Source organism: Cornus florida, unplaced genomic scaffold (assembly GCF_030987335.1).
Source record: "Cornus florida cultivar Cherokee Brave unplaced genomic scaffold, ASM3098733v1 CherokeeBrave_3.0.0_Hap2_Chr03, whole genome shotgun sequence".
In the NCBI taxonomy this organism is placed as follows: domain Eukaryota; kingdom Viridiplantae; phylum Streptophyta; class Magnoliopsida; order Cornales; family Cornaceae; genus Cornus; species Cornus florida.
Window position 1 is genome coordinate 48,785,148 of NW_026775573.1, and position 72,089 is coordinate 48,857,236.

General features: G+C 34.6%; 4 protein-coding genes and 1 pseudogene across 7 annotated transcripts; 1 reads left to right on the forward strand and 4 right to left on the reverse strand.

Annotated features, from left to right (window-relative positions):
• Positions 1-6,489: 6,489 nt before the first annotated feature.
• Positions 6,490-17,348, reverse strand: LOC132300458 (uncharacterized). 2 transcript variants are annotated; one of them, XM_059797527.1, is made up of 6 exons: positions 17,017-17,348; positions 15,091-15,263; positions 9,163-9,231; positions 8,556-8,607; positions 7,415-7,518; positions 6,490-6,866 (listed from the first exon to the last, which is right to left on the reverse strand). In XM_059797527.1, exons 1-6 carry the CDS (start codon positions 17,174-17,176, stop codon positions 6,804-6,806), a joined length of 621 nt encoding a protein of 206 aa, XP_059653510.1. In that variant the 5' UTR covers positions 17,177-17,348; the 3' UTR covers positions 6,490-6,803. The 2 variants fall into 2 exon arrangements, with proteins under 2 accessions (XP_059653510.1, XP_059653511.1); XM_059797528.1 differs by lacking the exon at positions 6,490-6,866 and having other exon boundaries at positions 7,479-7,614.
• Positions 17,349-25,863: 8,515 nt separating this feature from the next.
• LOC132301582 (E3 ubiquitin ligase BIG BROTHER-related-like) lies at positions 25,864-26,478 on the forward strand. Its single transcript, XM_059798821.1, has one exon. It carries the CDS (start codon positions 25,864-25,866, stop codon positions 26,476-26,478), a length of 615 nt encoding a protein of 204 aa, XP_059654804.1.
• Positions 26,479-26,700: 222 nt separating this feature from the next.
• Positions 26,701-33,968, reverse strand: LOC132301583 (thiamine biosynthetic bifunctional enzyme TH1, chloroplastic-like; annotated as a pseudogene).
• Positions 33,969-36,903: 2,935 nt separating this feature from the next.
• Positions 36,904-45,242, reverse strand: LOC132300460 (uncharacterized). 2 transcript variants are annotated; one of them, XM_059797532.1, is made up of 5 exons: positions 44,886-45,242; positions 41,484-41,680; positions 38,630-38,728; positions 38,030-38,081; positions 36,904-37,352 (listed from the first exon to the last, which is right to left on the reverse strand). In XM_059797532.1, the coding sequence occupies exons 1-5, from the start codon at positions 45,010-45,012 to the stop codon at positions 37,225-37,227; spliced, it is 603 nt and encodes a 200-aa protein (XP_059653515.1). In that variant the 5' UTR covers positions 45,013-45,242; the 3' UTR covers positions 36,904-37,224. The 2 variants fall into 2 exon arrangements, with proteins under 2 accessions (XP_059653515.1, XP_059653514.1); XM_059797531.1 differs by lacking the exon at positions 44,886-45,242 and adding an exon at positions 43,377-44,526.
• Positions 45,243-52,238: 6,996 nt separating this feature from the next.
• LOC132300459 (uncharacterized) lies at positions 52,239-60,469 on the reverse strand. 2 transcript variants are annotated; one of them, XM_059797530.1, is made up of 5 exons: positions 60,066-60,469; positions 57,780-57,976; positions 55,878-55,976; positions 53,252-53,303; positions 52,239-52,916 (listed from the first exon to the last, which is right to left on the reverse strand). In XM_059797530.1, the coding sequence occupies exons 1-5, from the start codon at positions 60,343-60,345 to the stop codon at positions 52,783-52,785; spliced, it is 762 nt and encodes a 253-aa protein (XP_059653513.1). In that variant the 5' UTR covers positions 60,346-60,469; the 3' UTR covers positions 52,239-52,782. The 2 variants fall into 2 exon arrangements, with proteins under 2 accessions (XP_059653513.1, XP_059653512.1); XM_059797529.1 differs by having other exon boundaries at positions 53,252-53,336.
• Positions 60,470-72,089: the final 11,620 nt, after the last annotated feature.

Consider the following 72,089-nt stretch of genomic DNA (forward strand, 5'->3'; position numbering starts at 1 on the left):
AGTAACTGGGTTTTTGGTATTTTTCTCTCTAATTCTCTTTGTTTTTTGCCAAGATTGGTGATATCTTGATGAGATGTATTGTAGCCTCTAATTGTGATTAGAGAAAACTTTTTGTACCCATTATTTGGTTGATAGAGGAGATTTCAACTGGACTAGGTCTCGTGGTTTTTCTTTCTGACACTGGGGAAGTTTTCCACGTAAAAAATTGCTTGTGTTCTTGTGGCTTGGTGTGATTGATTATTTTTCTATTATTTTCAGCACATGTAAAAGTAGAGATACACTATATTTGCTTGCATATAGGGAGAAGAGTTATTTCACTGTATTTGTTTATTGTTATCTCTCCCAACAAAGTGGTATCAAAGCTCCAGGTTGACAATTGTCAGGTTGGCAGTTTGAGTTATTGAAGCAAATACGAGTAGAATGATTAATCTCAATGGTTCAAATTATCACATATGGAAAGGAAAAATGGAGGATCTTCTTTATGTGAAAGATTATTACCTACCGGTGTTTAGTGCTGAAAAATTAGAAAATAAGTTTGATGTGGAATGGACTTTGTTACATCAATAGGTGTGTGGGTATATCAGGCAGTGGGTAGATGATAATGTTTTGAACCATATTAGTGTAGAGACAAATGCACGTTCTCTATGGAGTAAGCTTGAACAGCTATATGCTAGAAAGACTGGAAATAATAACTTGTTTCTGATTAAGCAGATGATGGCTTTGAGATACCAGGACGGGACTCCTTTATCTGATCACCTGAATACATTCTAAGGAATTATTAATCAGCTGGCTGGAATGTGTATTAAGTTTGATGATAAGATACAAGGGTTATGGTTGTTTGGTTCATTACCAGACTCGTAGGAGACGCTCAGAACTTCATTGTCTAACTCCACTCCAGAAGGTGTAATCACAATAGATATGGCCAAGAGTTGTTTGCTAAATGAAGAGATGAGAAGAAAAACACAGGGATCTTCTTCACAGTTAGAGATCTTGGTTATAGAAAAGAGGGGGAGAAGTAAGAGCAGAGGTCCGAAGAACAGAGATAACAACAGAAGCAAGTCCAACAAGTTTGCAAATGTTAAGTGTTATCATTGCGGGAAAAAGGAACACATCAAGAAATATTGTAGGCAATTGAAGAAAGAAAACAAGAATGAGAAAGGGAAGGGAACGAAGAATGGAGATGACAAAGATGGTGATGACAGAGTTGCTACCACTACTCCTGCAGACATCCTCATTGTTTATGATGATGAGACGATAAATGTTGCATACTGTGAGACCAGTTGGGTGATTGACAGTGGTGCCTCCATTCATGCTACATCACGGAAGGATTTATTTACATCTTATAAATTTGGTGATTTTGGAACAATAAAGATGGGCAACGATGGCTTGGTTAAAGCCATTGGAATTGGGGATGTGTATCTGAAGACGAATAATGGCACGAAGTTAGTTCTCAGAGATGAGAAGCATGTTCCTGACATTAATTTGAATTTGATTTCTGCAGGTAAACTTAAGGATGAAGGGTATTGCAACACTTTCAGTGATGGCCGGTGTAAGCTCACTAGGGGTGCTATGGTTGTGGCTCGAAGCATGAAGCATTCTGCACTGTACGTTCTGCAAGTAAAGATCTCCAACAACATTGTTAATGCGATGGAGGATAATGATACAACAGAGTTGTGGCACAAGAGACTGGCTCACATGAGTGAGAAAGAATTAGCTCTACTTGGGAAGAAAAGTCTACTATGTGGACTAAAAAGTACACTTCTTAAAAGGTGTACTCATTGTTTGTCAGGGAAGCAGAGCAGAGTCTCCTTCAAGAATTCCCCTCATTCGAGAAAGTCAGAGATGCTGGATTTAATACATTCAGATGTGTGTGGCCCTATGAAGACAAGAACATTTGGTGGCTCCAGATACTTTGTGACCTTCATAGATGACCATTCAAGAAAGTTGTGGGTATATACCTTGAATTCAAAAGACCAAGTGTTGGCAGTATTCAAGCAATTCCAAGCCCTAGTTGAGAGACAGACTGGGAAGAAACTAAGATGCATTCGTACTGATAATGGCGGAGAGTATTCTAGTCCTTTTGATGAGTATTGTAGACAGCAGGGTATCCGGCATCAAAAGACAACTCCGAAAACTCCTCAGTTGAATGGTGTAGCAGAAATGATAAATAGGATACTGGTTGAAAGAGTGAGATGTTTGCTTTCACAAGCCCAGTTGCCAAAATCCTTTTGGGGGGAGACATTGAGCACAGTTGTTCATGTGTTGAACGCTGTGTTCCTCTACAGTTTGATGTGCCAGACCAAGTTTGGACAAGTAAGGATGTTTCCTATAATCATCTACGTGTTTTTGGGTGCAAAACATTTGTGCATATTCCAAAAGATGAAAGGTCCAAACTTAATGTGAAAACGCGACAGTGTATATTCCTTGGCTATGGCCAAGATGAGTTTGGGTACAAGCTTTATGATTCAGTTGAGAAGAAAATTGTGAGAAGCAGAGATGTCGTGTTTATAGAAGATCAGACGATTCAGGATATTGAGAAAGCAGGGAAATCTACGTCTCAGCAAGGTGATATCTTGACTAACGTAGATCCAGCTTTTCTGAAGAATCTGCCAATTCAGGTTGAGAATGATGTTCAGGATGACCACCAGTGTACAGGTGATGTGGATGTTCTTTTACAGGTTTAGGGAGATGTTGAGACTGATGAGCAGTTGATAGCGCTAGAGATTCCACCAGAGATTCCATACAGGAAGTCTCCCAGAGACCGACGTCCTTCCACTTGGTATTCAGCAGAGCAGTATATGTTATTGATTGATGGGGGAGAGCCCCAGTGTTTTGCAGAAGCCATAGAAGATGGACACAAGACAGAGTGGGTTGAGGCCATGCAAGATGAGATGCAGTCATTGCATGATAACCACACTTTTAAGTTAGTAAAGTTACCTAAAGGAAAAAGAACTTTGGAAAACAAGTGGATTTACAGGAAGAAGCCAAATGGGTTCTCTTTACGGCCACGGTACAAAGCTAGATTGGTTATCAAAGGGTTCGGTCAGAGAAAAGGTATTGACTTTGATGAGATCTTCTCTCCAATCGTAAAGATGTCATCGATCCGTATATCACTCGGCCTAACAGCTAGTCTTGACTTGGAAGTTAAGCAGATGGATGTGAAAACTATCTTCCTTCATGGTGATTTGGAGGAAGAGATTTATATGAAGCAGCCAGAGGGTTTCAAAGTGAAAGGGAAAGAGGATTATGTGTGCAAGCTGAAGAAAAACCTATATGGTTTGAAACAAGTACCAAGACAGTGGTATAAGAAGTTTGAGTCTGTTATGGAGGAGCAAGGCTACAAGAAGACAACTTTTGATCACTGTGTATTTGTTAAAAAAAAATTCTCTGATGATGATTTTATTATTCTACTGCTTTATGTGGATAACATATTGATTGTTGGCAAGAATGCTTCAAGGATTGACTAGTTGAAGAAGCAATTGAGTAAGTCATTTACTATGAAGGATTTGGGGCCAGCAAAGAAAATTCTTAGCATAAGAATCAGTCGTGACAGGAGTGCCAAGAAGTTATATTTGTCACAGGAGGAGTACATTGAAAAAGTGCTTCAGAGGTTTAATATGGACAACACTAAAGTGGTTAGCTCTATTCTTGCTACCCACTTCAGACTGAGTACAAAGCAATGTCCTTCTACAGATAAGGAAAGGGAAGACATGGAAAGAGTTCCTTACGCCTCAGCAATAGAAAGTTTGATGTATGCAATGATTTGCACAAGACCAGATATAGCCCACGCAGTTGGTGTAGTTGGCCGATTCTTGTCAAATCAGGGAAAAGAGCATTGGAATGCAGTGAAGTAGATCATGAGGTATCTTTGAGGCACTTCCCGTTTGAGACTTGGTTTGGGAAACGGACAACCATTGTTAGTTGGTTATATAGATGCAGATATGGCAGGGGATGTGGATACTCGTAAGTCTACTTCGAGTTATTTGATCACTTTTGCAGGTGGGGCTGTAGGTTGGCAATCGAGACTTCAAAAGTGTATTGCTCTTTCTACAACAGAGGCAAAGTTTATTGCAGCAACGGAAACGACTAAAGAGTTGCTATGGGCAAAGAAGTTCTTGAGAGAACTTGGTTTCAAGCAACAGAGGTATGTGTTATTTTGTGATAGCCAGAGTGCTATTCATCTTGCTAAGAATTCCAGTTTCCATGCAAGATCTAAGCACATTGATGTACGATACTATTGGATCAGAGATGCGTTGAACAATAAGTTACTTGAACTTGAGAAGGTTCATACTGATGATAATGGTTCTGATATGTTGACAAAGACCCTACCAAGAAAGAAGCTTGAAGTTTGTTGTTCGATCGCCGGGATGGCGATTGCCTCCACATAGTGGAAAGGGGGAGATTTGTTGGGTTTATTTCCTTCTATATGGGGGGGGGGGGGGGGGGGGGGGGGAAAGCCCAAGTGGATTTTATTAAAGCCCAAAGCCCAGCTCTTTAGGGTGAATAAAAAGATAGGGAGATCAGCCGTAGTTTTTTACAAAAGAAAGAGGAAAAACACAGTTTTTCCATATACTGCCCAAGTTTCATCAAACCTCCGATCCCCGCTTCGTCCGTGGTCCAATCGAACTGAAATTTGGAGGAGAGGTTCACGACTTAATGAGTTAAAATCTGAACAGTGGAGATTGGATTTTGAGCTCGGGAATAATGATTCATGCCCATGAACAGTAATCGGGTTTTTGGTATTTTTCTCTCCAATTCTCTTTGTTTTTTGCCAAGATTGGTGATATCTTGATAAGATGTATTGTAGCATCTAATTGTGATTAGAGAAAACTTTGTGTACCCATTATTTGGTTGATAGTAGAGATTTCAATTGGACTAGGTCCCGTGATTTTTCTTCCTCACACTGGGGAAGTTTTCCACGTAAAAAATTGCTTGTGTTTTTGTGGCTTGGTGTGATTGATTATTTTTCTATTATTTTCAGCACATATAAAAGTAGAGATACATTATACTTGCTTGCATATAGGGAGAAGAGTTATTCCGCTGTATTTGTTTATTGTTATCTTTCTAAACAAAGATAACTTTTCACCTCCCAAATTTTCTTATAATGAGAATTAGTGTTTAAAAGTGCCTAAATATTTATAGGACAGATTTATAAAAAGTAAGATTAGGTGGGATTTTACATCTTTTTTTTTTTTTTTTTTTTTTATTTTTTTTATTTTTTTTCCTTCCCTTCTTATGTGGCCCCCGAGTTACAATTTGTTGATAGAAAATGCTAACATTCATTTTAAGAGTTAGAATTTGTTGATAGAAAACGCTACATTTCATTTTAAGAAGCACAATCCGTATGATTATATGAATCTTAATAATGACTTTCAAAATGATCTGAATTTGCGCTATTTCATGGTTCAAAATCAATTGGTAACACTTTATTCAGAGTTTGTTTTAGTAAGCCATTTTTTAAAATTTGAATTCCAAAAAATAAAAAAATTAAAATTAAAATTAATCATACATAAAATATTGAAGGAAATTTAATAATGACTATCATGGAGTCTCCACATCCGTTTGATCTGAGAGCCAAAGCTGCTGAAGCACGAAAGCACAGAATATAAAAAATTTCTAATCTCTTTCTTTTCTTGCTATTTTCATTTGCCTAAGAGTAACTTTCCAATTTACAACTGCGTTTGAATGTTTGATGGAACCAACTTGAGTTAAATATATATATATATATAGATATATATATAGACCACCCACACATACAGTATATAAATTGGTTAAATATACCAATATTGTCCTTACTGTACCAAGCTCCTACTTCTCAAAGAGAGGCCAGGAGTTCGAGCCTTAGTGGAGGCACTAGGGGAAAAAAAAAAATTGGTTAAATACATATTATATATTTATACATATATAAAGTTTTTCACATTAATATTTTTCTCCCTTATAATATAGTAGGCATGACATTTCTTTAATTATTGGGGTTCAGGTTCTTTAGAACCGTAAATATCATATATATATATATATAGCACTAATATTTAAAGTAAAATCCTCCAATTGAGTCCAACATAAAGGACATTTTTGGTTCAATTTTTTTTATAAACAGTTCTAAAAAATGTCAAAAATACTAATTTATTGTCTTTTAAAAAGCAATGTCTTTTTTTTTTTGGAAAACAATTTTCAAAAATAGTTAACTAAACATATTTTTGTACGTTTTACCTGATTTTCACAAAATAAAATAAACAAAAAGACAATTACAAAACAGACCCTCAGATCTGGCCTAAGCTATCTCGTGGGCTTATTGGAGAAGGGCCTAATCCATGAGCTAAAGGTCCAAGCCTAAAAGCGTTCGGGATTACCGGATAAGTATTATTTATTTGTTTATGAGAAGGTTGCAAATAATTTGGCTACTTTGAAGTTTGTTAACCAAACCAATCCCTATTCATTTTCTTTTTCTCTCTTCTTGTTTCACATCATTTTTTGGGATTTCCATAAAATTTAAAAATATCATTTGGAATATCTATATATATATATATATATATATATACTTCACCCGCTGGTTATTTTTGGACTCTCAATAGCTTGCAAACTCTGGATCAAGGCAATCACCCACAAAAAGCGTGCATCATTTAAACTCGGCCCTCTCAGGTGAGACTCTAACCGGAGACCCGGCCCATTCTGGCTTAAATTTAAATCCAACAAGTTTGTCTAGCTTTCTTGCAGATTAAATCGAAGTAAATAGTTTTCTTTACCCAGTCAAAGAACACGATTGCCATACAAACTCAAATCGGTTCAAATTGTATGGCAAGCTTCTAGTATATCAGGTGTGAATCACGCATTCTCATCCGTGGTGCAGTGAGGTGGATAACGAAACCCTAGAAACAATGAATCACTTATTAGCAACTAAATATTCCTTTCGGAAGAAGACCATTTTCATCCCATAGCAAGAGAATGTGCAACAAATAATAGCTAATTTGAGAAAATGAGGATTGAATACATAAACCTAAGAGGCAAAGCAAAACGAAACAACATGAAAAGTTCCGGGCCAAGGAATTACTCTACACTCTACAGAAGTTACATGGCATTTTCTTGGTCTTCTGTTTCAGCATAACATATAGACATTTGTGGTCATAATGGTATCACCATTTCAGGAATTGCAACTAAGAAATTTTTACTACTACTCTAGTACCTAAAATATTTCCTTTTTATCACACCCCACCTTTTCGGGTCTTTTTCCCTTGAGAAACAAAACAAAAAGGATAGAACAGCTCCAATATTTTGTTCATATGCACATTCAGTTATACACATCAGCAGGCACACTCAACACCACCAAGAAAACATCAGCATCAAGAATCTGAGTTTCAAGGTTTAGACTGAGGACAGCAGTAGCAGTAATTCAATAATGGATGGCAGCCAACCTTACCCCATCTTGGAGACGACGAATGCGACAAAGACCAATCAAATATAGGATGACTACCAAAGCGGTAGCACAGTAGTCGAAGAAGTCTACAGCGGCACTCAAATCCCCTGTAGAACAGCAGCCATCAGTTTAGAAATGAAGATATCACACATTGAGCAGAATGTCTAGGACCGAGGGATTTGAGTCTTGCTCTCTCCCATCGTCTAAAAACACAAACAAATTACCACTGAGATAGATCTTTAACCAGATAGACTAATAGATAGATGCTCATGAGGTGGAATGCGACCCATTCATTTTGCATCTTAATCTTTTATTTATGGGTTAATTTCATTGACACCACCTGACCCTGAGGTTTGGACAAATCTCACAAGGAGACATGTTTCGAAAATTTCTATCACTCGCATTACAATGACTTGACCCTTTTTAGCTCATGCCCGAACGTCACTTTTTAGTAGTGTCAGAGTACTTTTTGTATGTAAAATGACATTATTACCCATTTGATTTTGTGTTGACTTACTAATAGGTTATTTTATGTATAAAATGACATTTCTACCCCCCTCCTCTCTTTCTTCTCTCACTAAATATATATATATAAATATATATTATATCTTATTGAGAAATGCTACAAATTAAAGCCCAAAATTATATATTTACATAAATAATAATGTTAACATTAAATAAAAAATTAATTAAATATTAAATATATTCAAAAATTAAATAAATTATATATACATTTTTATTTAAATATATATGTTAAGAAACTTTATATTAAATATGCTAATAAATATGTATATATATATATATATATACATACATATATATACCTGATGAGGGCAAATTTGTCCTTCAAGTTTACAGATATTTGAATTAAAATTGACTAAAAATATGCGGGTAAAATTATCATTTCGCGCATTTTTAATGGTAAAAGTGACGAAAAAGTCATTTGGGGTCACAAAGAGAGTAATTTTCGAAAGGTGTCTCCATGTGAGATTTGTACAAACCTCAGGGGTGTCAATGAAATTAACCCTTTATTTATTTATTTTTGATAAGTCTATCTTGATCTTTTATTTTAAACTCATGTGCATAGGAAACTGTACTTCTAATAGTTTGAGTGCTACCAAAAATTAAAATTGAAGCAAAATACCTATTTTAGGGAAGTCAAAGGAGCAGAAACTGTAGAGGGCAGCCAGCGATATCTGCAAAGAAGTAAAATGGTAATCAAAATTTGCTTGAAGTAAAAAACAGACAAGAAGCGAATGTTCAGAAGAAATCTTAGTAAAGTTATTGAGTTTTACTTGCTAGGCATCAAGTTATCGATGCTTACTCTATGAAGTTTTCATAATTGCAAGCAGTAATTGCTGGCACACACTGCATTCACCTTAATTTCAAACCTAATTGCTAATTGGCACCACCAGAAAGCTTCTAGAAAAACTAAATAAAATCTTAGCTCCATTATGACAACTCCCATTCTATGATTTAAACTCTAAGCTGATATTTACAGAGTAACTGCATGAACAGCTTGTACAGCAAAACATGCTACTTAAGTATTCTTTTTGACAAAAGATGTATTCTTTTATCATAAACAGGTACTACAACAAGATATAACTTACTTCATTTATGAAAAAGGAAAATTACTAGTCTATTTCGCATGTCTAGGAAACATTTCGATGCAAAAATACATAACTACAGAAGTAATGAAAAAAAATATTTACACATAACATTCAATTTGTATAACTGTTGGATAAACTTACTGCAACAAAGCATAATTTGTGAAGGTGATGAAATATTCTCTTGATGATCAGTGGTAACACAAGTCCCTTCTGCAGAAAAGAAAGGAATAAAAATCTAAATGCTTAGTAAGAACACCTTCATACTTGCTTAACACATGATTGCCTCTCAAAAATAATGAAATACTCAAGACAGGTTTAGCCATGTATATGAAATAAACAAAATGGTCATGCACCTAACACTGTAGATCTAAAAGCATGTGTTCGCCAACTAAATAACACTCAATCCATACACTGGAAACATATCTTTTTGTGAAAAGATTATATTAAATATGATACAGAACATTGAAAATTAATATTCTAATCAGACTTCACATGAATTCATGAATATTTAAACAATTCAGATAATGATAAGTAGGTAGTTTCATCAATGTTTATATCAAGTAAATTTACTAGTTACTACGCTATGATGATATAGTACTAATATCTCAAATGAAATGACAATTATCGTCCTTTGTCCTTGGAATAATCATCACCAATGGAATATTGACTGAACAGACAACACATTCAACTTCTTAAGATTATCCATGAGCCCTTTGAACCAACCATTCTCAACTACTAAGAAGCTCACCACATTTTTTTTTTTGCTTTCTGGTAAGTAACTAAGAACCTCACCACTTTACTAGAAGCATGCAACTTTGACAATGAATCTATTCATTCCAGAAGATACTAAGAATTTTGGCAATGAATCTAAGCAAGCTCAGAGGAACACTAACTGAAAAATATGAGAAAATTCTGGTTAGGAATAACAGGAGACATGTAGGAAGTAGAATGTTGATAATGGCAGTTTTACATTGCAAGGCAAAGCAGGTGTCTGGGCAAGGCTAACAACTTAAATGGAGAAATGACGAAAGCCAAACAAGTTCAGAATGTGAATCAAGATGGCATCATATTTGGGTACAAATCAGGTAATATGAAATATATGCTGGATGATGAATTCAAGACCAGAAAATAAATACCACCTCGATTATTAACCATATGTTTTCGATACTGACTTCTGGAGACCTCAGTTCAGATCTAGGTTTAGATCTCCGGTGAATTGGTCCAGGCTACACGTGTTTTAGTGAGAAACACTCTATCAGTAATTCAGAATTTCAGTTTAGTAGAAGACCCTTCATTTAATGTTGATCTGTTACTCAAACATGTACCTGTCTGGTTGTCTTAATAAAATCTCATATTCTCATTAAAAAGAAGGGAAATGAAATTAATAATAAAAAAAGGCTCAAAGACCTCAAATTTCACCACCAAAAGATTTGGCTTGAGTGGTACGCCTCTCCAAAAGGGAGGTTGAGGGTAAACAACAATATATATACATCTGCTCAACTTTACCCCAAAAATTTTTTTAAAAAAAAAAAAAAATAGAATTTAATAATATGATTATATTAAATAGAAAAATGAAATGCACAAGATACACCAAGCAGATGCTTTTGGTCTAACAATCAAGCATATAGTTCCTCCTTAAAAGAACAAAGGCCCAAACATGAAATGAAAAGGGATATCCACAAAATCCTTTGGAACAGAGGATCAAAATTTTATATGGAAGTAAAAGAAAAGAAGAGATATAGAAAAGGTTTGGGGATGCAATAATCTGAGCAGGCGGTAGTAATCTGAACTTCAAAGATAAAGGACTTGCTCAACTTACCATCGCAGCAAAAATATTACTAAAACAAATATGCTAATTTCCAATAATCAAACCATTCTTATAATTAAATTACTAACAAGAAATGAGGATGCCTTTTTCACATAATATAGCAAACATGTATTATTTAACAAAACAAAGATTTCCTATTTTCATGTAGTATAATCAAAATGCCCCAGTTGATTCTATATGTAAGAAGTCTAAAGGAATCATTTAGATGCCACACAACCAGTTTGGCAACAAAGTAATCTTGATTGGGGTTCAGCAACATGTACAATGGTAAAAAATGGTGAGTAGACTTCACCAGCCCTGGAAATTTCTCAAAAACACTGCGGCTTAATTTTCCTCATACTAGCTAGCTGAGAGCCTGAGATTGTGTGCAAACTCAACAAGTTAATTTCCATTTTTTTCCCAAACTGCGTTAAAGTTTACATGCACTAAGTTGATCCTTCAATTTTATCATGCATCTACAAAAGGTTCATTTGGTCGATGAAGGGGTGAAACTGGGAGTTTTTCAACAGGATCTGGGGCCATTAAATACACATGTCTTGTCTTTAAAGTCATTATTTCAGCAAGAAATAAAATTTTATCCATACCAAAAATTAATTTTAGTTAAAAAGAAGGTATTATGGGCGGGTGTATAAAGGGAAAGTGTGTATCTCCACTAACACAAATCAAAGCCAAATGTATGACTACAGTTTTTACTTTTCTGATTGGATTAGCCATGTCCTTGAAGTTAGGCCTCACAATTGTGATTGTTCTACTGTTTGTTGATCGTTTGGCTGAGAGCCTTAAGAGCACAGAAGCTATCCTAGATAGATATTATTCTAGTTGCCTCAATTACGTCCTTATTGACTGCCAAGCTAAAAATGCATATATCATCACCGCATATACACGTCAGAAAAAGAGTTTTAAAATACCATGGCAAGTGTTGGTGATGAACTTGCAGTTACCTTAAATGTCAATAATATTTCATCAAATTCTAGATGAGTGCAATTTATGTGTTCAAAGACTTCAAACATCAATATCTGCTCGACTTTACATCTTTGCCCCAAAAGTGAGAGGTGACAATGACTGCAAATTCCCTTTTTCCTTTTTGTAATGAAGGAATTTAGCAAATAAAAATGAAATGTACACTATGCACACAAACAGATCACTACAGCCTAATAATGAAGTCCCACTGGACAGAAAAAGCCCAAATGTGATTAAAAAAATGAAAAGGAATATTCACAAAATCCACAGGAATAGAGGTTCAAGAGGCTTTGTGGTAGAGAAAAACAAAAAGAGGAAAAGAAAGGGACTCGTGGATGCCATAACCTCAGTGAGATGCTGATCTTGAAGAACAAAAACCTTCTCCACTTAATGGGCCAAATGTAGAACTAATTTTTTGTTATACAATTAACTGTTGGATACAAAGATTTAAACCCTACGTAGAAGAATGGGGATACTGCTTAGCTGCTATTTTTCTTTCCTTCTTCTAATTTTGGTGGATGGGGTTTGTGAAGTTCATGGTGAATAAAAAATAAAAATAAAAAAACCACAAAAATATTAGATAGTATTTCCAAGACTCTTTAGCAATAATATTAATTAAAATAAAAAATAAAAAATTACTTGAAAAGATACCACTTTTCAAGCAAACATGTCTTGAAGAGAGTGCAATAGTATTGCTAAGATAAGTGTTTTTCAATTGCAATTGTACTACTAAAATGAGAATTTTTTTCATATGTACTTGCAGAAAAAAAAAAAAAAAAAAAAAAAGTAAGTTTTTTTAATGTAGTACAATTGAACTTTCCAGTTGATATGTATGTAACAAGAAGTCTAAGGGGATCATTGGGAAGCCATACAACTAGTTTAGCAACATGGATATCTGAAAATGTTCAAGCATGCAAGAATTTTTTTTTTAAAAAAAAAAAAATCAAAAAACAAGAACAAAAACAAAAAAGTGTGGAAACTTCAAGTGTGCTAGAAGTATTCCAGAAAAACTGTGACTTGGGTTTCCTCACAATAGCTAGTTGAGATTGTATGTGAACTCAACAAGGCAATTTTTCATTGCCCCAGACAGCACTCAGGTTGGCAGCTATTTAAAATTGGTTCCTTACAACTCGTGTACTTGGAAAAGGTTCTGCTCAATGAACAAAGTGAACTTAAGAAATTTAATGGATTTGGGATCATTAAATACATTTCTTGTATTTGAGCCTTTGAGGTACACTTCAACTAGAATTGAAATTTAACGTACATATGTATGTGTTGGATTGTTGGTGGATCAAGGGGAGAAGTGTTATTGCATGATGATCCACAAACACTAATCAAAACCAAATGTGTGTGTCTACAAGGGGTTTGTTGAGCAGAGAAACGGGGCACCTCCACCACTCTTGTGCCGGCACCAAATGTAAACCACTGCTACCACCATTGCAACTACCACCACAATCATCCTTGTCCACTGCCCACCAACTCTATATCTGGTTGACATGACCAATGAAAATGTTAATCTAGTACCACCTACAACAAGTTGTGCCCCCACCACCATACACCACCATGGTGTCCAAAGATTCCATCTTCATGACCACCAATTTTCCAATGTTACATATCATCATCAACAATAACAACAAAGCACAAAGCCTTTTCCCCACTACTTGGGGTCGGCTACAAGAATCCTATATGACAATAACAACAAAACACAAAGCCTTTTTCCCAACCACTTGTGGTCGCCTATAAGAATCCTATATTCTCATTCTACTCTAAGGTAATAGGCTCAATCAAAAAATAAAAAAAGGCAATCTAGTGCATGAGGCCATTGCGAAGTCTGCGGAGTGTTAGGCGTATGCGAACCTTACCTCTGCATGCGGAGGTGTTGTTTTCCATTTTTAATCTGCACCTCTAGGTCGCAATAGAGGAACCTTACCGTTGTGCCAAGGCCTGCCCTCCCTCAATCAAACGACATGTAATCATATATTTTGACCTTCCCCTTTCTTGGCATTATCCTCAATGTAGACCATGTCACTCTCCTTAACTAGTGCACCTAGTTGTCTTCTTTGCAAATGTCCAAAACATTTTAAGTGATTTTCTCTCTTTTTTTCCTGGTGAATGCTATTTCAACCATCCCACAACCACTATGAACAATGTTAGATATCAATTATCCATATCATAGATGAGATTTAGCAAATCTAAGAACTTTTGAATCTCTTTAGTTTTACGTACTCTTCTAATAGGATAATCCGCAAGTACTCAACCATGCTGTTCAAATTCAGGTCTCCAAATTCATGTTTCCACAAACACGATGTTTCTCCTTCTTGTTGATCATCTCTCTGGCTCAAAGTTTTAAGAGCATATACGCTATCCTAGATAGAGATTGTGCTAGCTGCGTAGACAACACTTATTGTTGCCAAGCTAAAAATGGATAAGTTGTTTCCAAATATACATGTCAGCCACAGTTTCCCAAAATAGCAAGGCAAGAGCCACTAACGTCCTGCTGTTGCCATGGCAGTCAATAATATACTTAACAATCCTAGAGAAGTGCAGTTTATATGTCAACTCATCATACTAATTGCCTGGGATTGCCCAAATCATGAACCAAGTGTTGATGACTCGTAAGTAGTTATATCTTAACTATCAAGGTACGTTCTAGCTTTTGCAAATATCACAACAGCACTAAGGTTTGCTGTTCAATTTTGCTTCTACTTTCCTCGTAAAATATATCAAGATGAACCGTATTTTGTTTCTATGGCCAGTTCTTTTTTTTTCTATCTACAGAGAATGCTAAAATGGCAGTTCCAAATATGTGAACAGCCACATTTTCAAAGAACATATGCAAAAGTTGCAAGAAAGGAATGCTCTCCAAATTAAAAACCTCACCAAACTACATAGATCTATATATATAATTATATTACAAACATGGAAAGGTTCAAGAAGTGAGAAAACTACACCACTATACAGTATGCAGGCACTTTGACTCATCAAGTTCTAAAATCAAGCAAATACATTTGCAGTAATTAAAAACATCAAATGCCAGAAAGTTCCAATTAACTATACAGCACCTATAAATCAGCTTATTACCGTAAAAAGAACATCTGGAATGGAATCACCAGGCCTAGAAGCCATGAATGTCAGAGAGAGAGAGGAATAAAAATGGATGAATAAATAATAAGTCAAGAAGTTGAGGTGTGTGTGTATATATATATAATTCACAAAAGAAGAGGCATGTCAACCCACGTGGATGAGACCATATGTGCCTCCAACCAGCTATATTGCATTACCTTTGGGCCGAAAAGGCGGTTATATTTCCTAATATTTTCCAAAGCCTTAGTAACCCCCTCTTCCTGCTGGTGGTGCATCGATGTCACTGTTGTCAACTTACTAATGGGTCGAGAGCATAAGGGGCACTTGCAAGGCTTTGAACCATCATTCCACCACCGCAAAATGCAACCAGCTGTACAAGGAAAAACACCAACTTCACGACAAATAACTTTAAAGCAAAAATTCCAATTTGATGGCAAAGAAGAAGAGTAGTAATTTAAACACGATATATTTTCCTAAAAGTAAACTAGTTTTTTACTTCGAACTATCTGTTGAAAGAACATGTTTTAGTAGAAAAGTGTCTTCTCCCAGATGCTAGAGTTGTGGGATCCAGAGCACTGGCGCAGAACAGGAAACCAACAACATCCCTACTGTGAAGATGAAATTTCAGACATTCCCCAAGTCAGACTGACTGTAACATTGAAATTTATTTACTTAGTTCTTAATAAATAAATAAATAAATCATTTTTGCTTCCTTGGTACTGCTACAGGTCATTCCAGATAACTCACCCAAAAAAAGTTTAATCTCGTTAAACATGAAAATAAGAGATCAAAAGGGACACAGGCCTCAGAGAAATAGAGAACTTTGAACCATCTTATTGCCAACATTTTAATCGACGACACCTAAATTAAGTTAGTGTAAGTGGGCATGTCAAGCTGACTATGGAATAAGATTTTCTTCATAATTTATGAAGTATAAAATAATATCTGTTTTTGTATTTTAGTCGATGTTACTACAGGTCAATCTAGGTGCAATTCACATGTCCAGAAAAAGTCTTGTCAAACACAAGTTTCATAGAGATGTAGAGAATTTTGGCCCATCTCTTGATTCTTTCGATTCATGATACTAGAATTAGCGAAAGCATTTACTTGTGCTTGTGGTGAATCGTTCAATCATTACATAGAATTGAGTCGTTTCTAGTTCCCGAAGGAACTAAACCCCTCCCCCACCACACATACACACCCAAAAACTACGCAGGAAGGAGCAACACAAATGTTATTTCAAGTGACAAATGTCAACTACATTATATAGAATTGAGTTGTTTCCTCAATAATTGGGATAGTGGGATACCGATTCATGATAACAGTCTGCTGGACGACATTAAAATTTAATATCAATACAAACATTTTTCTATCCAATCAAAATACTCATCCTTACTCTTCCACTTGCAAGCTTGAACCCTCCTGCTTCACATGTATTACTACTAGCTCCAAACCTACAAAGGAACCCCAAGTTCTCCAGAATCCAATATTTTCTAGGGGAGCCGAAATATTGGTTATTCTCCAATTGAGTACTCATTCGCAAGGCATACCTTTTGTCTAGAAGACCATTCAAATATTCTAGATTAACTCTTTAAAAAGTGAGGATAAAAGGTAAATTTTATACAAGGGATACTGTGTAAAAGATTGATAAATGGGGATTTAGAAAGGAAAAAAGTCGAACATACTTTTTCCTACCAAAATATAATAGATTAACTCGGTAAACAGGGAATTATTGTTCAACAATCTTTCAAATAAGAAGGGTTATTTGCAAGAATCTTAATAAAGCTCAACAGTCAGAAACCAGAAATTCCGGAAAAGATAATCGAGCGTGCCAGTTGCCACACATCATTAACCAAAATTATAAAAACAAGCAAGTAATTCACCATCTCAGGTCCAAAATGAAATATCTCACATTCAAATTTCTCCCCTTTTTCCTATAGTTTCTCATTAACCAAACGAAACCTCATGCAAGAAACAAGCAACAAAAATATGTAAATCCTTTTTAAAACTTCAGGAAACAAATGAAATGCAAGACAAATTAGACAATCCTCATGCTTGTTTGGTTGCCGAGAAAATGGAAGAAAGGAAACAGAGGATCGGGAATTTTGGTACTGAGAACTCACCGCAGTACCAGTGGCCACACTGAGTTCGGGAAGGAATGCTGAAGGCGCCCAAAGGCCCCAAACAGATTGGACAAGAGCCATCGGAAGGAGGAGCGTTGGAGTCTCTCGTGCTAGGGTTTGGATCGGAACCTACCATTCTCTCACTAGGTCCCTCCTCCATCTCACTCAATTTATATCCTCCACGTCGCTCTTCTCCTCTCTAATAAAAGTGTCGGAAGCTTTTTCCTTCTACTTCAGGTTTTGATTCGACTTCTTAAGCTTACGCATTCAATAATTTCGTCATATATATCTATATACGTACATATATATATATATATGCATAAATCCAACTGAATTGGATGTGTTATGCTGTCCTGATGGCGGTAAAGTCTAAAATGATGAGCTCCTGTCAATTTTAGCTTCGTGCCAATTCTCGCTATTTGTCTTTTGCGCTTTCAACAAAGAGTCACTTAAAAGGCCCTCAAATGGATCTAAATTACCAATAGGCCACAACAAAGGCTAAATGACTTCAAGATTTGTCCAATTATCAAGAGGGCAACAAAGGCAAAAGCGCGCACATTATAAATGCTAGACATAGCAATTGATTTTTTATTTTTATTTCTTTTATTTTATTTTATTTTGCAAGAAAAACAATCCATACACTAAATCCCTCTCTTCATGAGAATGGGAATGTTATATTTTTAGGATAGTACAAAGCATTTATGGAAGCATGGTTTGTGTCAAAAATAAGAAAACATTAATGAAAAATGAGTACAATAGCATTCAAGTTTTTTTTATCCAAATATACTGCTGAATTAAGGCTATGTTTGCAACTATTTTTATTTCATATTTTTGTTGCCAAATCAAAAAAAAAAAAACAAAAGATTAACATAATAATGAAAAATGAACACAACATCATTCCAATTCTTATTAATCTAAACATGTTGGTTAATTAAGGATCTATTTGACAATCAATTTTATTCAAGTTTTTTATTGTCAAAGTCAATAAAATATAAAACAATGTTTGTTACTTAGTAGCATGATTGTAATTTAGAAATAAGATGGATATCATTGGAAAGAAGATTTCAATGCGGTCAGTTTAGGCACAAATTTGACCCAGCCGGTTTTAAATTAAAAAAGTTAAGGCATTTAAGGTTAAAAATCAAAGCGCGAATCTGCTCAGAACCGATTCGCTTTGGATTTTGGATGGAAGCCCATCAATAAAACCCAAATTATACAATGCAACTGGTTCCGAGGAGCGAAACCAGTTCCCTATGGTCAGAATGCATACAAATTGGCCCCAACCAGCTTGTTTTGAGTTGCACACTGTTGCATTTGTTTTAGGAACCAAAAATAAAAAGGAAAAAATAGGTTTTTACTTACTTTTGCTATTGTAGTTACAGTAAGAAGAAAAAATAAACTAGGTAAAGTACAGCAATATTCTTTTTGAGGTTTGTCACATATGAAATTTAGCTACTTTTAAAACAAAGATACCTTTGATACAATTATCAAAGATACTCAAGGATAATAAATTGATATTTTTTTCCTTTTAAATGGACCAATTTAAATATTAAAATAACCTTTCTAACCTTCCTAATCTATTTCTTTCCTTCTCTCCTCTCTCTGGGTTCTCTTCCTCTTGCAACACCAACACACATCTATATATATATATATATATACACACGTATATACAGATACATACATACATATATATATATACACGTATATACAGATACATACATATATATATATATATATATATATATCCACACACACAAGGCGACGACGAGCTGTCGTCAAGGAGAATAGCACCGGTGAATTAGATGATGATGTTGGTTGCAACAGATCGCGTGAACTTCACGCGCCCACAATCGTCTTCTTCCTTCAATACCCACTGCAGCCGCCGCCGCCACAACACCCACCACCACAACCACCGCCACACAATCGTCTTCTTCCTTGTAAACTGGGCTTCATCGTAGTTGGTAGTTGATGCACTCTTTGATGGGTCACGGAATACAGGATCTACTGTCCTGTCCTATAGCAGCAAGTCTCCCAAGCAAGGCCGATTCCATATTCAATTGAACATAAAAAAAAAATGTCTTTGGCTGTGAAGGGACCAAGATTGCTGGGTCTACCATTTGCTTGCCCAATCGCACACGGTAGGGATTGAATTGTAGGCAATCAGTTAGATCAATCATTCTTTTAGTAGCAGAAATTGCGGAAAATGGGGGTCAGAATGGAACTTCTGACCACCGGCTTCACTTCATTCTTGAAAAAAACACCCCACTGATTATTGGCGGCAAGGTTGGCCTTCTAAGCAGCTGAATTAACGGCATCGGGTAAGACGAGCTCTAAAGATGAAAGGGTTTTTAGGTTCCTTCTCTCTTATGCTTAGTTTCTTATCAAATTCTACTCTACCGCACCCACACCCACACCCCTATATACCACCATCATCACCGGACCACCACCACCGACCACCACTCTTTTCAACACCATCCCTCCTGAAAATTAACACCCAAAAGCCATACCCAATTTTCTTTTTCTGTGTTCATATACATATATATATACCACTCGTTTCATTAATATATACTGAAGAAATTTGTTGTGTTGTCCTTTCTTGGTCGGTTTTCTTTCTTTGTTCGTTGTGTGGCTGTGAGAGAGATAGACGCGACGGTACTTTAGAGAGAGCGGGCAAGGGTCACAAGCACGATGGTGCTCAAGCCTGAGCTCCCATTAGACCACTTCTCGGAGAGAGGGGGCATAACTATTATACCCTGAAGATGTCTAGAAGCATATCCCAGCAATCTCCAGCCATTGGAACGATGAACGAGAAGATGGTCCAGCGTTTCCTCCTCCATCTTGCACATGAAGCACCGGTTCATAAGGGTCGGCCCCTTCTCTTCAAGCCAAATTATTTTCCTGGTCCAACTTTTCATTTCTTTATGATGATGCGTATGTAAAAAATGGTCCATGATCGAACTTTAGTCTCATGGTCCAATCATTAGCCTAATGATGTTCTTTGCTAACTTCACTGCAAAACCAAGTTTCAAATATAAATGCTATATGTCAAGATGTTCTTTGCTAACTTCACTGCCAAACCAAGTTTCAAATATAAATGCTATATGTCAATATTGGGTGCCGTTGTTCTTTTATCTGCAATAGTTTTCGAAAGAAAGAAATAAATAAATAAAAACATTTTGATACTGAATCCATGCCCATCCAAAACCTTGTCCTTATTCCAAAAAGAATTATTTATTAGGGAACACTTTAAATTCTTCAAAAAAAATCCAAGAATCCTTAATTGAAATGGGATTCCAACTCAATGCCTTTTGAGTGAAATTTTGAAAACAGTTACGAAGAGTTTTAAGCTATATTCAAGAAAAATTATTATTTATCGTTACCCTTTACTGAGGTAGAATCACTCGGGGACCTAATTTACTCTCTGATTGCGGATGTCGACACTTCAAGTCTGCTTGTCTCTAACTCAACTTCACCTATACAAAGTTATATAATAGCACCCAATTAATTCAATTAGCATAAATTAAGATTAGAAAAAAAAAAAAAAAAAAAATTAGTGTCAACTATATTGATTTATTCATATTAATCCTAATGTGTGAAGTAAAATTTGCTTCCACTTATCGCCTTGCAAAAGTCCCTACCATGGTTGTTCCTCTCACCCCAACTGTCAACTTTGACATCATGTACAATTTAAGTACTTTTTGATTTTTTTTAACCTAAAGATATCAAAAAACTAAACTACCCCTAAATGTTTTGAAATTTTATAATTATATATATTCATATATATATATATATATACACACACACACATATATAACCTAAAGATATCAAAAGACTAAATTATCCCTAAATGTTTTGAAAATTTACAATTATATATATTCATATATATATATGTACGGTATATATTTGAGGCAATTTTTTTTTTTTTCTCCTATATATTTGAGGCAATTACAGATACCCTTATTAATAAGGAAAAGTGAAAAAATACACTCCTGAATTATTGACTTTTTGCAACTAACCCCCCTAAACTATTGATTTGTTACCATTAAGGACAAATCCATCACAAAAGACTATTTTACCGTTTCTTATTAAATTTGCCATTTTTTATTAAATTATTTTTTTATTATATTTTCTCATATTTAAATATTAATTATACTTAAAATTAGTATCAATTGATTATAAAAATAGAAAAAAAATAAATAGATTTGTAGCTATCATTTTCTAAAATGATTAACTTATTATAATAGAACTTATTATACTCACTTTAAAAAAATTTAATATAAAAATATATCTTCTTTTCCAAACAATATTCCTGAAAAAATAATAAATTACGTAAATAAAAAATATCTTCTTTTTAATGCAATATATTCATGAAAATTAAGAAATTACTTAAATTGTTTCAAAATTTTCTATTTAAGATTTTTATTTAAATAATTAATTAAAAAAATTAAATCCAAACTTATGCAAATTTAATGAAAAATATTTCATCAAATTAGCGTGAATCTTTTTCATAATTTATCTCAACAAGAAAAATATAAGTGTAATTTAATAAGAAATGGTATTATGGTCATTTAATGAAAATAGGTAAGATAATGGGACATTTTGCAACTAAATATGATAATTTAAGAGATTTTATGTACAAAATATAATTTAGGTGGTTATTTACAAATTTAAACATAGTTGAGGATGGATTACTTTATCCTTATTAATATTACCCACCCTTATGTCTAGGAGGGGCTGACTAGAAAGATATACCCACTAGTGATGAAATAGAAAGAAAACTATTCCTCCACTACTTGATAAAGCAGCAGTTCTCAACCGATTAACAGAAGTGTTTCTAACAGAAGTGCTTGTTGAGATGCTTAACACATGAGAGTCTAACAATGTTCATAAGCTCAAAAGCCATACAATGCCCCTTCTTTCTTTACCGTACCGAACCATCACTAAAGCTGTGGACATGAATGTAATTTCAAAATCCTACTCACCTCATTCTCCCCTATCTCGAACACAACCATTTTTACTCCCGTCAAAAGCAGCGACCACCTTCTACACAACCACCACCGCAACCGGTAACTGCCGCAACCGGGGACGGAATCAGAATTTCAAGTGAGGGGGGCACGTTGTCAAAAAAAAAAAAAAAAATGGAGTGTGTGTGTGTAACTATTATAAAATTTGAAAGACAAAGGAAAAGAAAATTATTCAAATATGCAGGTTAAAAAGAAGAATTTTAAAAGTAGAAGTAGAAAAAGAAAAATGAAAGAAAAATGAGAGAATTTTAAAAAGAAAAAAATTAAAAAGCTTCAATTGAGGAAGGAAATTTTGACTTTTTCTAATTAAGGAAATTTAACGAATTTAAAGAGTAAAAAAGAAAATAAAGAGATAATTTTAGGAACTACAAAATTCAAGGGTGGCACTATATATTTTTTTTATATATATGAAAAAAATTTAAAAAATTATCAACTATATTATAGAGTGCTGGCCAACTCAGGAAGCACATGTACCCGAAGCCTTCATTGACTTCGTCCCTGGCCCGCAGCAGCAGTACAGCCGCAACACCATCCCCATCTCATAGCCGCCGCCGCCGCCGCCGCCGCCACCTCACCCCACAACCTCCTACAGTATCTCATTATAGACTGCCACATCATTAAAAACTGGGACATTTTAGTAATCTTAGAATCCTAACATCCCTCCATTTTCCCTCTGCCTGCCATCGACATAAATAATGGAAGGGAATTTGAACAGGTTGTTTGACATGGAATTTCAAGACGCAAGTGATCTTAATACAATATTTAGGTTTTTATTCTTTTTTTTATTTTATTTTAAAAGATGATACCAAGAACCTATTTGGTATGCGTTTTATTTTTGCATTTTTATTTTAATCCAAATTAAAACAAGTGTTTTTGTTGACAGCCAAATACCTATTGAGATTTTTTTGAATATATTTTTGAATGTTTAAGTGTTTATTATTAAGTGATACATGAAATCGGTGTCACTTAAAATTGTGCCCAATTTTAAATGATATTGAAATTACGTTAATAAGACGCTCATAAATAAGTGCTGAATTAATGAATTATCAAACAATACGTAATTCTAGTATTAAGAATGGTTAATGAAATTCCAAATATGAATGCTAGGATGGTAAAAATCAGAACTCATTTGGCAATACTCATGAGATTGAGAATCAATAGGCATCCACACCAATTTTCTTCATGATCTTCACATCCTCCTACAACGTGGTTAAGAAAGTTCCCACTAAATCTTACAATAGTGGTTTAATAAATATATTTGAACTCCTAAAAGGTGATTGATCAATTAATAGCCTAAATGAGACACACATGATGTCAAATTGGGTTACACAAAGTTCGAGCAAAAACCTTGTACTGATGGTAAGAATCAGTTGCCTCGTTTGGACTTTCCATTAGTACCGTCTTGTATCCTACCTGTCCTCATCGCACCATAAAAACATGTCTAAGAATAAAACATTTTTAACAAAAGAATACTCACATGTTTATGTGCAGTAGTAATTAAAGATTTGTGAATGGATCGAATTTTAATTTTAATTTGATTTAATAATTCAAAAATAAATTGAAAATTTAATTCAAAAATAAATATCCTTTGGGAAAGGTTACATCTGAGAAGAGTTCAAAGGCAAGTAAATCTTTGTTATATTTTATTTTTAATTGTATGATATTATAGTTTTATTATAATTGTGAGTTATTAATGAGGCATAAGACTGTTAGTATAACATGTTCATTAGGAATTAACGATGGAGTTTTAGGCTAAATAAATCTCTGGACATGCCCATGAGAGTTGAATTTATTTTAATTGATTTATGTGGATTATTTGATTGCACGATTATATACATGTATAGTCTCGTATACATACACACACGTGGAGCAAGGCTGTTTTGGAAAGACCTTGGTTAATGATAGCTAAATATGGACCGATAGTGATTTAGGTAGGGTTTGTAATTTTCTGATTCCATATATATATGTGTGTGTGTGTGTGTGTGAGAGAGAGAGAGCATTAACTTAGTTACTGTAATTCAGTAGATCAAATGGTGATTTTTGGGTGGTGACTAGATGTGATTTGAAATAGGTTGCCAAGGAATTAATCTACTGGATATTTGTATGGAGATGAGCATTTAATTTCTGAACCTTAATATTTCATCCTTGAGGTCAAATCTTTAGAATTAATCTATTGAGGAGTGGAGAGTTAACCATATATATGTTCTGATATAGGTTTGAGGTTGATGAACTTGGAAATTTTAATGGTAATTTAACTTGAATTTGGGTGTGCGGACATCAGAGAGGAAGATATATGATATTAAATGTTCTGTATATTGTTTTATCTATGGGAAATAAGATAAATATAGCTATAAATGTCAGGGAATCCCCTAATAATTACAGGCAATTTATTATGGGGTGTGATTATTCATATAGAAATTGGACTTAATTTAATAGATGGGTTTTGGGTCTATTTGATTAAACAGTTCCAAAAAAGTTTAACATTTGGGAGAAATAAGAATTGTTGTTAATTAATTATTTATTTAATTATGTTGGATTGTGATGGTTATATGAAGTTATAATCTAAGTACTTTAAGAATTATATCAAGTAGTTGTACTCATTTCATAATTAGAAGCCAAGGGTGGGATTCGTTCCTTATCTATTATTGGTTGGTTGAATTCGTTCCTTACTACATACTGAAAGGTTTGATTCATTCCTTACTTATTTTTGGTTGGTTGGATTCGTTCCTTATCACGTATAAGTAGGTTGGATTCGTTCGTTATTCGAAATACCGAAATTCAAGCAAGTACTTGTGTGATAATTGATTAATTATCGAAAGGTTAATGGTACCTTAATTATTGAAGTTGGGAAGCTATTTACTTCATATAATAAAACCAAGGGGGAAGAAGGTTTATAAGTATTGTATGCTATGATATTCTGTACAACCGATTGTAACGTGTAATAAAGGTTTACTTGTTGAGCTGTGAGATCATCCTTTATTTAAACATTTTAGGTAAGGTGCCTATGGAGCATAATTGATGATGTTATGACGAGCTTATTTGATAATTGTTTTAGTTGATATCTATTTTATGTAGACATTTATTGAGTAGAATAATGTAATTATTAGATTTTGTTCCTTGTTGTTTATATGGAATACTTTATCTTTTGCTTATATGTATGGTTATTTATTTCCAGTAAAAAAAGTTAGTTATTTGTTCAATGATGAGATTTAAGCTTTGGTCATGCCATGTAATGTTTTTGGGTGACAAAACTCTTTATTGAAATTGAGGCGTGACAGTTTTTAAACATATATTATTAATACTATAATATATACTACTAATATTTACATGCTGTCAGAATGATTTTATAATAATTTTTTCTTCTTCCTCTTTCCATTTTTTCTTAAGTATTTTTTATTTTTATTTTTAATAAATAAGTATTTTTTATTTAATTAATAACAAATTGAATATAAATTTATTAATGAATTATTCATCAAATTATTCATCCTAATAAATAATCGGATTCGGATCCAACTAGTCCAATTCGCAATATGTTTACGGATATAGTGGTAAAAGTGAAGAGAGAAAAGAGACCAGGGTATCTTTGTGTGAAAATTCAAAATATCCCATATTGGATGAGGATGAGTCGGCTGTTTACAGCTTTTATATAGCCGTTATAAAATGCCCTTCTGCATTTTCTCTCTCGTCACAACCCCTCCCTCTCCAGATTACCGCCTCTTCTCTCTCTCTCTCTCGGGCCTCACCACCGCCGGCAGCCCTCAACCCCACCTCGCCGTGATCTCCGACGATCAATTTCGTCAACCTCCTATCTCTTTGTGGTGCCATGGACCGTATTCCCGATACCGCAGTTATTCTTGTCGTAGCCGACGATGATCCTATGGAGATGGACGAAGACGACGAGGAGTCGGTGCTTCCGACTAGTAATGATGAGTCGGTGGATGATGATGATGATGATTCGATGCCTCCGACAAATGACGAGGCTTGGGTGGCTCCGACTAATGATGATGAGTCGGTCTACGATGATGAGTCGGTCGATGATGATGATGACGATGACGACTGGGTGCCTCAGAATAGTGACGAGGCTTGGGCTTATTATGAAGATGTTGAGGATGGGTCGGTGCCTGCAACTAATGAGGAGGCTTGGGCTTGGTACTATGATGAGGCTAATGAGGAGGCGGGTTGGGCTATGCAGGACTCCATGGACTACTATGTCTTGAAGCTGGTACCAGCGAGTGAGTCATCCATTCAGGCGTTGGACAAACTGAAGTCTTCTCCTGATGATTTATGCACCATTTGTCTTGAAAACTTCTCTGATGGTGACTTGAGTACTCGGATGCCCTGCTCTCATATATATCACGAACACTGCATCGTTCAGTGGCTCAACACGAATCACTCCTGCCCAGTCTGTCGTTTCGAGATGCCAACCAACTTAACTTGATAGGTTGTATTAAAGATTGTAATTTGAAGCTCAATGTACCTATTTGTATAAAGTTTATTCTTTTGGCATATAATGAAACTTTATTTTACACTCCATTTCTGGTTTATGCTGTTGTTTACTGTCATTGTTTCATAACCCAATTACTTGTTTGATAAATTGCAAAATACTCTCTGATAATTGCAATCCTGCCATACATGCTTATAGCAAATTCACAGAGTCCAAGGAAGAAAAAGAAAAGTTAAAAAACATGCTCATAGTTCATTTGCATCCAAAGCTAAAACATTAAAGGGAATGCTGCATAGCATGACCACAAATAAATTAAAACAAAGACTCCTACTATTACCGCTTCTAATACCATTATTACATAGTTTTATTGGATTTAACAAGGTCACCATTAACAACTTCTCTCCTGCTTCCCTTTATTTTCCATTGGGGCTGTCTCCGTCAGTATTTAATGCAACTTCCGGTCAGGACACATTCCCTATCAAACAGAGCTGACACAACTGCAACACCTTTGAGATTTGGGACGGTTTATTTCCATTACAGACCGTGCATTTGAAATCCCGACACCACCTATGGCAACCACTGGCAACTTTGAGGCCAAACAAACAGTTAATGTAATCAGAGCCATCTGTCTATGCTTGTTGAGCTTGCTCCGTTGTCTTGCATGATACACCAATGATCTTTTCAGGCCCAAGAAGAGAGCGGACAACATGGACAGGCAAGTCAGACTGGCCAACATGCACGCCGTCAGCATCTCAAGCCATAGCAACGTCAATTCTGTCATGAATCAGCAGAGGTACACTGCGGGAACGACAAATTTCCAAACATGTTTTGGCTGCTTCCAGAAAGTCCCGTGTTTCAGCATCCTTTTCCCTTTAAACATGAGAATTTTACAGTTAACACCAATAGATGCGTATGACAGGTCAAGCTAAGATTCTAACTATTCATAAACTTGAAAAGCTCTTGGAAATCACATCCCATGTGTTGTATACTGATTAATTTTGGAGGAGATTTGACCAGATATTTGTACTAAAGTCGTGAGGAAATTGTCCACATAAACAGAAGAAACTAATTGTACGTAAATGGGACACTCATAATGCATTGACAGCATTTTCAAAACCGAGTTCTTGTATACACAACTCTTCTTAATTATGTATGGTACTTTTTTCCCACCAAAAAGTGTGAAATGTAGAATCATCTTCCCCAAATCCACTTATACTAAATAACTTAATAATGTTCCAACTTTTATGCAGAAATCCAGGTCCAGTTACTTTCTGTTACTGCCAAATCAGTCAGTAACAAAATAGTATTAGGGTACCCTTGCATATGACCTACATATTTGAGTAACTGAACAATAACTGGGTTTGACCATGTAAGTTTCAGCATCCCGATAGATGAGTTTCCTGAGTCAATTAATCAAAAGCCTAAACCAGATCAATCACCAATTCTCTCTCTATATATATATCAATCAGCCAAGAACTTGAAGAAAAAAAAAATAACAATCACAATCACAACCACCATCTGCAGCTGCTTCTTCTTCTTCTTTGCCTCCAAGCTCAACCACGACCACCAATCAATCACGGGAACCATAACACCACCACCACCACCTGAATGCCCGAAATGACCCTCTCATACCACCACCACTCTCTCTGCCCACTGGTCCTTCACACCACCTGCCAAATTTCCCAAATTTGCGACCTAACAATTTCGAGAGAGATTGGAATCGTGGTGATAGACGGCTCGACGGTGGGGACTTTATCGGCGATGTGACTTTATCTGCGATGAATCCACACCATAGCCGACAGTGTGGTTTTATTTTCTATTTTTTTGGTTATGGTGTGGATTCAAGATTAGGGATTGTATTCTCAAAGCCCTATGAATTGAGTTAGTTTGAAGGTATATTGGTGGCCTGATTTGAAGGAGGAAGGGCTAGGGTTTGGTGGAAAAGTTGCAGAATAGGTACTAGCATTTGGGAAGAAGACCCAAATTTTGGGTTGGTTGCACTTCCCCACTCACAACAGGGTTGTTTTGTGTTTCTTCTCCGATGAACACTTCCTCTGAAAATTCTTGTTCGGACAATCTTTAATTGAAGAATTAACAAGCTATACATATATATATACACAGAAAGAATAGAGGAGAGAAGAGACATTCAGGGCGTGGTCAACCAGAATATCCGATGTGAAGAAGATGAACAGTAATATATATATATACTCGTATTATATAAATGTGTGCGTGTGTGTAGACCACTTATTTTCTCTAAACCTCCAGTAGAGTTCATGTCTTTTTTTCTTTTCGTTCTCTTTATCTTCATTCCCCTAGATCTTGTACCAGCTCAATCCTAGGCCATGTAATATGGTCAAAACATTTAATCATACCATATTACTCTGTACATCTATTGCATGAATGCATCCGTATCCATCCTATTCTTCTCTTGCAACCCATTGCATCCTGTCGATTTTGTACTGTCAAGAATGGCAGGCCCTCTAAGCCAATTGAGGATAAGAAAAGAGAAGCCTAATAAACCAAGCCAATTGGATATGATTCAGGTCTATCATCAACTGCAAGACTCAATTAAAAGCAGTCCCACTGTTTATATCATTATTAACAGCCAAATACTGAGATTAGGTCTTACTTTTCTGAAATTTCAAGTTACTAAACTATAAGAAACTTTTTGGGGCTCAGAAATAAAAGCATATAATTCATTACCTCGACAGCAGTTAGCATTGGAGAACCTTTTGCTAGATCAGCTGCTATACATGAAGCTAAACTGCAACCAGTACCACGAGTATTCCAAGTTTCTACTCGTGATGAACATAGCTCAAAGAAATTTTCACCTACAAGAATAAATCACAGAATAAATTAACCTATGCACAAGCGAGTGCATACACATGCTCACACCTAAGGGCAGGTAGCAAAAATTCTATTACTGCTCAAAGATTCTATAGAATATGTAGAACATACCATCAAAGAAAACATCAACAGCATTCAATGAAGCAGGGAGGTGACCTCCTTTTACAAGTACATTTCTCAAAGCAATATCAACAATATGTTACATTTTATTTTATTCTTCTTCTTCCTCTTAGTTATTCTAAAAGTAATTTTCATTACGAAAGTAAATGGAACACCATTAAGTAAACACCTGGAGTATGCAGAAAATAGCAGGAGGACCAAAAAGAAAAGTAGATGCAACAGGAAATGGTGATCCAGTGAGGAAGGAATCATGTAAACACTTCAAGAATGATCAGAATGGTACAATGTCATGTGATTCACATCCATTATCCATACATTCAAGGAAAAGTGAGGTGACCACAAACCACAGGAGGTCAGGTCAATGTGTAATTTTCCCACTCATGGCAGAGAGTTGCAGAATACAGTTTCAGTAGCTTCGTGAAGGTATGCATAATTATCAAAAAGATGCATAATTATCAAAAAGCTAAAAAGTTCCACTGGATTTTGCAAGAATTAACCTTGGGCCCATATCATGTATGCATTTTGCAGCAGAACACATGTCAGCAACAGTTTCCAATTGTACACTACCAAGCAAAGCAGATGCCTCTTTTAAATTTGGAGTTACTATGTCAGCCATGTGAAGAAGCACCTCCCTATATTCAGGAACCAAATAAACCATGATTACATGATTCATGAACAAGTAAAATGGATTAAAATGAGAAGTAATAATTAGAGAAATATCATAAGATAAAGTACCTTAATCACACCCCACCCACCCCACAAGAAGCACGTAAACCAACTAGGCTTTTTGCTTAATGAACCTTCTAATGAAGGTTGCTAAACAAAATTGGCCCTAAAAGCATGGATATGTCTCATCTTTAACTTCAAGTATTGACACGAGCAGGAACTGACCCATACTCAAGTGCATCAGACGGGGAGCTTTATTCGGCCACAGATTTGTACTATCTCCTTTTGGAGAGAGTATCACCGCTCTATGTTTAGATATAAAAGAGTAGTGCTTCTCTCTCTCTTTCTCGCTCTCACACACAAACAAACAAACAAAACAAGCACGCTGCTTGCATTAATTTCCAGAAATTTTAGTTGCTGGAAATTCAGATGATTGATTATTCAGGCTTAGGATGTAATTTTAGTTGCTGGACATAATGACAGGGTGATGCTCAAGAGGTGTTACTAGAGTCTCTCTTCTATGAATTAAACTTAACTATTTTGAGCACTGAAACAGACAAAAGCTGTCCATTTAACCTTGTGAGTTAAAGGATATGCAAGTCCCTAATGCCTAAGTCCTTCATGGAGGTTAACACATCAGTTTGCGACGTCGGCTCAAAACCCTGCACTGCACAATTCGACTGGAGGCAATTCGTGTGCCAAAGATGATTGGAACTTGTTGAGAGACGAGATATACTGGTTTGTTCCACAAAGTGGTAGCGAGAACTTTCTGTCCTGATGGGAGGAGCATCTAACTCGGGAGGATGATTGGTGGGAAAGTGGCAATGCCTCTTTTTGAAAAGACAAAGTTTGTTATATTTTAGAACATAAGTAATATACATGAATGTCTCATGTTTAATCAATAATCCGGCTTGGAGGAGCAGAGTGATCATAATTACATGAACCATGTATATATATGTGTGTGATGTCCTTCCCGCCTTTTGGGAATTTACCTTGTTCACATGTCCAATTTGCAGGGCCGGCCCTGGCCCAAGGCGACCAAGGCGGTGGCCTTGGGCCTCAGATTTTAGAGGGCCTCAAGGGGATGGAATAAAAATAAAAAAAAATTAGTTAGGGCAAGTTTCAGACGACACAATCTGCTTCGACACTCCGCAGGGTGCAGCCTCCGCTATCGCCTGAGGTGACAAGGTATGTTCATCCTCTCTCTCTCTTCTATTCTCTCTCCTTTTGCATGAATCGATCTTTTATATATGTTTCTTTCTTTCGTTCATCTCATCATTTGATTTGTTCTAACCCTGGTTCGTTTGATTCGGGCCTTCCAATAGTGAAAAGTAGCTAGGGTTTTGTGTGTGTCACTGTGTGTGTGATGGCTATCAAAAGCTGAATGAATATATTATGGTTCTCTTAGTATTTTAATAAATGTGTGCCTTTCTACATGTGTCTTTCATGGCGATCGAGTCCATAATCTATGGCAGGTACTTTTTTTTTTTTCCCTAAGTCCACTCCAATCTCACAACAGCAGCAGCCATACCCCTTTTCCTCATAATTTTTTGCATTTTCACATTCAATCCCACGAAAATTAAGGATCCCTTCTAGTGGGTTGAGGTAATTATCAACTTTTTCGATCTCTAAATTATGCTCATAATAAAAAGTGCCAAATTAAGGGTATTTTTATTTTTATTTTATTTTTATATGAAGATACATACCACCATTATTGATGTTATTTGAAGTTGGCTCAGCTAGAATTTCAGTTAATAATACTGTCAAAGCACTTGCCATCAGAATGTACAAACACATGGAAATCAAGAGCAGGCTTTAACAAAACAAAAGTTAATGGTTTTTTCTATTAATTTGTACAGGTCTTCTGTAGCAATGATCAATCAATCACTGCGGATTATTGGCTCCCAAAAAAACACACAACAAAGTGTAGTATAGTTAATATATGTGGCCTCCACTATATATGATAGTGGAGGCCACATATAACCTAAAAGTCCCACTACTTCTTCAGTACTACAAGTTCAGCCTCCTATATATATATATATATATATATATAGTCACCTCATCTCCACATATTTTTGTCATCTGTAATCATCAAATTTTAGTAGCTATATAAACAATGAATGTAAAAGAAGCTGCAGTTTTCTGAAACTGTTCTCTTCATTTTTTTATTTTGTGCCTGTGAAAATTTCGCACTCTTTAATTGATAAATTTATTGTTATTAGTTAGCTGTCTTATGCACATTGCACACACGCACAATTATTTATTGGTGGTGATAAAAATTTATAGTTATTAGTTAGTTGTCTTAAATACACAACACATGCGCACAATTATTTATTGGTAGTGATTGATTTATACTTATTAGTTAGTAGTCTTATGCACACTGTACAGGCGCACAATTATTTGTTGGTGGTGATAAATTTATAGTTATTAGTTAGTTGTCTTTTGCACAATGCACAAGGGCACAATTGTATTAGCTATAGAATTTGAAAACATCGTGTTAAAATTTTGCACTCTTATAATTCTTTTTTGCGCATGTGAAACTCAAGGCCTCACATTTGAAAGTTCGCCTAGGGCCTCTCAAAATATTTGGAATCTCAGGGCCGGCCCTGCCAATTTGTGTTTGTTGTGATCGTAATCGGATCACACATCCTTGTCCATGCAAAAAATTGCTAGACAGTTATTGTCAACTCCAAAACAAGTATTATATGCTATAATTATCTACAATGACAACATTGTAAATCGTGGATCCAATACACCGCATAAGGAACTCGAGTATCTCAAAGCTAAGGACATAATTCATGGATTCAATATTATGATTGATTCAAGATATAGAATTCAGCTCGTAATAATTTAAATAATAATAATAATAATAATAATAATAATAAACACTTTTAGATCAAGATAAACCAGAGGAAACCATAAAACTGAAACATGAATGGCAATCCTTAATATTGACTTACAACATCAACATGCATATCAGATAGCACAGACTTCAATTGCTCCGCAACAAACTCCTCTGGCACGATGTTCACACCCTGACAACAAAATGAACTTTTGAACCCAAATCAGAACATAAACTGACAAAAAAAAAAATAAAAAACTTTCACCAGAATCAGCTATAATACGAGTCTCCAAATTGCAATCAAACCTGAATACCAATGGTGTTTTGTGCAGTGACAGCAGTGATCACACTCCGCGGCAGCACAAGTCTTGAGATCAGCCTGAATTCCGGCCCCGGCCCCGGAATCAGAGCCAGCAACTGTCAGAACATGCGGAACTTTCAAACTCCTGTCTTCTTGCATTGCCACAAAGCTCGGTGTTTGGGGGACTTTTGAATTCGCAGACAAAGTGCTTGAAACCCTAGATTGATGAAATCCTCGGGGAGGAGCTTGTATTGTACTGAATCGCGAGCAACTCTAACAAAATTTCAATGCAAATTCTAAAAAATTGAATTGCATATTATGCATTGATAAGGAAGAGAGTACTAAATTAAAGTATTTTACTAAATGAGACAAAACCATGAGAAATTGTCCTTTTGGTTGGTCAGAAAATTAGATGGAAAATTATATAAAAATAGTACGCAAACTGTCGGGGTTTATACCTTAAAAAAAAAAAAAAAAAAAAAAAAAGCCCACACTACTACTAACTACTTTTGGGTTTATTTTCTCTGGACGTTTTTTTTTTTTTCAAGAGCAAACCTAACTAAATTCTGTGTTTGGTTAGTGAGAAAATGGAACATAATACCTTGGTGATGAAGAAGGAACCCGATAGGGCTTGAGAGCACTAGTGACCCATGGAGATGACCATTGTATTGCGTTCTAAGCGCACTAAGAGAGAGGTCCATTTGACCTCCAAGATCAATTTCTATACACTACCTTAAAAATATTCTTTAGGGTAAAACCGGATCAAATTAGACTATATAGTTTGAATTGGTTTGCTAAAGGTTTGGTTGGGTCACAGTTCTAAATTTGTGAAATGTAAAAATACAATTTGGTCACTATTTAAGGTCATTTTGGACTAAACCGAACCGTTAAATTATATGTATGTTATATAATATAATATAATCCTACGGTGGCTAATGCATGTGTTTTTTTATTATTATTATTGATTTACAGTAATTGAATTTTGTTAGTTTTTTGGATTGTGGCTAAATGTTAGTTATTGAATTTGTAATCCTGAATGTATTATGTTATTAGAATGTATTGAATTCAATTCAAGAAGTAACAGAGAATAATAAATTAAAAGTACTGAATATATTAGTAGTTATGAATATGTTGGTTAACTTGGTTTTTCTATAAAATCTTGAAGTTGATCATCAAACTCATCTATATCTTTTTTGAGATATATCATGGGTTTTACTCGGATAATAATATGAGAATCTTTAAGTTGTAACCTGCAAAAACGAGGACTACATTTCCAGAGATTTAAAGGATTCTCATAAAAGTTTTGTCTTAAAATAGCATATAGCCAATGTTTTTCATTTAAGACAAAAATATCAGTATTTTCTCTTTTGGGTGGAGAAAAACTACTATCGCAAACAAAAGTTAAATTTTCTTGAATTAAAATTTCAACAACTGTTGGATCTTTTAAAGTTAAAGAAATTGGTTTTTTTTTTTTTTTTTTTTTTTTTTTTTTTTTTTACTGTAAAGGAAGATAGATGTAAATGAAATTACAACCTAAGATAAAATCATCATGCATAAATGGAAAGTAAAGTAATTTTGGAATGATGAATTTTTTGTCACCAAATAGAAATATCTTTAGCTTTAAATGGGATGACAGTATGCGGTGCTTCCGCATCAATACCTTGTACACCAATGGGGTGTTTCATCTGTCACCATTTTTCTGCTGGAATGGCATTATACCTGCAGCAGCTTGTGGTTGCTCTAGTGTCAATGAGAACACAAAGACTATATGATTTATAACCTTTGAAGTTGAGGATACCATTGACATAGGTATACTTCGGCTTTTTCCCTTGCGATGGAGCAATAAGGATTTCATCTTTTCCGTGTTGGAAATGAAAAAATCGAGCGGATCGCATAGAAAGGTTTGATCCGGGAAGGAAAGGTGCATCATTTTTGTTGATAATCTCTTTTCCTTTTTCTGCCCAAGTAAATCTTCGTCAAGGTAGTTCGGAAGATTGGACATTGGATGATCGTGGAGGAAGCAGTTTATCCCATCCACACTTGTCACCGGAAAGTCTTGCTTAAGCTGATTTTTGCAGCTGAGGTTTCTCTTTTTTTGTTATATAGAGATTTGAACCAGAGGCTTGAATAGTGGTAACTGTGGGTTCTTCTATGTGTAGCTTTGGTTCAGCATTGATTCCTTCAAATAGTCAATTTCATGGTATTTCGAGGTCTGTCCATTGCAATAATTTGGGTTCAATTATTGAATCGAAAGGACGTGGTTTGGACAAAGTGACTAGTTTTGAATCAATTGGAAGTGTAGAGGTTTCAGGTTCTAGAGTGAGTTCATAAAGAACTTTCTATTGAATTCCTAAACCTGGAGAGTCACGATCCATTTTGAGATTTGAAAGTTGAATTTTGACTTTTAATACTTTTTCAATATTGGGATTAGTAATTGAAACAAAGTAGTTTGGTGTGAGTTTGAACCAAATAACATTGTTAACAAGATTTGATTGAATACCTCCGATTAAGGCATCAATAGAGTTATGAAATCGATTATCCATAACAAGAACAAGAATGGGTTGATCAGTTACTTTGCGAAATAGGGAAGTGATCTTGATTTGAACCGAAATTACTATAGAAGTTGACTCTTTTCAAACACAATCTTAAAGAGGACATAAGTCTCATAGAGAAGTAGAGAAATATGGCCCAAATTCTTTTCCTGGTCCAACTTTTCATTTCTTTATGATGAAGCGTTTGGAAAAAATGGTCCGTGATCGAACTTTAGTCTCATGGTCCAATCAATAGCCTAATGCATTTTTATCTGATGAAAATCGTACCCATCATTGATGTTCTTTGATAACTTCACTGTAAAATCAAGTTTCAAATATAAATGCTAGATGTCAATATTGGGTGCAGTTGTTCTTTTATCTGCAATAGCTTTCGATCTCGAAAAAAAAAAAAAAAAAAAAAAAAAAAAAAAAAAAAAATCCATTTTCATACTGAATCCAAGCCCATCCAAACCTTGTCCTTATTCGAAAAAGCTTTATTTATTTACTATTTATTAGGGAATACTTTAAATAATGCAGTACCTTCTGAGTAAAATTTTGAGAAAAATTATTATCTATCGTTGGCCCCTACTATGATAGAATCAGTCCAGAGTACCTAATTTATCCTGTAGCGGCGAATGTCGACAATTCTTGTTCAACTCTTGACAATTCTTGTTCAACTCTTGAACTTCACCGATACAAAGCTACTAGTATATAATAGCACCCAATTAATTCAATTAGCATAAATTAAGATTAAAAAAAAAATTTTAAATTTAATCTGTAATTTTCGGAGTACTTAGTGTTCTCAGTCCATATAGGGTCATATTTATATAGATCCAACAATTTTGTTTAGCTAGCTGCATGCAGGGGAAATCAAAATTAAATTGTTTTTCTTGCCCCCAATCTTAGAATTCCATTGCCTTGCAAACTCAACTCAGTTCAGTTAAGATTGTAGCTAACAAATATCAGGTGTCAGTCATGCTGCATTCTCATCCATGGTGCAGTGACGTAGATAACGAAACCCTAGAAACAATGAATCACATATTAGCTACTAACATCCCTTTCCGACGAGAACCATCGTCATCCCATAGCAAGAGAATGTGCAACCTAAGTCGTTAAGAAACGAAACAAGGAATTACTATACAGAAGTTACATGGGCATTTTCTTGGCCTTCTGTTTCAGCACAACAAATAAGACATTTGTTGTTACAATGGTTTCAGGTACTCCAACTAAGAATTTATTGTGAGAATAGTACCTAACATATTTCGTTTACTTTCTATTGAGAAACAAAACAAAAAGGATCGAACAAATAGAATGTTTTGTTCATATGCAAATTCAGTTGTATAGAGCAGCAGGCACACAAAAAACCACCAAGAACACATCAGCATCAAGAATCTTTCCGAGGGTTTAGACTGAGGACAGCCGTTGCAGTAAATTCAAGATCGGATGGCAGCCGACCGTACCCCATGTTGGAGACGACGGATGCGACAAAGACCAATCAAGTATAGGATGCCTACCAAAGCGGTAGTACAGAAGTCGAAGAAGTCAACGGCACTCAGATCCCCTGCAGTACAGCAGCCCATCAGTTTACTTTGGATGAAATGAAGAGATCACACATTGAGCATGACAAACGCAGCGAAAATCAAGAAACATGAGAAAATAAACACGTCACACACAAAATACACAATGATTTAGCGGGGTTCCGCAAAGCCTACGTCCACGGTGAAGATCCGGCAAAAGAATCCACTACTGTGCGAAAATCTGGAGATTACATGTTTCAACCCGAAAACCCTAGCTCTCGCTCTTACTTTGGTTTTTTTCTGCAATTTTCAATGTCTCTCAATAGTACCACTCCAAACCCTAAGCGCCCTAATATATCGGGTTATAAGAGAATACTAAATAGGGTTCACGACCTGCAAGCAAACGGGTCGCAACTTGATCCGGCACCAAATTCGGGCCACTTTAGGACCGAGGGATTTTAGTCTTGCTCTCCCATCGTCTAAAAACACAAACAAATTACCACCGAGGTCCAAACGTAAGGAATTGTAACAATTTCTTTAACCAGATAGACTAATTGATGTTTATGAGGAGGTGTGCGACCCATTCAGTTTGCATCTTGATCTTTTATTTATTTAACTACTTTTGATAAGTCATCTTGATATTTTATTTTAAACCCATGTGCACAGGAAACTGTACTTCTAACAGTTTGAACTCCCTAAAATTAAAATTGAAGCAAAATACCTGTTTTAAGGAAGTCAAAGGAGCAGAAATTGTAGAGGGCACCCAGCAATATCTGCAAGAGAAGTAAAATGGTAATCAAAATTTGCCTAAAGAAGAAAAGACACGAAGCGAATGTCCAGAAGAAATCTTAGTAAAGTTATTGAGTTTTACCAGCTAGGCATCAAGTTACTGATGCTTACTCTATGAAGTTTTTATCATTGCAAGCAGTAATTGCCTACACGTATATTAGACATTACCGGCACACACCGCATTTACCATAATTTCAAACCTAACCGCTAATTGGCACCGCCAGAAAGCTTCTAGGAAAAACTAAAGGAAATCTTAGCTCCATTATGAATTTATGACAACTCCATTCTATGATTTAAATTCAAAGCTGATATTTACAGAGTAACTGCATGAAAAGTTTGTACAGCGGAACATGCTACTTATATATTCTGTTTGACAAAATTTATTTTCTTTCATCATTAACAGGTACTACAACAAGATACAACTTACTTCATTTACGAAAAAAGGAATGAAAAAAATAAATAACTACAGAAGAAATGAAAAAAAAAAATTTACGTATAACATTCAGTTTGTATAACTGTTGGATAAACTTACTGCAACGAAGTGTGCTTTGTGAAGGTGATGAAGAGCTCTATCAGGATTCATCATATCTCGATATATTCTCTTGATGATCAATGGTAACACAAGTACTTTCTGCCGAAAAGAAAAGGAATAAAAATGTAAACGCTTAATAAGAACACTTTCCTACTTGCTTAACACGTGATTACCTTCCAAAATGAAATACTCAAGACAAGTTTAAGCCATATATCTGAAATAAACAAGATGGTCATGCAACTAACACTGCAGATCTATAAGCATAAGTTCACCAACTAAATAATATACACTGGAGACATATTTTGTGAAAAAAATTATATTGAAGATAAAACAGAACATTGACAATTAATATTCTAATCAGACTTCACATGAATTCATGAATATTTAAATAATTCAGAAAATGATAAGTAGGTAGTTTCATCAATGTTAATATCAAGTAAATTTACTAGTTACTACGCTATGGTGATACTAGTACTAATAATATCTCAAATGAATTGATAATTATCATTGTCCTTGGAATAATCATCACCAATGGAATATTGACTGGACGGACAACATATTCAACTTCTTAAGATTATCCACTAGCCATTTGAACCAACCATTCTCAACTACTAAGAACCTACCATTTTAAGTAACTAAGGGCCTCACCACTTGACTAGAAGAATGCAATTATGACAATGAATCTATTCATTCCAGCAGATACTAATAATTTTGACAATGAATGTAAGCAAGCTCAGAGGAACACTAGCTGGAAAAGATGAGAAAATTCTGGTTGGGAATCAACAGGAGACATGTACGAGTATAATTTTGAAAATTCATTGCTTCAAACAGCACTCAGGTTGGCAGCTATTTAAAATGGTTCCTTACCATTCATGCACTTGGAAAAGGTTTTGCCCAATGAACGAGGTAAACGTAAGGTATTTAATGGATTTGGGATCATTAAATATATTTCTTGTATTTGAGCCTTTGAGGTACACTTGAACTAGAATTGAAATTTAATATGACATATATGTGTTGAATTGTTGGTGTATCAAGGGGAGAAGTGTCATTGCATGATGATCCACAAACACTAATAAAAACCAGATGTATGCGTCTAGACGGGGTTTGTTGAGCAGAGGGAGGGGGCACATCCACCACTACTCTGCCAGCACCAAATGTAAACCGCTGCTGCCACCACTGCAACAACCACCATAATTGTCCTTGTCCACTGCCCACCAACTCTGTATCGGGTCATCATGACCAATGACACTGTTAATCTAGTACCACCTCCAACAAGTTGTGCCCCCACCACCATACACCACCATGGTGTCCTAAGATTCCATCTTCACGACCACCAATTTCTAATGTTACATATCACAAACAACAATAACATCAAAACACAAAGCCTTTTCCTAACTACTTGGGGTCGGATATAAGAATCCTATACAACAATAATAACAAAACAAAAAGCCTTTTTCCCAACTACTTGTGGTCACCTATAAGAATCCTATCTTCTCATTCTGCTCTAAGGTTATAGGCTCTAGGTCACAATGGAGCAACCTTACCAAACTGCCAAGGCCCACCCTCCCTCAATCAAACAACATGTAATCATATATTTTGATCTTCCCCTATCTTAGCATTATCCTTAAAGTGGACTATGTCACTCTCCTTAAACTAGTGCACCTAGTTGTCTTCTTTGTACATGTCCAAACCATTTTATTATTTTAATCGTTTCTCTCTTTTTTTTCCCGGTGAATGTCACTTCAACCATCTCACAGCCACTATGAACAATGTTAGATATCAATTACAATATCAAAGATGAGATTTAAGAACTTTTGAATCTCTTTAGTTTTATGTACTCTTCTAATAGGATAATCCACGAATACTCAACCATGCTGTTCAAATTCAGGTCTCCACAAACACGATGTTTCTCCTGCTTCTTGCTCATCTCTCTGGCTCAAAGTTTTAAGAGCACAAACGCTATCCTAGATAGATATTATGCTAGTTGCCTAGACAATACTTATTGTTGTCAAGCTAAAAATGTATACGTTGTTTCCAAATATACATGTCAGCCACAGTTTCCCAAAATAGAAAAGCAAGAGCCACTAATGGCCTCATTTCGCCATGGCAATCAATAATATCCTTAACAATCCTAGAGAAGTGCAGTTTATATGTCTTAACACATCATACTGATTACCTGGGATTGCCCAAATCCTGAACTAAGCTTTGATGTCTCAAAAGTAGTTACATCCCAACTAGCAAGGTGGTCACATTCTAGCTTTTGCAAATACCACAACAGCCCAAAAGTTTGATGTTCATTTTGCTTCTAGTTCTTGATTTCCTCATAATATATATCAAGATGAACCATATTTTGTTTGTATGGCCAGTTCATTTTTCCTATCTGCAGAAAATGCCAAAATGGCAGTTCCAAATATTTGAACAGCCACAATTTCAAAGAACAAATGCAACAGTAGCAAGAAAGGAATGCTCTCCAAATTTAAACCTCACTAAGCTACATAGATCTATATATACAATTATATTACTAACATGAAAAGGTTCAAGAAGTGAGAAAATTATACCACTATACAGTATGCACACACTTTGACTCATCAAGTTCTAAAATCGAGCAAATACAAAACTTGGATTTGCAGTAATTAAAAACATCAAATGCCAGAAAGTTACAACTAACTATACAGCACCTATAAATCAGCTTATTACTGTAAAAAGAACATCTGGAATGGAACCACCAGGCCTAGAAGGCATAAATGTCACAGAGAGAGAGAGAGAGGAATAAAAATGGATGAATAAATAATAAGCCAAGAAGCTGAGGTATATATATAAAAAAATTCACAAACGAAGAGACATGTCAACCCACATGGATGAGACCATATATGCCTCCAACGAAAAGGTGGTTGTATGTCCAAATATTTTCCAGAACCTCAGCAACCCCCTCTTCCTGCTGGTAGTGCATCGATGTTGCTGGTGTCAACTTACAAATGGGTCGAGAGCACATGGGGCACTTGCAAGGCTGAAGCTCTGAACCATGTTTCCAGTACTGCAAAATGCAACCAGCTGTACAAGGAAAATCACCAACTTCACGAAAAATAACTTTGAAGCAAAAATTTCAATTTGATGGTAAAAGAAGAAGAGTAGTAATTTAAACACGATATATTTTCCTAAAAGTAAACTAATTCTTTACTTCCAACATTATCTGTTGAAAGAACGTGTCCTAGTTGTAAAGTGCCTTCTCCCAGATGCAAGAGTTGTGGGTTCCAGAGCACCGGCACATAACAGGAAACCAACAACTTCCCTACTGTGAAGATGAAATTTATTTACTTAGTTCTTAATAAAAAAATAAAATAACAAAATCATTTCTGCTTCCTTGGTACTGCTACAGGTCATTTTAGATAACTCACCCAAAAAAAGTTTAATCTCGTTAAACAAGACACTAAGAGATCAAAAGGGACACAAGCCTCGGAGAAATAGAGAACTTTGAGTTTGAACCATCTTATTGTCAACATTTTAATTGATGATACCTAAATTAAGTTAAGTGTAAGTGGACATGTCTAGCTGACTATGGAATACATTTTTCTTCATTATTTTTATGAAGTATGAAATAAGATTTGTTTTCGTATTTTAGTTGTTGTTACTACAGGTCAATCTAGGTGCGATTAACATATCCAGAAATAGACTTGTCAAACACAACCGTAAAGGGGACATAAGCTTCATAGAGAAGTAGAGAATTTTGGCCCATTTCCTGATTCTTTCAATTCAAAAATACCAGAATCAGTGAAAGCATTTAGGAGTACAATCAAATTAAAATATTACTAACCCCCACCCCCAACACACACTCCCAATAAAATAGGTAGAAGGAGCAAGGCAAATGTTATTCAATGTCACAAATGTCAAATGCATGACATAGAAGTGAGTCGTTTCCTCAATAAATGGGATAGTGGGATACCGATTCATGATAACAGCCTGCTGGACAACATTAAAATTTAATATCAATACAAAAAAAATAAAAATTGTCCAAGCAAAATACTCATCCTTACTCTTCCACTTGCAAATTTGAACCCTCCTGCTTCACATGTATTACTAGCTCCAAACCTACAAAGGAACCCCAAGTTCTCCAGAATCCAATATTTTCTAGGCGAGACAAAATATTTGTTATTCTCCAATTGAGTACTCATTCGAAGGCATACCTTTTGTCTAGAAGACCATTAAAATATTCTAGATTAACTCAGTAAAAAGTGAGGATAAAAGGTAAATGTTATACAAGGGATACTATGTTAAAGATTGATAAATGGCGATTTAGAAAGGAAGAAGGTCGAACATAGTTTTTCCAACCAAAATATTCTATATTTACTCTGTAAACAGTATAGAATTATTGTTCAGCAATCTTTCAAAAAAGAAGGGTTATTTGCAAGAAATTTAATAAAGCTCAACAGTCAGAGACCAGAAATTCCGGAAAAGATAAATGAGCATGCCACACATCATTAACCAAAATTATAAAAACAAGCAGAGTTATCCATCACCTCCGGTCCAAAATGAAATATCTCATATTCAAATTTGTCCTCCCCTTTTCCTATATTCTCTCATTAACCAAACGAAACCTCATGCAAGAAGCAAGCAACAAAAGAAAATCCTTTTTACAACTTCAGGAAACAAATCAAATGCAAGACAAATGATGATCCTCATGTTTGTTTGGTTGCCGAGAAGATGGAAGAAACGAAACAGAGGATTGGGAATTTTGATACCAAGAACACACCGCAGTACCAGTGGCCACACTGAGCTTGGGAAGGAATGACGAAGGCTTCGACACAGATTGGACAACAGTCATCGGAAGGAGGAGCATTGGAGTCTCTCCTGCTAGGTTTTGGATTGGAACCTATCTCGCTCTCACTAGTTTCTCTCACCTTACTGTTTCTATCACTAGGTCCCTCCCCCATCTCACTCAATTCGACCTCTACCTCACTCTTTCTCTCGTGTTGGAAGTTGTTAATTGGACAATTCCCGAAGTTAAAAGTTAATGATTTATATTTTCCCGAATTTGAATTAAAACAGACTTAGTTCTGGTAGGACTTAAACCTATGACCGACACAAGATAAAGACGTCCCTCTTGGTTAACCTCCGAGACTTTCGTCACTTAGGATTCGAAGAGTCCTTACTTGGCATGGTGGAAACAAGTCTCTGTCAAGGACCAGTTTAATTTAACTGTTATCCTAATTTTTCTGTTGTCCTAAATGACCCTCATATATTAGATGTTCTGACAATTCATGTCCAAACGCAAAGATATCGCATGAAAACCAATGCGAAAAATATTAATCTCAGTTACAGAATCTATGACAAAACCATGACCACCATAAATCCTCAGTTTATTAAACCAATCCAACCTGAGGACGCCACTGTTCTTGTCCAAGCCAACCTTGAAAAAGCCACAGTTGCAACTCCCAGAACACTCAAATGGAGTGATATTCCCCCACTTGAATCATGAATCTTAGCTAATGCTACCACTACTGAGGTACCTCAGAAAAATCAAATATTTCCTGAGGTATTTGAAGTCTTGAACCCTCCTGCTTCACATGTATTACTTGCTCCACACCTACAAAGGAAACCCAAGTTCTCCAGAATCCAATATTTTTTAAGCGAGACAAAATATTTGTTATTCCCCAATTGAGTACTCATTCGGAGGCATACCTTTTGTCTAGAAGACCATTCAAATATAATTCTAGATTAACTAAGTAAAATTCGAGGATAGAAGGTAAATCTTATACTCGTACTAGGGATACCGTATAAAAGATTGATAATTGGGGATTTAGAAATAGGAAAAAGGTCGAACATACGTTTTTCCTACTAAATTATCAATAAACAATGTAAAGAGTATGGAACTATTGTTCAGCAATCTTTCAAATAAGAAGGGTTTATTTGCAAGAATTTTAACAAAGCTCAGCAGTCAGAAACCAGATATTCTGGAAAAGATAAAGCGTGCCACACATCATTAACCAAAATTACCAAAACAAGCAGAGTTATTCACCATCTCAGGTCCAAAATGAATCATCTCATATTCAATTTTCTCCCATTTTCCTATAGTTTCTCAGTAACCAAACGAAACCTCATGCAAGAAGCAAGCAACAAAAATGTAAATCCTTTTTAAGACTTCAGGAAACAAACCAATTGCAGGACAAATTAGAAAATCCTCGTGCTTGTTTGGTCGGCGAGAAAATGGAAGAAATGAAACAAAGAGGATCGGGAGTTTTAATTGGTATCGAAATCTCACCGCAGTACCAGTGACCACACTCAGCTTGGGCAGGAACGACGAAGGCATCGAAACAGATCGGACAACAGTCGTCGGAAGGAGGAGTGTTGGAGTCTCTGTAACTAGGGTTTGGATCGGAACTTCTCATTCTCTCACTAGTTTCCCTCACCTCAGCGTTTCTCTCACTAGATCGTCTCTCCACCCCCACTCAATTCATCCACCACCTCGCTCTTTCTCTCTCTAAAAGAGTCGGAAGCTTTGATTCGACTTATTAAACCAATCGCATTTAAGAATTTTATCTCTATATACGTGTATATATGTAAGTATATATCTATCCAAGCAGTAACGATCACTGAGTTGGGATCGTACAGCATGCATGCCGTGACTGCCGTCCGAAGGCAGTCTAAATTCTGATGAGATCCTCTCAATTTAAGCTTCGTACAATTCTTTTTTTTTTTTTTTTTAAAATAAAGTAAAGGGGGGTAATAATGAAATCTTTTAGTAATTTCGAGGGTCAATAATAATATTTTTGTTTTACTCATGTCAACGTAGCCTATGGGTCCATTCCTGGTTGTTACTACTGTAATGTGGTGGAAAGAAAGGTACAAGGCATGGGCAGTAAGGTTGGTACGCGCCGCCGAAATTGATGTTAAAATCAAAAACTTAAAAATTTTATTTTTTTTTTGATTCAGTACGGTGGCAAAATACTATTAAAAAATTAAAATAAAATTTTTGACTAGTTATTTAAAATTTCAAACTTACAAAATTTTTTATTAAATATATTTTTAAGTTTTTACTTTCAAAAATCTTACAAAAAATTTTCGTGTAACGTTAAACACACTTTAAAGTAGAAACACTTTAAAATAGAAACATTACTTGTGTGTTTTTGCTTTGGGTGAAACCCTGAAAGCAAAAGAAATTGTCAAACCACCCTAAAATGCCAACAAAGGCAAAATGATTTCAAGATTTGTCCAAGTATCAATAGCTCAACAAAGGCAAAATTGTTATAAATGTGGATGTGGGGTTTACAAAATAGTGTACATAATACTACTTCTATCTCATTTTAAAAATTCACTTCAAGTGACCTAACGATATTAGTTTCTTATTTTTTAAAATGAGGTAAGAGATTCAAGTCTCAGAAAAGATAAATGTATATGAGTATCAACTAAAAAAAAAAAAAAAAAAATCAGAAATGTGTTCACTTCGAATACTGTGTCAAATTGAGAAAAATTAATGAAGGTGAACACGAAAATATTTAAATTCTTAATTAAAAAAACAATGAGCTAAAAACGCAACAATTATTAAAAATAGTATGCTGAAATAGGGATGTCAATTTTTACCGCCCCGCCGGGGCCCCGCCCCGTCCCGCCCCGTTAATAACGGATATGAGAACACTTGTTATACCGTTGGGGCGGACATGGATACAAATTTTGTACCCGTCGAGGGTCACGGGGCGGGTAAGGGTTCAATATACATATCCTAGGGGCCCCGCCCCGCATATAACTATATTTAATATATATATATATATATATATATATATATATATTAATAAGTTATTTTAGCGGCTTACCTAATTACCCATTTCTTATAATCCTAATTTGGGATGTAAACTTGGTATTAAATTTGCTTTTGTTTTGGTTATGGTGGAAGTTGGAGCTTAGAACTTCTTGTGATTTGGTTGTATTAAACTTTTATTTTTGTTTATTATGTTCTCTGAATTATGTTATGTGCATGTTATTATTATTATTTTTTATTAGGATACATAATTTTATTTATGTTGTGTCATTCCTAGGCTTTGCACATTTAAATAGCAGGAGTTTAAGTTCCAAAAAGTGGAAGAAAAAAATTTGTTAGTGGGGCGGGCACGGGGGCACAGTATTTCCTAACGGGGCGGGGTTGGATATGAAAATCCAACCCGTCGCGGGTCTCGGGGCGGGCATGGACTTGACAAAAATTAAAAGGGGCGGGGCGGGATTTAGAGAAACCCGCTCCAAACCCGCCCCGTTGCCATCCCTATGCTGAAAGCAGCACAACTATAACTGGCAATTAGAATTAACACGTGTTTACTTTGTTTGACTCGCATCACCACAATGCACTCTACAAGTCATCATTCATATTTCCCTGATGTGAAGTGTAAAATTGTATTTGACAAGCGTGAAAATAAAGTCCGATTAAGGCTTTCACTATTTGGATGTAAAATATTTTTTTAAAAATATTTTTTTTATTTTTTGATATTTAATTGTCGTAAAATATTTATGAAGAAAAAATATATTAAAATTTTACAAAAATAATTTATTCATCAATTTTTGGTAAATTATTTTATACGTCATATCCGAAGGACTTGACCTCAATCTCGACCTAAACCTTTGCTAAACACCTAAAAGTACAAATAAAAAAAAAATTTATTTAAAAAATAAAAATATTTTTTGAAAAAATATTTTATGTCGAAACAAGCGGAGACTAATTTTTAATCTTTGATTTACTTTTGAGTCGTAAGATCGGAAAAGAACAATAAGAAAAAACTGATTCGGAATCATTGAGAGATCACTTAGAGAAGATAAGTGAAGCGATGACACTATTTTAAATTTATATGTTATGTTTTTCATTAAGGGCTAAGTTTTCGGAGTCAAAAGTTGTGTTTTTTTATTCTCACAAAAAAAATATACTATACTAGTAACTCTCAATAAGAATGCAAAGATTGTATTTGAAACCTTTTTTGATTGGGTTTTAAAGGGAATTTTTTGCATGAAATTGCTAACATTTCCTGAGGCCTTTAGGGTTCTCTAAACACTTATAAATAAATATGTGATTCACAAAATCATTATGGCTTTCAATATTCAAGTTTTCAAAACCCTAGGGGAGCTTTTGAGAGATTTTGCAGAGTTTGTTTATTTTTTTGTTTGAGAACAAACGCACCACACACACGAGTGATTTAAGACGTGTTTCTCTTTGTGATCAGTGTTAGTTCTCATCGAAGATGTTTTGCTACTGGTAATCAAAGCAGTTTGTACCCACAACTTCAAAAATTCTGATTTGAAAACAAGGAGGAAGAAATCACACTTTAAACGTTAATTAAGGCGTTCGTGGAGTGTCATTGATCTTCTAGCAATCCGTCTACAAGAGTTAAGGGAGTACGCATGAAGTCGAGTGCTATTAGACGGAGGAGTCATAAAGCCAAAGACATTCAATGAATGGTTCTTGGTAAAGTGAAGCAGTGTGAGCTTGAGTTGAAATTCATTGTACTTGCTTCAAATATAGTGAATCTTTTTGCTCTGTGACATTCTTCGAGGTTTTTCTTGTGGTAGGTGGAATTTTCACCAACTAGGTTTCATCGCTGCAGACACTAAAATTTTAATGGATTTTGGTTTTGACAAATTGACCCATCAAATATGGGTATAATGTTTAATTAAGTTATTTAATTGGCCCATGCTTAGTTCACTTAAATTATTTAATTAGCCCAGCCCTGAGGATTAAATGAAAAAATAATTATTCCTAATAAAATATATTTGGAATAATTATTTTTAAGGATAATTATCATAATATAACAGGCACGGCTCAGTTATGATTTTATCCTTATCAGGAGATGACACGTGTCATCATCCTATTAATTCAAGAAGCCTATTATAAATAGAGGCATGTAGGAAGGAGAAAAAGGGGTCTAGAAATTGAGAGACTCAGAAATCCAGAGGGCAGAAATCCGAGAGAGAAATACAAAAGTTCTGCCAACATTCATTCCCAACATCCAAACCTGAAGGCAAAGAGCAACAAGCACATCAAATCGTGTCGTTCTTCATCAAAATTCCACGGTGATCAACAATAAGCACATCCAAAGCCGTGCCGTTCTTTATTAAATTTAACAAATTCTCTCTGAAGGCGAAGAATAATAAGCACATCCAAAGTCGTGCCGTTCTTCACCAAATTCAACAAATTCTCTTATGAAGACGAAGAACAACAAGCACTCTTCTTCAAATTCAACAAAAGACAACAAGCACATCAAAATCATTCCGTTCTTTCTCCGTGATTCAACAAGTTTGACGAATCACCACATAATATTGTCCGAGATCAAGCTTCATCAGCCCTCGATCAGAAATCATCAGCGATCTTCTTCAATTATAAATATTTGAAGAAAATTGTTAATAACCCAATTCAAGATCAAGCTCCAAAAGCCCTTGAATCCAACCAGCAAAGGAGGTCGAATTAGAGGATATTTTCTTTCTTTTGTAAAGAATACCTCAGAGGATTGTACTCGAATTTTCATAAATTAATAAATTATTATTTGCTCTCTATTTTGTTCTTTATTTGCAGATTGCGAAATTTGTGTGTACAATCGCTAAAAACCCGGTTTCTCTTTAACTTTACTCTTACTTTACTTGCATCATTTAGTTTGCTTTGTAGGTTGATCAATTTACCTAAATCCAGTAAATTTAATTTAGGCAAAAATTTGGGTAAAGGAGCAAGTTCACATTCAACCCCTCTCAGTTCTATTTTTTTTTTTTTTTTTTTTTTTAAAAAAACTAAATTACGCAACTTATTCCACACCACGCAACTCACACCTAACTCTAGGGGTGTACACAGTTTAGGTTCCCCAGAATTGTTGGGACATGGAATCTGAATCGAATCGAACCGGTTCCCCGGTTCGGGTTCGGGTTCGGGTTCGGTTTAGTTCCGATTCAAGTTCTTCTTCCATTTTTTTTTTTTTTAAATATTTAATGACTCTAAACTCATTATTTAATGGTTCCTGTTCCGAAGTCTGAAACCGGAACCGAACCGTTATGTAACGGTTTCAAAATTTCAGAACCGGAACAGAAACCAGAACCGTGAGAATCAAAATCGAAGCACTGGTTCTAGTTCCGGTTTGGTTCCACAGTTTTTTTTGTACACCCCTTACCTAAATCTGTGCATCTTTGTGTAAGCCATTCAAATATAGAAATGCATTTAGGTGTAGTTACAAAATTTACACATAGTATAATTATGAATAAAAATATCATGATAACACTATTATAATGAACCGTATATCCAAGCATGGATGTACCATGGGTTCAGTGGGGGCATTGGCCCCCAATGAAATTTTTTTGTTATTGCAATTTACACATCTAAATTTGTATTTTTTTTTTGCATTTATACCAATAAAATTTAAAAATTGCCCCATTAAAATTATAAAAAAATCCCTCTATATAAATTTATCCCCCAGATGTGTCTCTACACATATCATTATGCAACTATACATCCGATGCTAGACATTTATAGAAGTTGCATCCGTTATTTGGTAATTTTTTATATATAAAGTTTTATGGGACCTCTCCAACGTGCAAATGGTGGTTCCTCAACCTCTACTTGGTACGGTACTGCATATTGACCTAGTTATTGACATGCAACCATGATTGAAATACATAAATGTAATTTGTGACACTAGAATTTTGAGAATGTCTTGTCACGGTCTCATGGGTCAAAGAGAAAATCTCTTAATAAAGTCTGCAAATGTGGTTCACCTATGGACATGTGTCAAAATCTTAAAGGTTCATACCTTTAGAATTTTAACTCTTTGACCCATGACTAATAATATCCTTTGTTTTTTTTCCCTGCTGTTTGGAACCTAAGTCACATAATTCGCTTAAACTACTAGTGCTCTATCGTTCTGCGCGTGAATTGGTGTTTTGAGAGCGAATTCGTCAAAAATTCATGCTCTCATGTTTTTGAATTCGGAAATTCATACATGTTTTTGAATTCGCGAATTCAATTTAAGAATTCGCCGGTTTTTAAAATTCAATTCGACAAATTGTATAAGGTAAAATTGCGTATTTTGTTCAAGAATTCGACGACTTTTGACAATAAATTCACGAATTTAGTATGAATCTTGAGAAATTTCGATTTTACCCCAAGCTTAAATAGACACAATAAAGTTAATTATGTTAAAAAATAATCAATTTAATTTAATTAAGTAAACTCTGTCCTTTATAAATAAAAATCAAATAATATAAGTTATATAACAATATACTTAATATTTAATAATACTTCGGCAACTTACCTTCATTAGATAATACTTATTTAACCTACTTTCATTAACTTTTGGGTTTGGAAGTTTGGATATTTCGTGTCTAATTTAAAGTTTAGCAGTAAATTCATTTGCTTTTGAACATTGCTAAACAATATACTTAATATTTAATAATACTTACGCAACTTACCTTCATTAGATAATATTGATGTAACCTACTTTCATTAATTTTTGGGTTTGGAAGTTTGGATATTTCGTGTCTTTTTTAAAGTTTAGCAGTAGATTCTTTTGCTTTTGAACATTGCTATTTCAAGAACAATGATTGTCATCTTGAGAGCTTAAAGCAGGTTAAATGTATAAAAGACAATACTTTTGAAATTTTCTTTTTCTATTATGCCTTATTCACTGTTATGTTTTTATTTTTATAAAGCAGCTTATTTGATTGTCATATTTGTTAATTTATACATTTTTATAAAGCAGGTTATATTTGTTGTAATGGACTTATATTTGATTTACTATTCTGTCTTTTTGTTTGCATAAAATTTGTTTAAAACATATATTTATTATTATAAATTAATATTTTATATATTTATAATGCGGCGCTCTAGCGGCGCTCCTGCTCTAAGATTTTTTAAGATATGCCGCTCCCGTGCTTTCGCTCTCGCTCTTGCTCCGCTCTATGTGACTTAGCTTAGAACATCACAAGATTCCAATTGTAAAAGACTTTGAATCCAAAATGACATAGAGGTCCATTTTTAATGCATTCATTGAACATAAGAAGATTCCAATTGTAAGCGACTGTGAATCCAAAATGACAGAAAGATCCATTTTTAATGCATTCATTGAACATCAGAAGATTCCAATTGTAAGTGACTTTGAATCCAAAATGACAGAAAGGCCCATTTTTAATGCCTTCATTGTTGATACTAAATCCAAGCCTACCCATACCTTGTCCTTATTCGGAAAAACATTTTTTCATTGGAGGAACACCTTAAGCCCATTCCACAACTATCCAAGTCAATTAGTGTCAACCGATATTAATATATATATATATAATTATATACATTGTCAACTAAATTGATTAATTAATCTTAATCCTAATGTGTTGTACATTTTGCTTCCTTATCACGGAAGTCCAGGCTAACTTAGGTGAACCTATATAACTAATGGACAAAACGATCTGATACACCCATCACCATTTGGTTCCATTCAAGCAATCACCAACTTCTGAGTTCTACCACTTTATTCCAACCTAACCCAAACAATTTCCAACATCGGCTTGCCACAAGATCTCAAAGCAGTAATTTTTAGAGTACATGGTGTTTTCAGTCCAAATAGGGTCATATCTATATAGATCAAAAATAAATTTAGCTGCATGCTGATGAAATCAAAATTTAAATGGGCTAAATTCCATTTTTGGAATTGATTTTCTTGGCCGAGTCTAAGAATTCGATTGCCTTAAAAACTCAACTCAGTTCAGATTTTAGCTAACTCAACAATCAAACACAACATCGCGTATGGCAAGAAAATGCACGACAAATAATAGCTATTCCGAGAAAATGAGGATCGAGTACAGAAGCCCAAGCCACACTAAACAGGGAGTCCTTACCATTGCCGGAGCACAGTGAGCAAGACTACGTGCATATCGACATTTGTGGGTCATATTGGTTCATATGCACATTTTCTGTGAACAAATCCAATGTTTTTGTTCATATGCACATTTTCAGCTGTACACAGCAGAAGGCACACAAAAGACCACCAAGAGCACATCAGTATTGCAAGGTTGATTTGAAACTGTACAAAAAGATCCACACGGACCACAAACCTAACACTCCCACCTATCCAAATGATCACATAGTTTCAAGACTCAGTTCCGAAGCTGAAGAGACATGACGGAATGGTTTAGAGGACAGCAGTTGCAGTCAGTCAAGGTTGTTGGATGGCAGCCAACTGTCTCACATGTTGGACACGACGACGCCTGCGACAGAGGCCAACCAAATAAAGGATGAATACCAGAGCGTAAGCACACGAGTCGAAGAAGTCTACGGCATTCCGAGACCCTGTAGAACAGAACCCATCAGTTTACTTTGGATGAGATGAAGTGCTGCATATGAGTTGAAGATATCACACTTTTGAAAAACTAAATTGAGCAGAATATCTTGGACCTAGGGATTTGATCTCTCACATCATCTAAAAACCAAAACAAGTTACCACTGAGGTCCAAACCTGACAAATCGGCATAATTTCTTTAACCAGATAGACTGATAGATGTTTATGAGGAAGCATGCGATCCATTCATTTTGCACCTTGATCTTCTATTTGAAACCCAGGTGCACTAGAAACTGTAGTTCTAATAGTTTGAGTGCTACCTAAAATTAAAATTGAAGCAAAATACCTATGTGAAGGAAATCAGAGGAGCAGAAACCGTACAGGACACCCAGCGTTATCTGCAGAGAAGTAACATGGTAATCAAAATTTGCCTGAAGAAGAAAAAACACGAAGCGGATGTTCAGAAAAATATTAGTAAAGTTATTGAGTTTAACCAGCTAGGCATCAAGTTATCGATGCTTACTCTATGAAGTTTTCATAATTGCAAGCAGTAATTGGCTACACCTATAATAGACATTACCAGCACACACTGCATTTACCGTAACTATCAAACCTAATTGCTAGCTAATTGGCACCACCAGAAAGCTTCTAGAAAAACTAAAGAAAATCTTAGCTCCATTATGACTCCTATTCTACAATTTCAAACTTCAAGCTGACATTTACAGAGCAACTGCATGAACAGTTTGTACAGCAAAATGTGCTACCTAAATATTCTATTTGACAAAAGATATAAACTTCTATCATAAACAGGTACTACAACAAGATACAATAACTTGATTCACTTATGAGTAAGGAAAAATGCTTGTCTATTTCGCATATCTAGGGAACATTTCAATGTAAAAATAAATAGGGTTAATTTCACTGACACCCCTTCAAGTTTGACCAAATATCATATTGAAACACCTTTCGAAAATTACTATCACTTGGGTCCAATTTTACTTTTCTGTTACTAACACCAATAAAAACACGCGAAGAGACAATTTTGCGCCTAATTTTTTTTAATACTTTATATTCCAAAATATCAACAATTTAAATTGACTATTTTGCCCTTGTTAAATCTTTGATTTTGCTTGCAGGTATTGATCGGCCTGAACTTGGTCTTTAACCTCTTCTCTTGGGTCTTGTTAGAGAGTCCCACTAGATCAACTTGCTTACTTAAGCTACAACTCATTTATATTGAATTATTGACTATATTAGTGGAAGACGGGTGTGAATCCTTTTTTGGTACTGGATTCTATATTTTGCTTCATGGATGATTATCAAAATGGAAGATTTGCTTTCTATTTGGGATCTGAACTTTCGTCTCAACGCTCTGAGCCTCACCTACCCACTCCTCTCTGTCACATCTCTCTCTCACGCACACAGCTTTACACACAGCCATGCCCACCACCACCACTTTGTACAGTCAACGTCTCTCTCTCATCTCATCTTTGTACAATCGATTGATGATGGATAAGAGAAGATTGGCGACATCCAATCGACGGTGACGAGAAATATTCAACGAAGGTTGACCATTGATCAACGGCGATGGCTTGATATGCACCGGCAACGGCTTGATTTGTGTTGGCGATGACTTGATTTGTATGATTTTGGGGTTGATTTGTGTTGGCAAAACTGCAACGACACCGCAAACCCAATATCAAAATAAATCTGCACCTAATCTCCTCTCTCAACTCAATCGGAATCGTCCCCCTCTCTCTCTCATGGAACCCAGTCTCTTAGCCGTGAACCACGCCGGCACGTCGTGCGGCACCAATGCTTCCGCCGAGCAAGAATGTCGGTGTGGTTGTTTCACTGGAATGAACAGTGGTATTGGTGGTGGTTGTTGTAGGGGTGGGAAGGGTGGTGGTTGTTGTGAGGGTGAGGATAGTGGTGATAACGCACTGGTTATGGTTATGGGATTCATTCGCCGAAATACAGTGGTTGTAGGGTGGAGGTGGGGATGGTGGTGGATCACGCCAGAATACACAATGGTGATTGTGGGTTTGGACATGGTGGAGGTGGTTTGGGGTGAGGATGGTGGTGGTGGTGGTGGTGGTGATTGTGGGGATGGGTATGATGATTGTGCTTGTGGAGGTGGGAATGGTGGTGGTAGTACAAAACATGTCTTGTTGGAAACCATGGAGCCATGGCCGTGGATGGTTACAACGGTTATACCAAGTCATTGGTACAACCAACCAATACAAACACTTCACTAAAGTAAAATGGTTAGATTCATCACAGTTTACTAAGCGATTGTGGGACCATTTATTTTAGTGGAATTTTTGTATTGGTGGATTGTACCAATGACTTGGTACAACCGTTGTAACCAATAATTTCTCCCTTGGCTGAGTGGTTGCAAATAAGGAAAACGCACCATTGGTGTAAAGATGAAAAGAATAAAAAATAAAAATCAAATATAAAATGACAGAAATAGACTTCAATTGACATGCTAAAACAATAAAAAGCTGGGGCTTTTGTTGTCCAAAAAATATGAGGACAACTACTGGACAAGCCTATATATGTATATATATGTATATAGTATATAAAAAGTAATAAAGATATATAATTTAATTTGTAAATTTATAAAATATTTAGGGATATTTTAGTCTTTTTATCAAATTATTTAGGTTAAAGAGTTATTTTGTCAAAGTCAAAGGGTATCTAAGTCATTTTACATCTTTGACACCATGTGCAGTTAACAGTTGGGGTGTGAGTGAAAGACGAAACAAACGTTTGTGGGGTGTGAATGAAAGACGAAACAAACGTTTGTAATGTAAGTGATAGTAAATTTCGAAAGGTGTTTCAGTGTGGTATTTGGCCAAACCTGAGGGGGTGTCAGTGAAATTAACCCAAATAAATAACTATATAAGTAATGAAAGAAAATATTTACATATACTATTCAGTTTGTATAACAGTTGGATACACTTAACTGCAATAATGCGTGCTTTGTGAAGGTGACGAAGAGGTCTATCAGGATCCATCATATCTCGAAACATTCTCTTGATGATCAATGGTAACACAAGTACTTTCTGCCAAAAAGAAAAGGAATAAAAATCAACACCTGCCTACTATGAACTGCTTAACAAGTTATTACCTCTAAGAAATAATGAAATACTCAAGACAAGTTTAAGCCATATATATATAATAAACGATATGGTCATGCAACTAACACTGCAGATCTATAAGCATATGCTTTGTCTAAAATTATAGTAAAGATGATACAGAACATTGACAAATAATATTCCAATCAGACTTCACATGAATTCATTAATTTTAACCAATTCAGAGTATGATAAGTAGGTAGTTTCATCAATTTTAATATCAAGCAAATTTACTAGTTACTACACTATGATGATACCAGTATTAATATCTCAAATGACTTGACAATTCTCATCATCCTTGGAATAATTATCACCAATGGAATATCGACTGAACAGACAACGCATTCGACATCTTGAGATTATCTATTAGCCCTTTGAACCAACCATTCTCAACTACTAAGAACCTCACCACTAAACCTGAAGCACGCAATGATAATAATTTTGACAATGAACTATTCATTCCAGGGATACTAATTTTCACAATGAATGTAAGCAAGCACAGAGGAACACTAGCTGGAAAATATGAGAAAATTCTGGTTGGGACATGGAAATCAACAGGAGACGTGTAGGAAGTAGAATGTCGATAATGGCAGTTATATATTGAAAGGCAAAGCAGGTGTCTGGGCATGGCAAATAACTTAAATGGAGAAATGATGAAAGCCAAGTTCAGAATGTGAATAAGCTGCTCACATCAAAACAGTAGCCGCTCAAGATGGCATCATATTTGGGTACAAATCAGGCACTATGAAATACAATGGTGATGGTGAATCATTCTAGAGCAGAAAAGAAATAGTATCTCAATAATTTACCACATGTTGTCGATACTGACTTATGGAGACCTCACTTAAGATCTAGGTTTAAATCTCTGGTGAATCAGTGCCAAGCTAAAAATGTATACATATGTCGTTTCCAAATATGTATCAGCCACAGTTTCTCAAAATAGCAAGGAAAGAGCCACTAATGGCCTGATGTCGCCATGCCCTGACAGTCAACAATATCCTTAAAAGTCCTAAAGAAGTGCAGTTTACAACTTTACATGTCAACTCATTATACTAATTACCTGGAATTGCTCAAATGAACTAAGCTTTAATTTGAACTTAGAACATCAACAGAGCACCCATGAATCTTCCTTGGGTCCCATTGCCTTGCCTTGTAATATACCTTAGACACCCACAATTGGTAAAAAAAACAATATGCCATACATATGTCTCATAAGTAGTTACATCGCAATCAGCAAGGTGGTCACATTCTAGCTTTTGCAAATACAGAAGTCCTAGCTACGTTTTAGCTTTTGCAAATATCGCAGCAGCACTAAAGTTTGATGTTCAATTTTGCTTCTAGTTCTTGATTTCTTCGTGATATATGAACCTTGTTTTGTTTCTATGGCCAGTTTATTTTTTCTATCCGCAGAGAATGCTAAAATGGAAGTTCCAAATATGTGAACAGACACATTTTCAAAGAACAAATGCAAAAGTTGCAAGAAATGAATGCTCTCCAAATTTAAAACCTCATCAAGCTACATATTTCTATAATATAATTTACATTACAACATGAAAAGGTTCAAGAAGTGAGAAAATTATACAACTATTCAGTGTGCACACACATTGATTCATCAAGTTCTAAGATTGAGCAATGTGCCTCCAAGAAGGTGAGGTGTATATATATATATATATATATATATATACACACACATGTATATAAAATCACAAATAGAAAGACATGTCAACCCACATGAATGAGACCATGTATGCCTCCAACGAAAAGGTAGTTATATTTCCATATATTTTCCAAAACCTCAGTAACCCCCTCTTCCTGCCGGTGGTGCATTGAAATCACTGTTGTCAACTTATTAATGGGTCGAGAGCACATGGGGCACTTACAAGGCTGAAGCACTGCACCATGGTTCCAGTACTGCAAAATGCAACCAGCTGTACAAGGAAAAACAACAACTTCATAACAAATAACTTTAAAGCAAAAAGTCTAATTCTATGGTAAAAGAAGAGTAATAATTTAAACATGATTAATTACCAAAAAAAAAAAAATTAAACATGATATATTTCCCTAAAAGTAAACTAATTCTTTACTTCCAAGGTTGTCAGTTGAAAGAACATGTCCTAGTAGAAAAGTGCCTTCTCCCAGATGCTAGAGTTGTAGGATCCAGAGCACCGGCACAGAACAGGAAACCAACAACATTATTAATGTGAAGAAGAAATTTTTAAAAATCCCCAAGTAAGACTGACTGTGACATTGAAATTATTTACTTAGTTCATAATACAAAATCCTTTCTGCATTGTATTTTAGTACTGCAACAAGTCATTCCGGATAACTCACCTAAAAAAAGTTTAATCTCGATAAACAAGACATTTGAAGAGATCAAAAGGGACAGAGTCCCCAGAGAAATAGAGAGCTTAGATCCATCTCCTTATTGTCAACATTTTAATTGATGACACCTAAATTAAGTTCTGTAAGCGGACATGACAAGCTGACCATGGCATAAAATTTTCTTCATTATTTATATGAACTATAAAATAATATCTATTTTTGTATTTTAGTTGATGTTAATATAGAAGTTACCTCACAGAGAAGTAGAGAAATTTACCCCATTTCCTGATTCTTTTCCTGCTCCAACTATTCATTTCATAATAGTACAGTGAAAGCATATAGGGTACACCCAAATTAAAATATTATCAAATATTACCACCCAACCCCCAATGCAGGGGGGAAAACTAGGTGGAAGGTGCTGGACAACATTAAAATTTTATATCAATACAAACATATTTTTTGTCCAAGCGAAATACTCATTGTTACTCTTCCACTTGCAATCTTGTCCCCAAGAACATTTGAAGGTGCTTCACATGTATTACTAGCTCCATACCTACAAAGACACCCCAAGTTTTCCAAAATCCAAAGACTATTTTCTAAGCGAGACAAAATATCTGTTATTCTCCCATCATGTACTCATTTGAAGGCACGCCTTTTGTCTAGAATACCATTCAAATATCCTAGATTAACCCACTCCACAATATTAACTGTTTTAAAGCATGTAATTAAAACTTCAAAGCACTAATTATGCTCTGTTAGTCTGTTTTCGAATAACCCAACCAAAGATAAAGGAAGAACTTGTAGGTAGAGTCTAAAGCAATGTCAATTGCTCTCCATTTGTTAGATTTATGTCTCAAGCAACTGCTTTAATCTGCAACTAAATTGAAGATTATAACCTCAATGGTAGTTTAAATTATTTGCTCCAAACTATGCATCAACTAGGTGAGAAGGGAGAGTATCGGTCAGGGTATATGGAACAAGGATTGGATGTTTTCAATTGTTATAAAACTATAAAAACATACACTCTAGCACAAGTTAATAATGACTTCCAAAGGATATTTCAAACGAACTATAAATACTTGTAACCTATGTTAATTTGATTGTGCATTCACTCCAGGTTACTGCATAGATGATAGTTTAATGATTCATCAATTTCTGCACAATTAGGATATAGTAACACAGATAGTCAAAGTGGCCAACAATTAGGTTATGTGTATTACTATGTAAAAGATTGACAAATGGGGCTTTAGAAAGGAAAAAGGACGAACATAAGCTTCCCCTACCAAAATATCTATAACCAATGTAAAGAGTATGGAATTATTGTTCAACAATCTTTCAAATAAGAAGGGCTATTTGCAAGAATATTAATAAATCTCAACAGTCAGAAACCAGAAATTATTGAAAAGACAAAATGAGCATGCCAAATACCATTAATAAAAAATTATAAAAACAAGCAGAGTTATCGTCATCTCAGGTCCAAAATTAAATCTCCCATACTCAATATTTTCCCCTTTCCCTAAAGTTTCTCAGGAACCAAACGAAACCTCAACCAAGAAGCAAGTAAGGAAGATGTAAACCCATCGTTAAAGCTTCTAGAAACAAATCAAATGCAAGAAAATCATCACGCTTGTTCGGTTGCCAACAAAATTGGGGAAACGAAACAGAGGATTCGGAATTTTGGTATGGAAAACTCACCGCAGTACCAGTGGCCGCACTGAGCTCGGCAAGGAACGGTGAAGTCGCCGAAACAGATTGGACAACAGTCGTCGGAAGGAGGTGCGTTGGAGTCTGTCTTGCTAGGGCTTGAACAGGAGACTATCTCTCTGTCACTAGTTTCTCTCACCTCACTGTTTCTCTCACTAGGTCCCTCCATCTCACCAAATTCATCCCCCGACTCGCTCTTTCTCTCTCTAACAGAGTCGGAACCTTTTTCCATTTCCATCAGATTTTGATTCGTTCGCCTTCTTAACCGCATTCAGGAGAATTTCATCTCTCTGTATATATAATATATATATATATATGTATCTCTATATATATATGTACTCTCTCTTCATATTTGCGCTCTCTCTCCAAGTAGCAGGAAGGATCACTGTCGGGATGTCCTAAAATCCCCCTGAAGGCAACGAAAGTCCAATTTTTTGGTTCTTTAGAATTCCAAAAATGCCCACAGATGAGATGTGAATTACCAAATAGGCCATAGAAGGGTATATTTATGTGTCATGTTTTTTTTTTTTTTTTTTTTTTGGGTTAAATGGTAAAGCTTTCATTTATGTGTCATGTTGCTTGCTCGGGATAATATAATTCTGATGTGTGTAAATAAGTAAAAATTAAATTAAATGTAAACTTGAATTGGTATATATAGCACGAAATGTGATTGATGTATGAAGCGGACAAAATATTTTTTGAAAAAGAAATTATAGAATTCAAAACACCTGATTGTTCGGGTGTCTCACACAACAATTGTTGTGGTGCTGGTCATATATTTTGTGAGATACTCAATTAATTAAGTGTCAATTAAAATAACAATGATCTTTTTCAAATTGAAATAAACTTGAGGTGTTAACATGTCCTACGGAGCAAGAGATATGATTGATGCATTAAACCGTGAAAATGTGTTTGTATATCTATTTTTATTACTTTTCTTATCTTTTACTTTCTTTCGTGTCCCTTTTAAAACCCAACTTTTTAGTAGTGTAGATTTTAATTAATTAATTATTATTACAGTGATAGGGAATAAATTTCTAAATATACCATTCCATGATTGATTAACTTGATATCATTGTTCTTATAACTTCAAGACAAGGTTAAATGAGGAATATATAAAATGATTCATTAGATTGAGATCATTATTTTGGAACAAACTAAAATAAAAAGTGAACATGTGTTTTTTTTTTTTTTTTTGAGAGGGAGGGAGTATTGTTTTGCACAATAGCAACTTATCTTGTGGTTCCACACTTGCACCTTCTCTTATTTTTATAACTCCAGCTTCTCTTATAACTTTATCAATACCCTCAGTCAGAAAAAAAAAAAAAAAAAATGGCCAAACCCTCCCAGTCCTGTATTAAAGTCCACTTTAAAAACGGTGATTCACACAATTTTTGTCATATATTAAAAGTTCACTTTAAAAACTGTGATCCGCACAATTTTTGTAAGAATTGTGAAATTTACTTTCAAAACTGTGTTTCCAAATTGAACTTTTAATATGCAAGGAGGAAGTACTAGGCCAACAAAGACTTTAAAATTTGTCAACAACTCAAAGTGAAAGGTAATAATTACGGGTTACTTCAAAATTTGGCCATTTTGGATCAAATTCTGCGAGCCCGATTCTCCAATGGGCTTGCCGAATTTTGGGCCAATTTTTTGAAATAGTTCGTCAAAAACGGTAACTTAGGAGTAGTTTGATTAAAAAATATGCCAAATTTTATTTTATTTTTATTTTATTTTTCCCCCTTGAAATATACTGAGATTAAAGCGGCACCCAAAAAAATAATTTTAATTTTTTTAAAAAATAATTGTTTAATTTCTTTTATTTCATAGATATTATTTTATTTTATTTTATTTCTATTTACTATAGCCTTTTAAAATAGAGCCCTTGAAAAAAAAATGTAAAAAATTAAAATTAAATAGTAAAATATTTTTTATTTTTGGAGAGCGAAAACGCACTATTAGAGAGTCCAAAATACGACGTGACTCTTAAAAAGGCTAATGGGCTCCTAAAAAATGCTAAGGTGACAATGCTAGATTGTCAAATTTTAACAAAGCCATTGGAGATGCTCTCTCTTACATATCAAAATGTCATTCATCTAATTTTAGATTTTAAGTTCATTTCATACTTTCATATGTGATATATCACTCAGATGATGACATAATTATGAAAACAATTGTCCATAGTAAGAGTTGTTACTTAGTGATACTTATCTCCTAAAGTGAAAGAAGCCTTCAGATTACAAGTGTAAAAAATGAGTGTCTAATTGATAATTTTTTTTTTTTTTTTTTTTTTTTTCTTTTAGCAAAAAAAAGAGTAACAAGGGCAAGCACATATTTAACATATTTAATTTAAGAGTAGTCTAATGCTAAACTTCGACCATCTATTTCTACTAATATAACATCTAACACTTCTTGCTTTACAAAAAGAGAGCACAACATTAATATTGGGAACTCTCATCATTCTTTGCTGCTTTCTGATCATTTTTTAAATCCTGATAAGAGATTTTAGAATAACCAATATTAAATTTGTTTCTCTCATTTAACAACTATGATTTAAGTTGTAGATTAAGAGAGAATATATAATAATTTGAAATACTTTATTGGTAAAATTGCATTAAACACCCCTGTATTGTAAAAAAGTAGCAAATTATGACAGTATTAGCTTTTGAAATAGAACCATCTTCATCTCATTGCAATCAAACACAACATCACATAGCAAGGGAATGCCCAACAAATAATAGCCAATTCGAGAAAATGATTATCGAGTCCAGAAACCTAAGCCAAACTAAAAAAAATTGAGTAAAAAATTAAATGAAAAACTCCGAGCCAACGAATTCCTCTACAGAAGTTATACGACCTCTTCTTGGCCTTTTGTTTCATCAATCCAGATATTGCCAGGTTGATTCGAAACCCTACAAAAAGATCCAGATGGACCACAAACCTAACACTTCCATCAATCCGAGTAATCACATAGTTTCAAGGCTCTCCATCTTTGATATGATTGGGAATGTTCGGAGAACAGCAGTTGCAGCAAGACAAGGTCGGAGGGCAGCCAGCTGTCTCACACGTTGGAGAAGACTATGACTATGACTGCGACAGAGGTTAACCAAATGCATGATGACTACCATAGAGATTGCACAGTAGTCGAAGTAGTCTATGGTATTCAGACTCCCTGTAGAACAGCAACCATCAGTTTACTTTGGATGAGATGAAGTGAATGCATATGAGTTGAAGATATCATGCATTTGAAAAACTAAATTGAGCAGAATATCTTGCACTGAGGGATTTGAGTCTTGCTCTTCCATCGTCTAAAAACACAAACAAATTACCTGAGGTTCAAACCCGAGGAATTGTCGTAATTTCTTTAACCAGATACACTAATACTCCCTTCTTCCCACAAAAAGTGTCAAACTTTTCTATTTTTGGTTGTCCCAAAATAATTGTCCCACTTCAAAATTCAATGTACTAATTTTTAAGTATTCCTAAATTACCCTTCTTGCCTTGAAGTTATAAAAGCATTTAAAATTTGAAATAAAACCTCATGTGGACCCAATATAGAAGGGTATATTTGAAAATTCATTCCCTACCATTATAATAAAAAACATTAAAAACTACACTCAAAAAGTTAGATTTCTAAAAAAGGGCACTTTTGTGGGACGGAGGGAGTAGATGTTTATGAGGAGGCATATGATCCATTCATTTTTAACTTGATCTTCTATTTGAAACCCATGCGCACAAGAAACTGTACTTCTAATAGTTGAAGTGCTACCGAGAATGGAAATTGAAGCAACGTACCTATTTTAAGGTCCTTAGAGCAGAAAGTGTACAGGGCACCCATGATTAACTGCAGAGAAGAAACAATGTGATCAAAATTTGCCTGAAGGAGAAAAGACACAAAGCAAATGTTCAGAAGAAATCTTAGTAATGTTATTGAGTTTTACCAGCTGGGCATCAAGTTACTAATATATACTCTATGAAGTTCTCATGATTGCAAGCAGTAATTGCCTACACCTATATTAGAAATACCATAATTATCAAACGTAATTGCCAATTGGCACCACCAGAAAGATTCTAGAAAAAACTAAAGAAAATCTTAGGTCCATTATGACAACTCCCATTCTACAATTTCAAACTCCAAGCTGATACTTACAGAGAAAACATGCTACTTAAAACATTTTTTTTGACAAAAAATATAAACTTTTATCATAAACAGGTACTACAATAAGATACAACAATTTAGTCATTTATGAGAAAGGAAAATTACTTTTCTATTTCATATATTAAAGGAACATTTCGATGCAAAAATAAATAAGTACAGAAGTAAAGAAATAAAATATTTACATATAACGTTCAGTTTGTATAAATGTTGGACGAACTTAACTGCAATACTGCGCGCTTTGTAAATCTGACGAAGAGCTCTATCAGGATCAGTCATATCTTGAACTATTATTTCGATGATCAATGGTACCACCAGAACTACTTTCTGCCCAAAACCAAAGGAATAAAAATCTAAACGCTTAACAAGAAAATCTTCCTTCTATGAAATGCTTGACAAGTGATTACCTCTCAAAAAAAAAAAATACTCGAGACAAGTTTAAGCAATATATATGAAATAAACGACATGGTCATGCAACTAACACTGCGATCTATGAGCATATGTTCATCAGCTAAATAATTCTCAATCTATAAAGTGGAAACATATGTTTTGTGAAAAAAATTACATTAACGAATGATGCAGAACATCCACAAATTAAATTCCAATCAGACTTCATATATATTCATTAATTTTTAAACAATCCAGATTATGATAAGTAGGTGGTTTCATCAATGTTAATATCAAGTAAATTTACTAGTAACTACACTATAATGATACTAATATTAATGTCTCAAATGACTTGATAATTATCATCGTCCTTGGAATAATCATCACCAATGAATTATTGACTGAACAGAAAACACATACAATTTCTTGAGATTTTCCAATAGCCCTTTGAACCAACCATTCTCAACTGCTAAGAACCTCACCACTTAACTAGAAGCATGCAATGATAATAATTTTGACAATGAATCTATTCATTCAAGGAGATACTAATAATTTTCACAATGAATGTAAGCAAGCTCAGAGGAACACTAGCTAGGAAGTAGAATGTTGATAATGGCAGTTTTACATTGCAAGACAAAGCAGGTGTCTGGGCATGACTAATGGGCAATATTAGCACAAAGTGAATCAGCTGATGGCATCATATTTCGGTACAAATAGGCAATATGAAATATCAAGCTGGATGGTGAATCATTCAAGAACAGAAAAGAAATAGCATGTCGATTATTTACATGTTGTTAATGCTGAGGTATATATATTATAAAAAAAAAATTTAAATAAAAATTGCAAATGGAGAGACATGTCAACTTACATGGATGAAACCATATGTGCTGTCACCGAACAGGTGGTTATATTTCCAAATTTTTTCCAAAGCCTCATTAACCCCCTCTTCCCGCCAGTGGTCCATTGATGTCATTGGTGTCAACTTTCTAATGCGTTGAGAGCACATGGGGCACTTGCAAGGCAGAATCACTGCACTATGACTCCAGTACTCTAAAATGCAACCACCTGTAAAAGAACAAAAACAACTTCATGACAAATAATTTCGAAGCAAAAACTCCAATTCGATGGTAAAAGAAGAATAATAATTCAGGCAAAAAAAGAAGAAGGAAGAATAGTAATTTAAGAATGATATACTTCCATAAAAGTAAATTAATTCTTTACTTCCAATGTTGTCGGTTGAAAGAACGTGTCCTAGAAGAAAGTGCCTTCTCCCACATGCTAGAGTTGTGGGAACCAAAGCACCGGCACGGAACAGGAAACCAACAACATCACTACCGTAAAGATGAAATTTCAGACATTCCCCAAGTCAAACTGACTGTGACATTGAAATTTATTTACTTAATTCTTAATATAATATAATTTCTGCTTTGTATTTTAGTTGGTACTGCTACAGGTCATGTGGTAAGTCGCCCAAAAAAAGTTTAATCTCGTTATGCACAACATTACGAGTATATCTGATCCATCTCTTGTTTTGAACATTTTAATCGATGACACCTAAATAATGTTAGTGTAATTGGACATATCAAGCTGACCGTGGCATAAAAATTTCCTTATTATTGATATGAACTATAAAAAAAATACCTATCTTCGTACTTTAGTTCATGTTAATACAGAAGCCAACTCTTATCAAACACAACCCTAAAGGAGACACAAGTCTAATAGAGAAGTACACAACTTTGTTCCATCTCCTGAGTGTTTAGCAGTTCCAAATACAGAGGGGGAAAAACTAGGTGGAAGGAGCAAGACAAATCTTATTCAATGTCACAAATTTCAACTGCATTGCATATAAGTGAGTCGTTTCCTCCATAAGTGGAATAGCCCTTCATGATAACAGACTGTGGACAACATTAAAATTTAAATATCAGTACAAACATTTTTTTGTCCACACAAATACTCATTCTTACTCTTCCAATTGCAACCTTGTCCCTCTTGAACCCTCCTGCTTCACATGTATTACTAGCTCCACACCTACGAAAAAAAACCGATGTACTCCAAAATCTAAAGACTATATTCTAAGCAAGACAAAGTATCTGTTATTCTCCCATCGAGTACTCATTCAAAGGCATGCCTTTCTGTCTAGAAGACCATTCAAGTATTCTAGTCTCTGTCAGAGCTCCCCAAGGTTAACGGTTTTTAAACATATAATTAACATTTAAAAGCACTAATCACACTCTGGTTTCGAATAACCCAACTAAACATAAAGGAAGAACTTGTAGCTAGAGTTTAAAACAATGCCAGTTACTCTATATTTGCTTGATTTGTGCCTCAAACGACCACTTTGTCTGGGTATATACAACACAGATCGGATGTTTTCAATTATTATAAAAATATTAAAAACATACGCACTAACACAAGTTAATAATGACTTCAAAAAGATGTTTCAAACGAACTATAATTACTTGTAAAACCTTGGTTAAATTAGGTAACTGTGTAGATGATAGTTTAATGATCCACATATACGAACACAAATTCTGAGTATGCCACATATCATTAACCAAAATTATAAAAAACAAACAGAGTAATTCATAATCTTAGGTCCAATATGAAATCTCTAATACCCAATTTTCTCCCCTTATCCTAGAGTTTCTCAGGAACCAAACAAAACCTCAACCAAGAAGCAAGCCAAAAAATATGCAACTCCATCTTCAAAAAGGTTCTAGAAACAAATCAAATGCCGAGAAAATAGAGAAAACGAAACAGAGGATTGGGAATTTTGGTATGGAAAACATACCGCAATACCAGTGGCCACACTGAGCCCGGTAAGGAACGACGAAAGTGCCAAAACAGATTGGACAGTAGTCATCGGAAGGAGGTTCGTTGAGGTCACTCTTGCTAGGGTTTGAATCGGAAACTATCTTTCTCTCACTCAACTCTGTCTCTCCCTCTCTAACAGCGTCGGAAGCTTTTTCCTTCTCCTTCAGGTCTTGATTCCTTCGCCTTCTCGCAATAGCCCTTCGCCTTCTCATCTCTCTCTCTATAAACACCTCTCTCTCTCTCTCTCTCTCTCTAAGTAGCTGTAACGATTATTGTCGTCGTCTTAAACTAACAGCTTTCAAGAATTTCAGAACTCTCTCTATATATATAGGTGTGCTTTTGTCCAAATCCTTTTGAGATTTGAATTTGAATTCAAGAATTGAAGTTGAATTATAATACAAATAATATTATACCATATTTGCCCTTACTTGAAATTACATTTTTTCCCTTATATGAGCAATTAAATAATTTTTTTATATTAATAAGTTTCACGTATCACTATCAGAAAACAAAAGGTATACCGTGTATATATATATATATGATCCGTTTGAAAGAAATTATAAAAAGTTTGAAAGAAATTTTGCAAAAGTTTTCTAGGAAAAAGAAATTATAAAAAAAGAAAGAACATCCTAAAAAAAATTTATAATTATAAAAAAATTATACTAGATTGGCAACTAAAAATATATATATAAAATAAATTTGACATATTTGTTATTGATCAGACCACGTACTCCCTCAACCATCTAATAATTTCTTAAAGCAGAACTATTTCCTACCATTTTCATTATCCACTTTGAATTTTATATTGTTTTAGGAGACAATGCATTTAACTTTTTAAAATTCCAAAATTACGTTTGAAGTTAAATATATAGAGCATCAAGTTTGAAAATTTTATTTAACTTCTCTTAACTTTCATATGGGATAACAAATTTGGATAATCACAAATAGAAAAGATAAACTATTAAAATGGAACAATGGGAGTATGATTTAAGTTTAATATCTAACAAATTCAAAATGATATATATAATAATTTGGAATACTTTATAGGCCAAATTGCACTAAACACTCCTGTATAACAAAAAGTTGTAAGTTTTACCTGAAAACTACAAGCCTTCATTTTTTTTTTTTTTTCGAGAGGTAAAAAAAAATAAAAGATAAATAAATAATGGGTATGTAATTGAAAGGATGAGGGTATTTTGGGAGAAATTATTACATGATTATGAGACCATTGATGATTTGCACTAATCACTACTTGACATCTAAGTGTATATATACATATAAAATCTTATTTTTATTCAACTTTTTAATTACATATTAACTAATAATTGATCAGAATCATGTAATAATTTTTCTTTCTATATTTTATTAGGAGGGTTTTGAAGAGAATTTAGTATGGTCATAGAATAGTCGAATCTCACTAATTTTGTCTTTTCATCCAAGACGCAGCGAATCATATTTTCAAAAGTTATATTTACCACTTCTGTTTTATCATTTATCTGCGGATGAGTAGTGCTGTTTTACTTATCAAATTTATTTGTCATTCAAAACTGTGCATACTAAGAACGGTGAAGTATATTAAAAAAAAATAAAAAATCAATCCTCCAATTTGGGCTCATTTTAAACTTGATTTTGAATTCTTCTCACTTTATGGGAATATAAAGTATTTATAGTTTCTAAATAATCTCTTTCATTATATTATTATAGTAATTATATGTACTAAACCTTAAGTTGTTAAATTTATCAACAAAACTGCTATCTTCTATCAAAAGTTTGGGTAGTTTCTAAATAATCTCTTTCATTATATTATTATAGTAATTATATGTACTAAACCTTAAGTTGTTAAATTTATCGACAAAACTGCTATCTTCTATCAAAAGTTTGGGAAACCCTCCTAATAAGATTTTATAAATAAATGAGAGCACATGAATTAAAATATATAATTGCGGCCAAGCTATTAATTGGGCTCTACTATTAGCTGGGCCCGATTAATCTCGAAATCCCCCACATTTATAAGTATTTCTTTTAAGATGAGGTAACTCGTAACAAATTTCATGGATTATATCCTCCACAATTTTGGTATTTAATTTATGGTAGTTGAAAAATCATAATAAATACATCAAAGATAAAATTTCATTTTTACTTCGTAGCAAATATACATAACAGTATCTTGTGCAATTATTGATAAAAGTAACGAAATATCTTTTTCCACCTCTAGTTGGCACAAATTTAAGATAATATAATATGCTACATAATATCATATTACAAAATTAAAATAATTCAACCAATAATGAATTATATAAATAATGCAATAATCTACTTATATAGCATGCTTCAATTTCACATAATATTGAATACATCAATATTTAGCATATTTTCATATAATAATCTATATAACATTATTTTATTATATCTTAATTATTAGTATAATCTCTACTTATTAATAATAAAATTTACACAAGAAATAAATTATTTTAAGATTGTTGAAAAATATATGTTTCATATGGCATCTAAGATATAACTAACATTAAACTAATATGTCTAATTAATAATATGTTAAAATAATTAATTAAATATGCAACTCGATATTTAATTAAGCATTCAAATTGAAGTAATAAAATAATAATAATAAATAAAGAACCTAGACAGAGGCTAGTATTGGTTACTACGTCCTTAAGATAATTTACGTCTCGTATGGTGCTGACGGACTTTGTGACGTTTATCTCCCAAGATACAACGGTCTACATCCACCGGTAGTAGCACTACAATGGATATAGCGAACCTCCTCCATATAATACCATCTCTGACTTAAAAATGCATCTATACTATATAAATGCTGAATTGAGTGCACTCCGAAACAAATGGTTCACACTAATCTTAATATGGCTCGATAAAATTAGATTAGGGTCTAAGTGGCTCGGACCACTTGACCTATGGTTTGAACCTACATGGGTTGGGTTCAAGAGAGGGAGAGAGAAGAAAATGAATTGAACAAATTGCAAATGACAGCTCAATGGGGTATTTATATTTATAGAAATAGAAGTATTTTTTTAGATTGGGTGTTTTTTCATCATTGAACACAATCATTCATATGTGTCCCTTCATCACTGGACATAACCATTTTTATGACACAACCATTTATACGTGTCTCTTTACAATTGACACAACCATTTATATGTATCCATTCATCATTGAACACAATCATTTATATGTGTCTCTTCATCACCGGACACACCTATTGTATTAGGTTGCAATGATTCGCATTGAATAGGTTATGTCTGTTGATTTTGAGTTGCATCTTTTCATCCCACAAACAACCAGTGATCACACCTGTTCAGTCAAAAACATCTATTAATTACTAATGAAAAAATTTTCATTCAAAAATTCTATCAAGTAAGTGCAGAGGCTCGAGAGTATGGGGATTCAAATTCTACGGGAGGCCCTTATTCAACTGGGTTGTGAGGCATCTATAAGGAGCAAATATAAGTTGCCAAATAATCCCTGTGTACCAAAAACATAACAATAATAATTGCCCTTTTGACTTGACATTTTAATAGTGTAATTTTTAATATTTTTTTACCCACATAATTTGAATTGTTTTTAGAACTTCAAAGTAATGAGGGTAAATTAGGAATATTAAAAAAGTAATGCATTGGAAGGAGAAATTGGACAACTATTTTGGCCAACCAAAAATGAAAAGGTGAATGATTTTTTGTGGGATTGAGGGAGTGCATAATTATATTGTATATTGTGCTAAAAAAATGGTATATACCAATACTTTTTTAATACAGTGTTATTTGTAATATAGGCTAGAAAGTTGTCAAAAAATTAAATTTTTCCTTATTTGTTTCTAATAAAAGAAAAGGCTAAACACGAGCAATCAACTGATATAATAAGCCCCTATGCATGAATGTTCCTTTTGAATTCCAAAGTTTGGCCTTGAAAACCAATTTATGATCACACTTCAAAAGCACAAGAAGCAACTGCTTTTCCATGGGGACTTTGGTTTATCATGTCGTCAAAGTTATAATGTAAATCTGTGTTAACTTACCCTGCATGAGTTTTGATAAAGAGTACGGTAACTAATAATTTTATGTAAGTAAGAATTAACCTCATCATAATTTCTGATGTTTCGATAACATCAGTATTTATCGCTCACGTGAACTTTCCAAAATTTTAAACAATGGAAACATAGCTACCCATATACTTCACAAGTGCATCAACACGTTACTAAATACCAAACCATAATAAAAACTCTTCCACGATTAAACACTCTTTCTCGTATCCTACTCGTGGTGGGTATACCCATCATACACCATTCTAACAGTTCATAAATGAATTCCACCCATTTAGGAAAAAAAAAAATTCCACCCAACTTCTTAAACAAAGTTCCATGCCCAAATAGTTCAAACAAAACCGTGTCTAAAGTCACATTGTTCAAGTTGGGCAAGAGAGTTAGAATATATTATAAGCACAGTTTATGGAATGACTTATTATATTAGCAGGGATTTAATTATGCTATGAATAAGATGTAATTTGATTTAATTTCCTTTTGTAATATGAGCATGTGTTTTTTATATCTATAAATATAAGAGTCGGGAAGAAGTGATATATCTCATTTAAAATTTCAAACCTTTTACATATTTCTCTTATCTTTC

What these genes read in the sequence shown, in the direction of transcription:
- LOC132300458 (XM_059797527.1), bottom strand. Translation starts at nt 17,176, where the DNA reads ATGGAGGAGGGACCTAGTGAGAGAATGGTAGGTTCCGATCCAAACCCT. An exon ending in ACAAATTATGCTTTGTTGCA is followed by an intron (nt 8,608 to 9,162) that starts GTAAGTTTATCC and finishes ACTTCTTTGCAG; the next exon opens with ATATCGCTGGCTGCCCTCTA. An exon ending in CTTTGACTTCCCTAAAATAG is followed by an intron (nt 7,519 to 8,555) that starts GTATTTTGCTTC and finishes GCTGTTCTACAG; the next exon opens with GGGATTTGAGTGCCGCTGTA.
- LOC132301582 (XM_059798821.1), top strand. Translation starts at nt 25,864, where the DNA reads ATGGACCGTATTCCCGATACCGCAGTTATTCTTGTCGTAGCCGACGAT.
- LOC132300459 (XM_059797529.1), bottom strand. Translation starts at nt 60,345, where the DNA reads ATGCGGTTAAGAAGGCGAACGAATCAAAATCTGATGGAAATGGAAAAA. An exon ending in GTGCGGCCACTGGTACTGCG is followed by an intron (nt 57,977 to 60,065) that starts GTGAGTTTTCCA and finishes TTCCTTGTACAG; the next exon opens with CTGGTTGCATTTTGCAGTAC. An exon ending in CTCTGATTTCCTTCACATAG is followed by an intron (nt 52,917 to 53,251) that starts GTATTTTGCTTC and finishes TCTGTTCTACAG; the next exon opens with GGTCTCGGAATGCCGTAGAC.
- LOC132300460 (XM_059797531.1), bottom strand. Translation starts at nt 43,557, where the DNA reads ATGGGGGAGGGACCTAGTGATAGAAACAGTAAGGTGAGAGAAACTAGT. An exon ending in GTGTGGCCACTGGTACTGCG is followed by an intron (nt 41,681 to 43,376) that starts GTGTGTTCTTGG and finishes TTCCTTGTACAG; the next exon opens with CTGGTTGCATTTTGCAGTAC. An exon ending in GCATATATGGTCTCATCCAT is followed by an intron (nt 38,729 to 41,483) that starts GTGGGTTGACAT and finishes TCTTTTCGGCAG; the next exon opens with AAAGTACTTGTGTTACCATT.